Source organism: Arachis hypogaea, chromosome 15, assembly GCF_003086295.3.
Source record: "Arachis hypogaea cultivar Tifrunner chromosome 15, arahy.Tifrunner.gnm2.J5K5, whole genome shotgun sequence".
Classification (NCBI taxonomy): Eukaryota; Viridiplantae; Streptophyta; class Magnoliopsida; order Fabales; family Fabaceae; genus Arachis; species Arachis hypogaea.
The window spans coordinates 132153334-132225422 of NC_092050.1; the positions used below are offsets into that span (position 1 = coordinate 132153334).

The 72089-nt window shown below is 37.9% G+C and overlaps 3 protein-coding genes and 1 non-coding gene across 4 annotated transcripts; 1 reads left to right on the forward strand and 3 right to left on the reverse strand.

Annotated features, from left to right (window-relative positions):
• The first annotated feature begins 35453 nt into the window (after positions 1–35453).
• On the forward strand, positions 35454–40635 carry LOC112750738 (ferredoxin-thioredoxin reductase catalytic chain, chloroplastic). Its single transcript, XM_025799562.2, has 6 exons — positions 35454–35716; positions 36463–36575; positions 38778–38827; positions 38966–39037; positions 39665–39725; positions 40416–40635. The coding sequence occupies exons 1-6, from the start codon at positions 35611–35613 to the stop codon at positions 40458–40460; spliced, it is 447 nt and encodes a 148-aa protein (XP_025655347.1). The 5' UTR covers positions 35454–35610; the 3' UTR covers positions 40461–40635.
• Positions 40530–42281, reverse strand: LOC112750737 (zinc finger AN1 domain-containing stress-associated protein 12). Its single transcript, XM_025799560.2, has 2 exons — positions 41945–42281; positions 40530–41373 (listed from the first exon to the last, which is right to left on the reverse strand). Exons 1-2 carry the CDS (start codon positions 42050–42052, stop codon positions 40888–40890), a joined length of 594 nt encoding a protein of 197 aa, XP_025655345.1. The 5' UTR covers positions 42053–42281; the 3' UTR covers positions 40530–40887.
• A 13400-nt stretch (positions 42282–55681) lies between these two features.
• On the reverse strand, positions 55682–56224 carry LOC140179322 (uncharacterized). Its single transcript, XM_072218048.1, has one exon. The coding sequence runs from the start codon at positions 56222–56224 to the stop codon at positions 55682–55684; it is 543 nt and encodes a 180-aa protein (XP_072074149.1).
• A 6854-nt stretch (positions 56225–63078) lies between these two features.
• Positions 63079–63186, reverse strand: LOC112753988 (small nucleolar RNA R71). Its single transcript, XR_003178346.1, has one exon. It is a non-coding gene; the product is annotated as a small nucleolar RNA R71 (small nucleolar RNA).
• Between the last annotated feature and the right edge of the window lie 8903 nt (positions 63187–72089).

The window sequence follows — 72089 nt, forward strand, 5'->3', positions numbered from 1 at the left end:
CTCACAAGTCAAAGTTTGAAGTTTTAGAATTGCACCTACACAAAAAGGAGCATTCTGCTAAGATGAAAAGCTACATTTGAGAATTTAGAATCTGGGTTAAGTTTATAGAGTTTGAACTATTCTACATCATCTCCTTCATGGTTTATTATTGAATATTCAGTTTCTATATTTTATGTTTCTTTGTTTTGGTTCAATAGAAAAAGGCATATAAGAGAGGCATTAAGAAAAAACTATTGAGAGAAAAGCAAAGAGAGGGTATTTGGAGAGAAAAGCCAAGATTTATGTCATATCTCTTTTGATTATATTTCTCTTTTGTATCTTGTATCTGAGATATATCCTTTGCTAAGTTGGGTGAGCACTTAGTGTTTTGTGAGTCTAGAGAGTGAACCTAGCCAAGTCAAGTTTAGAAAGAAGTTTGATTTGTCCGTGATAGGATTAGGTTGAATCCTTAGGAATTGGTATATGTAATACTTAAAAAGATAGTGAAAATTTCACCACTATTGTAATGGAGACTGGATGTAGGCTACATTATACAAGGTAGCTGAACGCCTATACCAAGATATATGGTTGTATCAGTTTCTTTTTCCTTGCTTTATTTCTGTTTACGAACGTTATGAGACAAAATGAAATTGTCTCCAGCATAATCAATCACGCAATCAAAACAGAGGCTCTGTTTCACTTTCTGGTTTGAGGTTTAATTAATCAAGTTTAAAAGAAGGACCATAGATTCAACCCCATCTCTAGGTCACAAAGAATCTTCATATATATATATATATATATAAATTAATGGTTCGATAGGAATAAGTACCTTTTCAAACTAATAAGAGAATTAAATCTATAAATATTCTAATTGATATTTACAAAAAATTTGATTGGTATTTTTAATGTGTTACTAGAATAGTATTGTAATTTATAAATATAAAAATTTCTATACTTACTGTCTTGAGGAGATTGTAGCAAATTTGTATATAATTGTTAGGCTAGTGTAACGTGTATATATATTCAAGCCTCTATAAAAAATAAAATTATATTTTTCCAAACAGTTTCTGGATGGTATCAGAGCACTTCAAGCTCTAATAATCATCTCATAAAGACAAAATTCCATTGCTGAAATGGAAGATGCAATCGAGAAACCTCCAAAGGAGGATGTGAAGAACCACAGAGGCGGTACTAAGAAAGGAATGTCGTCTTATGATTTGAATGCAAGAGACAATCCCAGGAACGTGATCACACAAGTACAATTGCATGGTGAGAACTATGACAAGTGGGTGTGGTGTGGAATTTATAACCCACAAACTAACTGATAAGTGCACCGGGTCATACCAAGTAGTACTTCAAGTGAATGAGGGTCGATCCCACGAGAATTGATGGACTAAACAACAATGATTGCGTAATTTACTTAGTTAGACAAATAGAAAATGGTGTTTTGAGAGTTTAATTGCATCAAACAATAAATTCAAAAAATAAAAAAGCAAGCAGTAAACGAGTTGTGAAATATATGGAGAAAATAGTTAAGGTTTCAGAGATATTTATTTTCCAGATTAACTTTTCTTACCAACTATTTTAATCATGCAAGATTCAATTCATGACAGACTATATGTGACTAAATCCTAATTCCTTAGACCTTTTTAGTCTCCTCTAACCGTCATCAACCACCAATTCCTTGGTCACTTGATTCCAGTTAGGGGGTTAAGTTCAATTCTAGTTTATATGCCACATAAATCTTAATTATCCAAATATAAGAGGATTATATGTCATGTATCCTGTTAAGTCCAGATAATTAAAAATTTAGAAGAAATTATTTTCAATCTGTTGTTCAAGTAAAGAGCTTTTCCAAGTTTTACAAGAATTCAATTAGAACAAGGGTCATACTTCCGTTCCACCCAGATTCATAAGATAAAGAACGAAAACAATTCTTGAAATTGAAATCAATACATGAATTAAAATAGAACAGTAATAGTATTAATCCATAGAATAAACAGAGCTCCTAACCTTAACAGTGGAGGTTTAGTTGCTCATGGTTCAGAGAGAAAACAAAGATTCTGAAAAACTATAAATTGCAGAATGAGAAAAGAGAGAAGAGAGCAGCCTAAAGGGCTAATTCTTTTCCCTTTTATATCTAATCCTAATTAATGTAAAATATATTTTCTAAAACTAAATAATATCTTTTCCTATTTGTAATTAAAATAAAATTTTAAATCAAGAAATAAATAAACAATCTTCGTGCATGCCTTCAATCACGTGGGAACCATGCCTTGTTCATGTGGTTGGCGCCTAACTTCACTCATGTGAAGTTAGACTTGGAGATGGCCGAATGAATTGGACGCGGCCTTCGTCATCTGGCGCCTAACTTGGGAAACTCCAAGTTAGGCGCTAGTATGGCCGAGCATGCTAGAGAAGAAGTATATACTATTGTACATCGTTGGAAAGTTCTGAAAGTTAGCTTTCCAATACTGCTAGAATCACGTCAATTGGACTTCTGTAGCTCACGTTATTTCTGTTGGAGTGCAAGGAGGTCAGAGTTGACAACATCATTCACTTTCTTCTCTTTTTCGACAGAAACTCCATCAAATCCATCCGAATGCTACCTAAAATAAACAGAATTGCACACAACTCAAAGTATCATCCATAGTGGCTAAAAGATATTTAAATCTTGATTAAACTTAATGATTCAATTGCAAATTCATTAGGAAAAGATAGAAAAGATGCTCACGCATTACAATACCAAACTTGAACTGTTGCTTGTCCTCAAGCAACCAAAACTAATATAGGCTTAGGATGTAAATTTGCATGAGAAGTGAGTGTTCAATTAAACTCCTGTCTCTTCTTAAAGTGGAGTTTATACACTGCAATTTTGAATAGTTTTGGCATCTCACTATCCTTTGAATCAGAGGAATGTCATTGTCATTTGGAATTGGAATCCGGATAATATTATGAATTCTTTGGTCTTTATACTATGGTTTAATCCTTGAATACAACAAATTTCTTTCATTCTCTTTTCTTTGGTACTTTGCACCATGAGCCTAGCCGTGACTTTAAATATTTTGTCTCAAGTTTTACTTGACACAAAAACACCACAAGCACTTAACTGGGAAACTCTCTTGTAGTTCTGATTTTTTTTCTTTCAGTTACTCCCAGACAGTGATGCTCAAAGCCTTTGGCATACTCTGCTAAATACATTTGATCTCGACTCTTAGTGCTCCGTCTCAAGGATTACTTGGCACAATTACACCACAAACATATGACTAGGGAAACAACTCTTTGAGCCTAGTCATTGATGCTCAGAGCCTTGGACCTTGCTTTTATTTTTCTTTTGCTGTTTCTTTTGCTTCAAGGATTAAGCTTTTCTTTACTTCAGAGAATTCATAATAGTTCTCTAAATTCTTGTTCCTCATACATCAACATTCTTTGATTCAAATTCAAATTTGTACTATTCATATCATGCATTCAGAATCACAGATAATACCACCACATTTAAGTAAATAAGACTACTCTATAATATAAACTCAATTTTTCATGCAATATATCACTTCTCTTCTTTTTCTTTTTAGATTCAAGCTCAATGAACGGTACATGAGACATCTCTTCAATTAAAAGATAAATAACTGAAATTTTAAAATAACAGAATTAAACTAGAAATAGGACTCAGAATTACTAAAGATCATGCAGACATTCAAGTAAAATAGCAGAAAATAGGAATATAACATAATAAGAACGGAAGAAAATATAGAATGAAAGGAACTCAATCACCTCAGTTATCTTAGTGGCCGTCTCATTCTTCAGGCTGTGCTCCTCCGTGAAGATGATTCGCCTTCCTTTGGTGTCATTAAAATAAACAGAAAAGCTATAAGCGAAACGACAACATTAAACTTAAAAGTTTGCTTGTCCTCTAGTAAAGAAAAACTGAAAAAAAAGGGACATAAAAAAATATATGAAAGAGTAAAAATAAATATTAGTACAAAAGAAGTCAAAAATAATAAAAGGACAAGAAAGATAAAAATAAAAACTTGTTATATATATATAATTATTTATTTATTTATTATTTATTTTATTGTTATTTTATTTATTTCTTTATTTATGTTTTCTTTTTTAGGGTAGATATATATAGGGGGGTTACGTTGGTGGGGGGTTTAATATATATATATAAGGGGGTGGGGTGCACAGGTGGGGAGGGGACGAGGGAAGGGGGTCACCCGGGGGGGGTGTTATATGGTCAACAAGGTGGGATATATATATATATATATATAAAAGGGGGTGATCACATTGGTATATAGAATTGTGGGAAAGGTAATGGACGGATGGGATTTTGGAATCTAATATTTAGGGAAGGAGAGAGGGTTTATGGAAGGGAGTGAGGGAGGGGGGGGGGGGGGGTTAAGCAAAAAGGTAAGGGGATCTGTGCAGGGAGGAAACCGAATCCTTGTGATCTGGTATGGAAATAGGTTATAGGATGGAGCTGGCGCCTAACTGAAGGAACTTGGCGCCTAACTCTGCCTTGGCGTCTCTCTTAGCGCCTAACTTGAAGAACACGGCGCAGACCAGGCAGTGGGAAATCATCCAAGTAGGGATGGCAACGGGTCCCCATGGGCGCAGGAACATGCTCCCGCCCCCCGCCCCCCGCCTCCGCCTTCATTATCTGTCTCCGTCCCCGTCACGGGTAACGAGGACCCCGTATCCGCTAGGGGTTTGGATATCCGCGGATATCCACAGATTTTTAAAATAAAATAAAAAAATTGAAAAAAATAAAAAAATCTTAATTGTCATTACAAACATGATTTTCAGTCTTCAAAAGATTTAGATAACAATTAGCAACAAACATGGTCTCCATTCAAATAACTAAACATTCATAACATAACTAAACATATTCAAATACTAAACAAATCACATTCTAAGAGAAGTATTTCATCATGCATGGTAGATTCTAATTTGTTTAACTACTGCATCAGAAAAAAGAAAACAATTAAAAGTTAAAATTATGTAATAAATCAACAATAATATCCTAAGAATTACATAAATTTTCAAGAATCACAAAAATAAAATTCCAGCCATCACAGAAAATTTCAAGAATCACATAAATAAAATTGCAGCAATCACAGAAAATTCCAAGAATCAAGAAATAAAATCCCAAAAATCAGAATCACAAATCACATAAATAGAATCACATAAATCAAAAAAATCACAGAAAATTTAGAAATAGAATACCAGAAATGACAAAAATCACATAAATTAGTTAAATAGAATCTCAGAAATCATATAATACTCCAAGAATCACATAAATAAATTAGTAAAATCACAGAAAATCCCAAGAATCAAGAAATAAAACGACAGAAATCAGAAATCACATAAATAGAATAACAGAAATCAGAAAATCACAAGAATCACATAACTCAGAGAAATAAAATCTCAAAAATCACATAAAATTCTAAAAATCACATAAATAAAAGAAGCGTAAATCACAAAAAGTCCAAGGAATCAATAAATCGGAGACTGACTTACTGGCGAAGAGGCTCTAACGCGGCGGAGATGGCAACGCCTCTGCCTTGGCGAGGTCTGGCGGCGGCGACGATTTCTCTTCGGTTGGGTGGGGGCAGCGGCGGCGACTTCTCTTCGGCTAGGTGAGGGGGCAGCGACGAGGACTTCTCTTCGGTTGGTTGAGTGCCAGGCGGCGATGACGTCGCTCTCTTCGACTGAGAACAGGCATGCTGAACGGTGAGGAGAGGAGGTTGCGGAAGGCAGTGGTGGGGAGGTAGAAGATGGCGACGGCGGTGGTGACTAGTAGAGGAGAGGCTTTGAGTTTCAGAGAAAGAAGAAGAGAGAACAGTGAGAGAGAAGGAGAACGGCGGAAGTTAGGGATTAGGGTTTTAAAATTTTGAAACTCATATATATATATATAAAATAGGGTATTTAAGTAATTTCATATATATGGGGATTAAACGGGTCTCCACGGGACGGGGACCTCTATCCCTGCCTCCGCCCCGTATAATAAACGGGTCCCTGCCCCCCGTCCCCGTGGGTATAAAATTATCCCCATATCTGCTCCCCAGCGGGTAAATCCCCGCGGATACCCGCCCCACTGGGGATTTTTGCCATCCCTACATCCAAGAATGCCTTGTGTGGCACCTAACTTCATGGAGGTGAAGTTAGGCGCCAACCTTCTAATAAACAACTCCAAATTGCACGCATCAAGTGGCACCTAACTTCATAAAGTCAAGTTAGGCACTACCCCTCCAGAGACAAACTTTTAATTTTGGCCTTCACGTGGCGCCTAACTTCACTTTCTGAAGTTAGGCGCCACTCTGTCTACAACAACTCTCTCCAGGGTGACTGAAACTCTGTCTTAATGTACCTGTTCCTGTTCTAATCACTCTGTATGATCAAAATACACATAAAACAAAGAAAAAACAGTAGAAACTCAAACAAAACTAAATAAATAAATAAATAAAACATCAAAGTAAGAAAATCAAACTTAAGGATACGAAAAACATCGAGTTGCCTTCCGACAAGCACTTCTTTACCGTCACTAGTTTGACGGTCAGCTCCTCTAAGGAGGAGGATCATAGGGGCTCAACTCTTCACCCCTCACTGTGAACTTCTTTTCTGTGCTCTCATGGATCAACTCTACATGCTTAAGAGACAGGATCCTATTCACTGTATGAGGCAGGATTTGGCATGCAGTGAATACCAACTTCATTCTTGGGGAGAAGTCTTCAGTGGGAATCTTTTTATTTTTCCATTCCATGGGTACTTTTTTCTTTTTGAAAACCTCCTTCTTGGTAGATGATGCATTCGTGACACCAAACTTAGGTTTGATGTCAGGGAGATTTTGTTGATTGTCACCAAAGGAGGTTTGAGCTGCAGATCCTGTGGTGCATCATTAGGGGGTTCTTGAAAGTTTGGATCAATAAGCTCAGTCTGTATGCACCTCTCTTTTGTACCTGCTGAATGTACGTCTTTGAAGACATAAAAGACCAATTTCTCATTATGCACTCTAAACACTAATTCACCTTCTTTCACATCAATCAGAGCTCCCCCAGTGGCTAGGAATGGTCTTCCTAGGATTATATAAGCATTCTCATCATCTCCCGTGTCAAGAATCACAAAATCTGCTAGGGGGAAGAACTTACCCACTTTGACCAAGATATTCTCCAATAATCCATATGCAGGCTTTAGAGATTTGTCTGCCATTTGTAATTCTATCATTGTGGGTTGTGACTCTTGGATTTACAATTCTTCATCACAGACAAGGGTATTAGATTGATGCTTGCATCCAGATCACATAGGGCTTTCTCAAAGGTGGTGCTTCCAATGGTACATGAAATTTGAAAGCTCCCTGGATCTGGCATCTTCCTTGGCAAGTTATTCTGAATTATGGCACTACATTCCTTAGTCAAGACCACTGTCTCATCTCCCTTTAAAGGCTTCTTCTTTGACAACAACTCCTTCATGAACTTGACATAGAAAGACATTTGCTCCAAAACTTCAGCAAAATGAATATTAATTTGTAACTTTATGAAGACTTCCAAGAACTTTAAAAACTGCTTGTCCTTGGTCTCCTTTTGAAGTCTCTGAGGATATGGCATCTTAGGCTTGTATTCAGGAGCTTTAGGTAATGTTGGATGTGTGTCAAGAGTAACTGGAAAAGGGTTGTCTGCACGCCTAGGAGGGGCGTGCACTACTGTGTCTTCAGTCTGCTTTGGAGCTTCTTTTTCAACCGGCTCCTCAGTAACTTGTGCTTCCGTACTTGTCACTTGTCCACTTATCAAGGTGATAGCCTTACACTCCTCTCTTGGATTTGGAATTGTGTTACCAGGAAGGCTATTAGTGGTCCTCTGATCAATTTCATTAACTTTTGTGGCTAATTGACCCATCTGAACCTCCAAATTCTTGATTGATGCTCTGGTTTCCTGTATAAAGCTTGCCATTAGTGCTTCCAAATCAGTAGTCTTCTGAGACTGAGGAGTTGCTTGCTGAGATGACTAAAACTGGTGGTTATTAAAATTATTCGGATGGAAACCGCCCTGAGAAATATTAAAATTTTGTGGCCTCTGAGGTTGCTCTCTCCACTCTAAATTTGGGTAATTTCTCCACCCCTGATTATAGATCTTGACATATAGATCATTATTGGGATTTCTAGGTGCATTCCCCATATAGTTGACCTGTTCAGAAGGAAATTGAGTATAGTCATAATTCTCACCTTGAATGAAGCCACCATTCATGTCATATGGAGCCTCTTGAGGGGTATTTTGAGCATTGACAGCTAAAACATGCATCCCACTCAAGTGTTGAGTAAGCATATTAATCTGTTGAGACATGGCTTTGTTCTGAGCAAGAAAAACATCCAAGGTCTCTACTTCCAAAAAGCCTTTCTTCTGAGGAGTCCTAGAGTTCACAAGATTCCTGTTAGAGGATTAAAGATATTGGTTGTTAGCAACCAATTCAATAAGCTCAGTAGTCTCTTCAGGCGTTTTCTTCATGCGCAATGAACCACCTGTAGAATTATCTAAACACATTTTGGACATTTCACAGAGGCCCTCATAAAAGATCTCCAACTGGGTCCATCTAGAAAACATGTCAATGGGGCATTGTCTGGTCAGCAGCTTGTACCTCTCATAGGCTTCATAGAGGGTCTCATCATCTCTCTGCTTGAAGGTTTGATCCTCCACCCTTAGCTTAGTCAGCTTCTGTGGTGGGAAGAATTTAGACAAAAATTCAGTGACCACCTTATCCCAAGTATTCAGTCTCTCCTTGGACTGAGAATCTAGCCACAGCTTTTCTCTATCCCTCATAGCAAATGGAAAGAGCATGAGCTTGTAAACCTCAGGATTCACTCCATTTGTTTTCACAGTGTCACAAATTTGCAGGAAATTAGAGATAAATTGGTTTGAATCTTCCTGCGGGAGTCCATGATACTGACAATTTTGCTGCACCAGAGTGATTAACTGAGACTTCAGCACAAAGTTGTTTGCATCTATAGGAGACACCACAATAATTTTCCCATAGAGGTCTGGATTGGGGGCAGTGTATGAGCCAAGTACTCTTCTAGGTTGTTCATTCTCATTCAGATTTGTCATATTGGCATTAACAGCACGATTATGATCCATAGTGGACTCTGCAACTTCCTTTTCAAAGGTCTCACTTAGATTTTCACTAGCCTTGTAAAGTCTAGCTTGTTGCAAGCGCCGCCTCAAAGTCCTTTCAAGTTCAGGATCAAAATCTATACGAAGTTCTTTGTCCCTGTTTCTGCTCATAAACAAACAGAAAACAAAAAAAGTGGGATTCCCTACGTCAGAGTATAGAGAATTTCCAGTGAGGTAACCTGTGTAAAGAAATAAAATAAAATACTAGACAATTAAAGCAAGAAATTTTCGAAAATTGAAATTAAAAGTAAGCTAAAAAAATTGAAATTTATAAAGAAAAATTAAACAGGAAAATTAAAATAAAATTAACTAGGTAACACCAAACTTAATTTCAGAAATTAAGGAAAAATACTAAGTAGAATTTTCGAAAATTAAGGAGCAACAATTAAATAAAATTAAAACTAAATGCCTAATCTAAGCAATTAAACAACTAATAGTTTTCAATCACAGTCAATCTCCAGCAACGGCGCCAAAAACTTGGTGCAGAATTTATAACCCACAAACTAACCGGCAAGTGCACCGGGTCATACTAAGTAGTACCTCAAGTGAATGAGGGTCGATCCCAAGAGGATTGATAGACTAAACAAAAATGATTGCGTGATTTACTTAGTTAGACAAATAGAAAATGGTGTTTTGAGATTTTAATTGCATCAAACAGTAAATTCAGAAAATCAGAAAGCAAGCAGTAAACGGGTTGTGAAATATATGGAGAAAATAGTTAAGGTTTCAGAGATATTTATTTTCCGGATTAACTTTTCTTACCAACTATTTTAATCATGCAAGATTCAATTCATGGCAAATTATATGTGACTAAATCCTAATTCCTTAGACCTTTTTAGTCTCCTCTAACCTTCATCAACCGCCAATTCCTTGGTCACTTGATTCCAATTAGAGGGTTAAGTTCAATTCTAGCCACAGAAATCCTAATTATCCAAATATAAGATGATTATATGTCACGTATCCCGTTAAGTCCAGATAATTAGAAATTTAGAAGAAATTGTTTTCAAGTTGTTGTTCAAGCAAAGAGGTTTTCCAAGTTTTACAAGAATTCAATTAGAACAAGGGTTATACTTTCGTTTCACCCAGATTCATAAGATAAAGAACGAAAACAATTCTTGAAATTGAAATCAATACATGAATTAAAATAAAACAGTAATAGTATTAATCCATAGAATAAGCAGAGCTCCTAACCTTAACAGTGGAGGTTTAGTTGCTCATAGTTCAGAAAAAAAACAAGGATTCTGAAAAACTGTAAATTACAGAATGAGGTAAGAGAGAAGAGAGCAGCCCAAATGGCTGATTCTTTTCCCTTTTATATCTAATCCTAATTAATGTAAAATATATGTTCTAAAACTACATAATATCTTTTCCTATTTGTAATTAAAATAAAGTTGTAAATTAAGAAATAAATAAACAATCTTCGTGCATGCCTTTAATCACGTGGGGACCATGCCTTGTTCATGTGGCTGGCGCCTAACTTCACTCATGTGAAGTTAGACTTGGAGATGGTCGAATGAATTGGACGCTGCCTTCTTCATGTGGCGCCTAACTTGGGAAACTCTAAGTTAGGCGCCAGTATGGCCGAGCATGCTGGAGAAGAAGTATATACTATTATACATCGTTGGAAAGCTTTGGAAGTTAGATTTCCAATGCCGCTGGAATCACGTCAATTAGACTGTAGCTCAAGTTTTTTCCGTTGGAGTGCAAGGAGGTCAGAGTTGACAGCATCATTTACTTTCTTCTCTTTTTCTACAGAAACTCCATCAAATCCATCCGAATGCTACCTGAAATAAACAAAATTGCACACAACTCAAAGTAGCATCCATAGTTACTAAAAGATATTTAAATCTTGATTAAACTTAATAATTCAATTGCAAATTCACTAGGAAAAGATAGAAAAGATGTTCACGCATCAGGGCGCAAACTGTTAAGGTCTCGCTGCATGCTCGACAAAAGTGGGGATTCCTTGGTAGGACCTACAAAAAGCCAAAAGATGATGTAACAGTGATGGAAGATTAGTGGACGGTACAATCTATGCTCATTTCTTGGATATTGAACACGATAGGGTCGAGCTTGCATTCCATCGTGTGCGGAAAATGTAAAAGATCTTTGGGATAACATCAAAGAGCAGTTTCTATGGTAAATGACCCATGGATTAACAGTTAAAGGCTAAGCTAGTTGAGTGGAAACGACAAAGGACAACGATGATCATCTAATACGAAAAGTTAAAGACCATCTAGGATGAATTGGCTAACTATGAGCAAATTTTAAATTGCATATGTGGAGGATACAAGTATGGCATTCGAATGCTCTTGGAGAAAAAAAGACAAGAAGAAAGAGTCAATCAATTTCTTATGGGATTAGACGATATGGGTTATGGGATAGTGCAGTCCAATATTCTGGCATGGACCCGCTGCCTTTTCTCAATTGAGTGTACATTATCTTAGTACATGAAAAATGGGTAAAAATGGTCACCAAAACAAAAAGAAGGCAAAGAAAAAGGGGGCAAGAAGAGACTAAACAGCTCGTGTGCTCACACTATGGTAAATCAGGACATGTATTCAATGAGTGCTTTCAACTTGCTAGTTACCCAGAGTGGTGGGGTGACAACCCATGCATAGGAGGAACCAAACCAACCAGAGACAAGGTGGACGTGGGAAAGGTGGTGTGATACGAGCAAAAGTTGCCTATGTTGCAACTAAAACACAAAAGGAACAAAATGAAGACTACTTTAGTACGGTGATCGGGCTCAACAATGAATAATGAAAGATGTTGATTGAAATGCTTAATGTCAAGGGAAACGAAATAGATAAAATAACTAGTAAGTTAAGCTCTATTTTGTGAATTATAGAAAGTGGCGCCTCTAACCATATGACAAGAAATTCCAAGTATTAAGGGAGCAACTCTCTGTGAAGGCTTGTGCAGTGGGGCTGCCTAATAAAAAATAAGTTATTGCAAGTACAGAGAGAACGATGACCTTTGAATGAGGGCTCAAAATGAAGAATGAGCTGCATATACCAGAATTAAAAAGCAATTCGATCTCGATATCATAATTGACTGATGATGTGAATTGCTTAGTACTATTTACTAAAAGATTTTGGGTGATACAAGACCTTATTTTGAGGATGCTGATTGGAGCAGATGAGTGAAAAGATGGGCTTAACTAGTTTCGTGAAATTCAAAGAGCAGTAGCATATCAGACTACTGTGGGGAATCAAGTTGAACTCTAGAACAAGCAAATAGGACATCCTCTCTATAAAGTGGTTCAAATGTTACCTGAAATAAGTAGCGATTGTAAGCATGAGAATTTGAATAAGATTTGTGAAGTGTGTGAGATGTCAAAACAAATGAGAGATAAATTTTCTTTGAGTGATTTAATACATTTTGATTTGCGGGGACCTTACAGAATCCCTTCATCTTTTGGAGCTTCTTATTTTTAACAACGGTGGATGATTACTCTAGAGCAGTATGGATATACTTAATGTGTGAAAAGAAGGAGATCTCTAAGGTTCTTATTAATTTTTTTACTCTCGTCGAACGACAATTCAACAAACCTGTCAAAAGGGTGAATATATAGTGATAATGTAATAGAGTTCATGTGTCTAAGCCCATATTTCTTGCAACATAGAATCAATTATCAAACTTCTTGCATTAGCACACCACAACAAAATGGAAGAGTAGAAAGAAAACACAAGCATATTCTTAATGTGGCTTGAGTACTACAATTTCAAGGGGACTGTCCATTTGGTTTTTAGGAGAATATATTTTGACTGTTAGACATTTAATAAATTTTACACCTTCATTTGTTTTTGAAGGGAAAACACCATATGAAATGATACATGGAAAGCCACCAAGGTATAATCATTTGAGGGTGTTTAGTTCTCTCTATTATGCAAACAATCAACTGACCAAGGGGGACAAGTTTGAGAGTAGAAGTCGTAAGTGTGTTTTTGTTGGGTATTCTTTTGAGAAAAAAGGGTTGGAAATTTTATGATTTGGAAAGAAATATTTTCTTCATATCCTTTAATGTGAAGTTCATAGAAGATAAATTTCACCTTGCCTCTCTGTCCTAATTGGACACACCCAATGGACCTGTCCAAAGTGTTCCTACAATGAGTGCCTTCAAGCCTAATATGTTTGATGCTTATAGTTATCAAAACTGAATCAATAATCAATCTGATCAAACTACTGGGACCTTGGGTTAGTGATTCAATCGGTGGATGGTGTGGAATTAAAAGTCCACAAACTAACCGGCAAGTGCACCGGGTCGTACCAAGTAATACCTCAGGTGAGTGAGGGTCGATCTCACGAGGATTAATAGATTAAGCAACAATAGTCAATTGATTATTCTAGTCAGAAAATCAAAATTTAGGGTTTCAATAGCAAATAAAATAAAAATAGAAAATTAAATAAGAGCTGGCTAAAATTGGTTAAGAAAATAATATGATAAAAATAGTTAACGTGTCAGAGATATTTAAATTTCCGAATTAATATTCAATGTTAACTACCTTGACCATGCAAAGATTATGTTCATGGCAAACCTTAATTGATTAAACCTTAATTCCTTAGTAATTTAATCTCCTCTAATTCAATCAACTGCTAATTCCTTGGTCACTTGATTGAATTAGAAGATTAAGTTCAATTCTAGTTTGTGAGCCACAGAAACCCAAAATACCCAAAAATAAGATGATTATATGTCACGTATCACGTTAAATCCAGATAAATAGAGAGTTATGAGGAATTGATTTCAAGATGTAATTCTAATGATATAACTTTTCCAAGACTCAAATAGAATTCAAGTTGAATTAGAGTTATTTCCCAATAATCACTAATTCTTAGGATGAAGAACGAAACCAATTCTTAAACAATAATCAAAATATTAATCAAGAGTAGAAGAATAAATAATTATTAATCCATCAAAGTAAATAGAGCTCCTAACCTTAACAATGGAGGCTTAGTTCCTCATGGAGAAAATAAACCCTAGTAGAAAAAAGTATGAAAGTGTGGAATGAAAATTCGGAGGATTAAAAGAGGAAGATGAGAAACCCTAAGTCAAGATCTCTTCTCCTTTTATATCTAATCCTAATTAATGTAAAATATCTTTTCTAAAACTAAATTATATCTTTTTCTATTTCTAATTAAAATAAAATAAGATTACATAAATAAATAGTGAAATGAGTTCTCGTGCTTTTGTTCATCAAGTGGGGACTATTGACTTTGGTTTGCTTGGCGCCTAACTTAGAAAATTCCAAGTTAGGTGTGGCTATGGCAGAATGAATCTGAGCCCTTTTTCTTTCATATGGCACCTAACTTGGGAAATTCCAAGTTAGGCGCCAACTTGGCTGCATGCAATTGGAGAACGTTGTGATCATGGCGCCTAACTTGGGAAATTCCAAGTTAGGCGTCACTTTGGCCGTACAAAATGGGAAAAAAAGCATACTATTATATGTCGTTGGAAAGCTCTGGAAGTTAGCTTTCTAATGTCGTTGAAACCGAGTCAAGTAAACCTCTGTAGATCAAGTTATGCTCATTGGAATGTAAAGAGGTCAGGGTTGACAACATCTATGAATTCTTTTTGCACTTGTCTTTAATGCTTGGTCCCTCCTTGTACTTTTGCTTTTTTTTTCCTAAGAATTTCCTACAAGAATTATGAAACCAGAAGGATCAAAGCAATATCTAATTTGAGAACCAAAACTCTTCATAATTAAGCATTATGCATTTATTTCTTATATGAAAAAGTATAGAAAAACACAACATGATGCGCACGCATCACAACACCAAACTTAAACTTTGCTTGTCCTCAAGCAAACAAAGAATCATGAAATATAAAGTGACAATCCAAGGTGAGAAGAATAGTAATTTCAATGTTCATGGTTGGCTAGTTTACTATGCATGCAACACTCACAAAAGAATTTCAAATGATTGATGATTTTATCTTGATCACTTTATGAAATCTTTTCTTATATTCCTTCATTGAAACAAGTTTTTCAATTTTTTCTTTTCTTATCTTCTTGGGTGCTTTGCACCATTTGTTTTTATAGCTTTGACTCTAAATGCTTTGTTTTTAAGTATTATCCCCTGATACATAAGCACCACAAGCATATAATTAGAGAACTTTTTAAGCTTTGCTTTTGTTTCTTTTCTTTACTCTCTAATCATTGATGCTCAGAGCCTTGAACTTTGAGAAAGTGCTTTACACTTAAGCCTAGCCTTGACTCTAAGTGTTTTGTTTTCAAACTTTTTGCTTGATACATAAACACCACAAGTACTTGACTAATGAGTTGTCATTGGTACTCAGAGCCTTCAGCTTTCTCATTCTCCTTTCTTTACTTGATCATTTATGGACAAGCTTCTTCAAGGTTTTCAAAATTTTAAAGATTTTATAAAGTGTCCTAGATAAAATTTCAATCAAACAAAATTCAAATGTGTTTGAGCAAAAATAGTCATGCTAGCCTTCTAATACTCATATGCTCATGCTGGTTTCTTCTTTAATTACCCTATTTGTTGATAATCATGATGCTTAATTGCTTTGACTCACAAATTTCAAGATGATAATCATGATGTAAAGGCAATATGTTACAATTCAAAATTATATTATGCTTATCTAAAAGGAAGAACACACATGCATATAATTAAAAAGGAAGAAAACAACCTTAGCTCTCTCTGTCTTTTTTTTATCATCTTCTTCTTTATCCCCTTTTAAGATATGTAGATCATAGCTTCCAATACCAAACTTAGAATGGTTGCTTGTCCTCAAGCAACAAAGAAAGAGAAATAATGGTGATGGAGACAAGAGTAAATAGGACTAGCAAGTGAAAGGAAATCAAGCAGTGCAGAGGCCTTATTCAAAATAAATTAATTGAATTAAAACAAAACCAAGGAAAACTAAAATAGTATAAAATAGCTAGATTGCTAATGTGTTGCATGGTGATTGTGGTAACACCAAACTTAGTGTGAGGACACCAAAATTAGTGTGATACAATCTATGTGAAACTAGGCCAAGTACCCAGTGGGATGCAAATTTGGTGTAGCACACCAAACTTAATCCATGAACACATACACAATCTTAAGCAAAATAAAAAAGAGAATGAAAAGAAAATACCAAACATTGGGTTGCTTCCCAACAAGCGCTTCTTTAACGTCACTAGCTTGACGGTTGTTCTTGAATTTTCTTCCTCTTCTTCCAGTTGGTTAAAAAAAAGGACTCCAAGGGAGAAGACGAGAAAATTAGTTCCCCTTGATATAAATTCCTCCTAACAAGCTTTCTTTTATTGTTATTAGCTTGTTTCACCTTGCTTGTTGGGGTAGAGGTTGGATTGCTTTTTGCTGACCTTCTCTTTTTCATGGATATTTTCTTCTATTTTTTTGTCACGATTTCCTTTTCAGTGCTTTCCTTGGTTGCCTTCACTTCTTTGATTTCAAAATTTGGGTGTTGTGTGATGGTTGAAGTGTACCCTTCATCAAGAACTTCTTGAATTGGTGGTTCAATAAACTCACCCTCTATGCCACTCTCTGCTTCATTGGAGTGTAGATTTCTATAATTATTTTCATCCCTTACAACTTCCTTTGTTTGTGCATCTTCCTGTTTGTGCATCTTATTCTTCTTCCATGTGTGAGGGTGGAGAGTTCTCTAATTTACTGGAGTATGAACTCCTTTTATTGATTTCCTCACTTTCTTCCATAGGATCTTGCATTATATCTCTTGGGAAGGAATTCGCTTGTTCCTCTTCATGGGGCTTGATAATCAGCTCCACATATTTCTCTATATTTTTAAAACTCATCCTTATATCATGTATGCATTCTTTCATGACAAGTGACAAACCCCAATTTGACGGTTTGTTTTGTATTGATTTTTGGGGATTTTATCACCTTTTACCCATATTTATTCAAGAAATAGCATGGTTTTGTATATTCTCCTTTAATTGTGCTTGAATGTGAAAACATGCTTTTTAGGACTCAAAATAGCTAAATTTAATTCACCTTGATTCTATTAGATGCCTTGATATGTTTGTTAAGTGATTTAAGGTTTAGGAGGCAAAGATTGGATCAAGGGAATGAAGAAAGAAAGCATGAAAAGTTGGAGAACTCATGAAGAAATGGAAGAACCGGAAAGCTGTCAAGCCGACCTCTTCGCACTTAATCGGCCATAACTTGAGCTACAGAGGTCCAAATGATGCGGTTCCAGTTGGGTTGGAAAGCTAACATCCGAGGCTTCGAAACGATATAAGATTTGCTATGGTTGAACCGCGCATGGTGACGCGTACGCGCATAGTACGCACACGCGCCGTTGCTGCCACCTGGTTCACTTAAAACAAAACGTGGCCAACGAATTCTAAAGCCTTGTGGGCCCAATCCAACTCATTTCTGATGCTATTTAAGCCAAGGATTGAAGGGGGAATGAAGATACTTTTCATACTTTAGAAGTTAGTTACCATTAGTTTAGTTTTAGCTTAGTTTAGTAGTGAGAGTTAGTTTCTAGAGAGAGAAGCTCTCACTTCTCTCTAGAATTAGGATTAGAATTAGGTTTAGTTTTTAGATCTAGATTTTAATTCATGCTTTCATCTCCTTCTACCTTTCAATTCCTTGTTGTTACATTCATTCTTCTTCTATTCTTTTGTTGTAATTTCCTTTATGTTGTTCTTATGTTTTGTTGTAGATCTACTTTTGCTCCTTCTATTTTCTTTCAATTCAATTAGAGGTAATTCATAATAATTGTGTTCCTTTTGATTGTTGTTATTAATTCATTGCCATAATTGTTGTTAGATTCTATTTTTGTTATCAATTTACTTTGCTTTTCTTTTATGCCTTCCAAGTGTTTGATGAAATGCTTGGTTGGATTTTAATATAGATTTTGTTCCTCTTGGCTATGGTAGAGTAATTAGTGACGCTTGAGTTATCTAATGTCTTTGTTGATTGATAATTAGAAATTGCTAATTGATTTAGATACCACTAAAGCTAGTCTTTCCCTTGGGAGTTGGCTAGGACTTGTGGAATCAAGTTGATTTATCCACTTGACTTTCCTCCATTATTAGAGGTTAACTAAGTGGTAGCAATGGACAATTGTGGTCACAATCGAGGAGGATAACTAGGATAGGACTTCTAATTCTCACAACCTTGCCAAGTGCTTTTTAGTTGTTAGTTTATTTTCATTGTCATTTACATTTCATGTCTCTTATCCCAAAACCCCAAAATACAATCCATAACCAATAATAAGACACTTTATTGTAATTCCTAGGGAGAACGACCCGAGGTTTGAATACTTCGGTTTATAAATTTTAGGGGTTTGTTTTAGTGACAAACAACTTTTTGTATGAAAGGATTAGTGATTGGTTTAGAAACTATACTTGCAACGAGAATTTATTTGTGAATTCTAAACCGTCAAAAATCTAATCGTCAACAAGCTCAAGAGCTTATGGTTCTTGATATGAATAAGGAGATGGTGGCTCTTGATATGAATAAAAAGGAGATGATGGTTCTTGATAAGAGTAAAAAGAGGATGGTTCTTGGTATAAATAGGGAGATGGTGGCTCTCGATATGAGTAGAAAGATTATGGTTCTTGATATGGATAGAGAGGTGGTGGTTCTTGGTATGAATATGGAGATGGTGGTTCTTGATAGTTGGAACATGGAGCACTGAAGTTTCTTTGGTCTTGACTTTTCCAACCAAAATTCGAGTAGTTCCTCCATCCACAATAATATGAATCACTCCTTGGGTGTGAGTAGTAACCCATGTGATCTCTCTCCATTATTTTTCCTTAGCACAAAATACCAAATAGAACTAAACGCACCATGTGGTAAATAGAAAAGCTAAGAAGAAAGAACAAAAAGGGATATTAATTTTTTTTTCTATTTTTAAAAAAAAATTTGTTTATATAAAAAAATTTTGAAAAAGAAAAAAAATATAATGTAAAAATAAAATAAGAAAATTAAACAAAGAAAAAGTCTAATCTAGGTAATCAATCAACTGGTAGTTGTTAATCACAATTAATCCCCGGCAACGGTGCCAAAAACTTGATGCGGAATTAAAAGTCCACAAACTAACCGGCAAGTGCACCGGATCGTACCAAGTAATACCTCAAGTAAGTGATGGTCGATCCCACGAGGATTAATAGATCAAGCAACAATAGTCAATTGATTATTCTAGTCAGACAATCAAAATTTAAGGTTTCAATAGCAAATAACATAAAAACAGAAAATTAAATAAGAGCAAACTAAAATTGGTTAAGAAAATAATATGATAAAAATAGGTGTCAGAGATATTTAAATTTTCAAATTAATATTCAATGTTAACTACATTGATCATACAAAGATTATGTTCATGGCAAACCTTAAGTGATTAAACCCTAATTTCTTAGTAATTTAATCTCCTCTAACTCAATCAACCGCCAATTCCATGGTCACTTGATTGAATTAGAAGATTAAGTTCAATTTTAGTTTATGAGCCACACAAACCCTAGATACCGAAAAATAAGACGATTATATGTCACGTATTGCGTTAAATCCAGATAAATAGAGAGTTGTGAGGAATTGATTTCAAAAATGTAATTCTAATGATATAACTTTTCCAAGATTCAAATAGAATTCAAGTTGAATTAGAGTTATTTCCCAATAATCACAAATTTTTAGGATGAAGAATGAAACCAATTCTTAAACAATAATCAAAACATTAATCAAGAGTAGAAGAATAAATAATTATTAATCCATCAAAGTAAATAGAGCTCTTAACCTTAACAATGGAGGCTTAGTTCCTCATGGAGAAAATAAATCCTAGTAGAGAAAAGTATGAAAGTGTGGAATGAAAATTCGGATGAGTAAGAGAGAAAGAAAAAGAGAAACCCCAGGTCAAGATCTCTTCTCTTTTTATATCTAATTCTAATTGATGTAAAATATCTTTTCTAAAACTAAATAATATCTTTTTCTATTTCTAATTAAAATAAAATAAGATTACATAAATAAATAGTGAAATATTCTCGTGCTTCTATTCATCAAGTGGGGACCATTAACTTTGGTTTGCTTGGTGCCTAACTTGGAAAATTCCAAGTTAGGCATGGCTGTGGCTGAATGAATTTGAGCCCTTTTTCTTTCATATGGCGCCTAACTTGGAAAATTCCAAGTTAGGCGCCAACTTGGCTGCATGCAATTGGAGAACGTTGTGATCATGGCGCCTAACTTGGGAAATTCTATGTTAGGCGCCATTTTGTCCATACAAAATGGAAACAAAAGGGTATAATATTATATATCGTTGGAAAGTTCTAGAAGTTGGCTTTCCAATGCTTTTAAAACCGAGTCAATTGGACCTCTATAGCTCAAATTATGCTCATTGGAGTGTAAAGAGGTTAGGGTTGACAGCATCTATGAATTCTCTTTACACTTGTCTTTAATTCTTGGTTCCTCCTTGTTCTTTTGCTTCTTTTTTCTAACAATTACCTATAAGAATCATGAAACCAAAAGTATCAAAGCAATATCCAATTTGAGCACCAAAATTCTTCATAATTAAGCATTATACATTTATTTCTTATATGAAAAAGTATAAAAAAACACAACATGATACGCACGCATCAGTGGATCACTGGTCGAACCGTTTAATCTAATAATAATTAAACAAATATCACCTAAATCTAATTATATTATAATCTAATTTAATATATATATATATATATATATATATATATATATATATATATATATATATATATATATATATATATATATATATATATATATATATATATATATATATATATAGCACTATGTATGACTTGAAGAGTTGGCTTAGTGACAATAAGTATTTTTATCACATATATCAAATTATTAGCACTAAATGGAGTAAGAAATTTTTTGGCATAGTGGTCATGGACTCATGGTCACTTTTTTTTATACTAGAAGGTTGCAAGCTCGAATCTTTGTCTGCATGCATGATTTTTGAATTTGGATGAAATCTCAAGTCCTACCTTGCCTGGCTAATAAAAGAAGAAAGTGTTTATATTGCTTTCTAATACGAAGGGTCATGTGTTTGATAATGCAAGGAGGTGGCGTGTGTGGACTTTGCTGTAGGATACTTTTTTATGCTGGTCTACTGATGGGGTGCGTAGGTGGCATTGATCCACCAAGCAAGTCAACGGGTCAGTTTTTATGCCTGGTTTGACAGATTTATTGCAGGTCAATTACAGAAATGATCAAAAGCTAAAACCAAATCAATTCAAGACCCGGTTTACCTATGGTGATTCTATTACTCTTAGGCCCAACCTAAATGATAACTCCACATTTAATGAAAAGGGGTTCCTCCTTAGATCAAGATACGCAAAATGCATATGATGTTGAAGTCCTCATGATGAACAAACTCTCACTGCCACTTCCTTGCGCGACGTAGATGAAGAACCTTTTAAAGTTTTACTTGAATGAGGATATCGAGTGAAACAACTTATGTATCTTGTGCAAATTTCTCTCCTAAGCACCATGCTTTTCTAGAAGCAGATGCTTAGTGGATAGTAGCCATAACCGATGAAATTAAAGCATTTCAAGACAATGACACCTAGCACGTTACCACCTTGACTCCAAGTAAGAAATTTCTTGGGTGCAAGTGGAACTATTGCATTAAATATCATTCATATGGGAGCTTTGAATGATTCAAAGCACGCTTGGTCATTTTGGAAAACTATCAAGTTGAAGGAATAGATTTTATTAAGATCTTTATGCTGGTAGCGAAGATGTTATTGTCTGTACTGTGCTTACTACAATTATAGCCAAAGATTGGGAACTCTACCTAATGGATGTTCACAATGCTTTTCTTCATGGTAACCATGAAAAGGAGATTTACATGAAGGTACCACATATATTTCTTGTTCAAAATAGCAACATGGTGTGCAAGCTCCACAAGTCTCTTTATGGCTTGTGCTAGGTCCCTGGTGTTGGTTTTTCAAACTCCTTATTGCCCTTCTCCAGTACGGTTTTTGATGGTCCTCTGCGGATCATTCCTTCTTTATTTTTCATCAACCTTGTGCTCAACTTATGGTTTTCATATATGTTGATGATCTCATTGTAGCTAGTAATCATTCTTCAGTCATTCAACAGTTCAAGGAGTACCTTTATCACTATTTTCACATGAAATATTTGGGAAGCTCAAATATTTTTTAGGGGTGAAAGTTGCTTGCTCTTTTATAGGAATTTTTCTTAGCTAACAAAAATATGCTTTGGATATTATTATGGAAACTGGGTTGCTTGGATCTCACCCATCCTCCACCCCTCTAGAAGAAAATCATCGACTTACTTTGGCAGATGGGCCACTACTCCTTGATCCTAGTCGCTATCATCATTTGATTGGGCGCCTCATTTACTTGTGCTTTACTCACCAAGATCTATCTTATAGCGTGCATGTGCTATCTCAATTTATGCAGCAACTCAGAGAAGCACAATGGCGAGCTGCCCTGCCATTGTTCACTATCTCATAAGGCAATTAGGTCAAGGCACTCTCTTGCGACGGGATAATGACCTTACCTTGACAGGTTGGTGTAACTTTGATTGGCAAGTTGTCCTCTCACATGATGATCAATCACAGGTTAGTTTATTCAACTTGGCAACTCTTCTGTGTTTTGGAAGACGAAGAAACAGCACACAATGTCACGGTCCTCGGGCGAAGCAGAGTACCGCTCCACAGCCAATACTACCTGTGAACTAAAATTATTGAAGCAACTTCTTACTGATCTCTTAATCCCTCTTGCTCAATTTGTACATCTTTCTGTGATAGTTAAGTTGCTCTTCATATTGCCAAGAGTCTTGTATTTTATGAACGAACCAAGTACATTGAAATCGATTGTCACTTTTTTCATGTTGTCATCATTCGGAACATCATACTTCTATTTTACATTCTCACTCACACTTAATTGGCAGACATCTTTACTAAGGCCTTTGGATCAAAACAAGTTACTTTCTTTCTTGACAAGTTGGCCATCCGAAATTTGCATGCTTTAACTTGAGGAGGGTAATAAGAGAATTCAATTTATAAATATTTTGATTAATATCTAAAAAAATTCTTATTGATATTTTTAGTGTATTACTAGAATAAAATTGCTATTTATATATGATTGTTAGGCTGAGTTAGAAAATTATAATTTTTTAATAATTTATTTATAGACAATACATGAAATTAATTATAATCATATTAGCTATTTTATATATATATAATCTCATTTATTATTATAAATGCTAAATAGAATAATTTTAATACGAAAAAAATCTAATTACAAAAATTAAAAACAATATAGTAACCTAATTAAAAAAATATAAAAATTTAATTACAAATTTAATAAAATTATAAGAACTAACAAAATAATTAAATCTAATATTAATAATATTTATAATAATATTAATATTATTTATAATATTAATTCTTCAAATTTATAAATATCTTTCGTTATCTTAAAATAATCGGAAGTTAAACCCAACTTAAGATATATAGCTCTTTGCTAACTAATATAATGAGTAAAAGTGTTAAAACTTTTAAGCTTGTGATGCATTAAAACATTTCAATACACTATCCGGAATAGCGAGCGTCACTCAACTTTTAGGGGTTGTTTTAGTCATCGGTTTTGATAGTTGCTAAAATTTTAATCATTAATCGTTAGTAATTAATTTTTAACTAAGGTTATTAAATTAGTATCAAACGATATTGGTTGCTAATAAAATCAGTTATTAAATGGTAACTAATTTTTTTTATCATTAAATTGGTTGCTGAAAAAATCACTTGCTAAGTGGTAACTAATTTTTCAGTCTTTAAATCAGTGACCGATGAAATTGATTATTGATGCCTAATCTAAAAATTTAAAATCAATCGCTAAATCATTGTTGATATTGATCTGAAAATCCAAAATCGATTACTAAATTGATTGTTATTCCTGATTTCATAATTTTAGATTTTTACTAATTTTACATATACCACTATTGAAAGTTAATTTTCATAAATAATTATATATATTTCAACAAAATATAAAAAAGAATCAAATATAAATCAATTTTTTAAATAAATACCAAAAAGATAAAAACTGCAAAGATGACGACAGATGCAAAGTAAGAAGACGACGACACTGCGAACTCAAAAAACGACGATGCTGCGAACTCAAAAGATGACGGCGCAAATAGAAAGGGTGTTGTGTTGTGCGGTGCTTCTAATGGTGGTCATTATTCTTATCGGCGGTGATTACTGTTCATTGGTCACATCTATGCTGTGGGCCTCTGATGATAGGGAGAGGATGCATGGAGATTGGAGAGGAAATGGAAAAGAGACTTAGAAGTAGTTGAGACTACTAGAAAAGCATTGACAAACTCCAATGACTAACTTTTTAGCTTTGTTGTTAATTCGATCGCTAAGTTAAAAATAGCGACCGATTCTAGTGACCAATTTTATTTTGATTCTAGAAAAATTTATCTGTTGCTAAATTGGTGGCTATTAGTGACCGATTTGTTAGTTGCGAAAATCGGTAGTTGAATGAAATTGAATTTAGCAACCAATTTTATTGTGATCTTAGAAAATCAATATATTTTGTAGTGATATCTATTTTTTTCAAAGTGTTATTTTTATTTTTTAAAATTTTCTCGAAAAAAATAAATCTAGTAAGATGTTCGAACTTTGTATGAAGAAGGTTTCATCACGCCTTTGTGTTCCTTTAAAAAAAAATTTCGGTACGAAGTGACTTAATTATCATGTATTTGTAGGTAGTGAAATTCTAGCAACAAAAAAGTAGAGTCTTTATCGTAAGTAAGACATAGCCAGATATCTAATAACCAAGCATGAAGAGAAGAGAAACGAAATTGCTGCCATATGCGAAATTATTTTTTCCCTATGTTTCACTTTTGTAATTTGCTGCCATATGTGAAATTAGCTAATATAAAAGTCTCAGCTCAATATAACTATTAAATTAAACCCAGTTAATATTGGGCATTAATGTAAGATCCTCAAATGCTTGGGTGGCTTTGAGGAGGTAGTAGCGATGGCTGATGAGAATCTTAATAAATTTAGGATATAGTTTGGTGGCGGGTAAGAATGCACGTTGTGAAGTTTAGCTATATTAGTACTATGCATTGTAGGAAGGAGACTTGTAAGGCAGTTAGGTGGTTATTACTTGTTATGGTGGTGGGCGAGGAGGAGGTTGCGATGCATGAGAACATAGAGGGCATGGTGAATATGAGTAGATGCGTGTAAGTTGAAACTCACAAAGCCCAACATCTATCATTTATATATTTATATAAATGAGAGAAATGATAGAACTATCAAAATTTATTATTTTTAACCATTATTTAACCATCAATCTAGTTTTTTTCTATAAATAATACTATCTTATTTTTATCTCAAATTTACCAACATTTAAAGAAAATATCGGAGACTCTCTAACACTCATTCAAGATATTTTTCATTGATTGAACATACAACAATGATACATATGATTGCTTTCTAATTAAACTCCTAATAGCTAGAAAAAGGGTGAAGACTTAATATTGAACACACTTTTTTCGCAACTTTACTTAAGAAAAATAACATAGATATTTTACTTTTTTATATAGGAAAAAATTTTCTGATGACTTAATTGTTAAAATAAAATTTATATTGAATTGCCTTACATGACTTTCAAATGGTTGAGTTATCATATGCATGCTATGTTTTTAGCCAATTTTGTTAACTTATCAAACATTGAAAAACTTTTTTAAAATTGTATAATTTTTAAAAGTGACGATCTTTTATCAACTTGTATAAATAACTTTGTAATTCATAAAGATTTTAATAATTTCTAAGAATTTAAATTCAAGTTAAATTCTTCAATTTAATTATAGGTTATTAATAAACTCAATTAATTATAATACAAGGAGGTGGAAAAGGATAAGAAAGGGGAGGAGTTAGCCCCGGTTGTGGCAAAGGAGAGGATGTAGTGGTGATAATAAGAGTGAGAGAAAAGATAACAAGTAGAAAAAAATAAAAAATACTAAATCGAAGAGAAGAGTATAAGATTAGTAATTTTGTAAAAAGGTATAAAATGGATATGAAAAATAATATATTAGGAATAATTTAAAATTTTTTATTAATAATTAAAGATAAATACCCTCCTTTACTTTTTTTTTTAAATTTTAAAAATGATTCTTCTTTTTAATCATTCTTATAAAGTGAAAAAGAAAAAGAATAATAAAAAGAGTTCTGCTAGGGAGACGGACAATAGACTATTTATACAATATGTACAATGAGCTAATAAAAAAGAGAACAGAAACATTTCTGTAAACATTTATCCGTAGACAAAATCATAAAAATTTCATGCACCTATTAAATAAGAAAACAAAATATACATTAATAGACAAAAGCTAATGTGATTTATAGATAGCTATATTTGATGGTTAGGTTCATTGTGCGTAATGTGGTATGTGGATAAGGAAAGGAAGCGGACCAACAGATCAAAGAATGATGGTTGGGACTCGAACTTTCATCGTCAATACTCAATGCTAGTTATTTGCCACGGAGATAACCAACCAACACAAGCTCGAGATATTTTTACAACGAGTGGCTTTGAAACTTTGATAATTTTGTCCAACTCAATGCCACTAAAAAATAAATAAACTAAAAACTATATTTTTATTTTTCGCTGAGAAGCAAAGTCTATTTTCTGCGCCACTTTCATACCAACTTTTTGTGAATTGCGTGTAGGTAAACTTGCTCCTGCCTTCGGAGTGGTTTAGAATTCGAATTTTCACCTTTGTGATAAAAATTAAATTCTTGTATTCTTTTTTAATTTGAATGTTTTATATTTATATTTATGATAAGTTATTATTATACTCTAACTATTTGACTTACATGAAAGTAAGACTACCATAAATAAAATTCTATAGCATCCCATCATACCAACCCAAAAGTTAATAAGAAAGTAAGCTATCATTTTGGTATTTAAATAATTGAGCTTTTAATAAAATAATTCTTGAAAAGATTGAAATGATATTGTCACATTTCAGAGATTTATTCTATTTTAGATTACATTAATTATGAACTTTTTTCCGTCAATGTTAACGGAGGTTGTAGCACCAAAGTACTAAGAGTCTATTTAAAAAGTTTTAAAAAGTATTTTTTTGAATTTTTTATTTATAAAAAATCACATTAATATTATTTGGTACAGTTTTTTAAATATATTTTTAACTTTTTGAAAAATTGTTTAAAAGTTTTTAAAAAATTTAAAAAAATTTAACCTTTTTCTTTTTCAAAAACTATTTTATCACTTCTATTTGTTAAAGCAACTTTAAAATAATTACTTCTATGATAAAAATTCAAATACAAAATAAATAAGGATAATAAATCAACGCAAACAAATTGAATGAATTCCAAATTTACATTAATATCTTAAATGCAAAGAGGTTACATAGATATCTCAATTATATATTTTCGATTTACACTTTTTAAATGTAAATCGAATTCAATTAATTCGAATGAGTAGGTATACTAATAAATCAAATTCATTAGAATCGATTTACTATAATAAAAAAAAATCATTTTAGCTAAGACTATTTTATGTTACATAAAACGAAGCTAATAGTTTCGATTTAGTAGGAGCAACTTTTATAAAGGTAAATCGAATAAGAGTCGAACTAGGATCCATTAGTTTCGATTTAATGGTTTTGATGTCCATGTTAAATCGAAACCACTTAATTCGATTTACTGTATTTTCATACACAAACAAGTAAATTGAGTATATTACAAAAATTTTGATAGTATTCATAACATCTTTTAAGCTATCTACAATAATTACAAAAAATGCTTACAATAAAAAATTTTAAAATTTTAGTTATAGTTGTTAGAAAATGAATAATTATCATAAAAATTTTTAATAATTATAATAATATATAAATACAAAATGAGTGAACGATTTAAAAATAGGTACAACTAACTTAAATAATTTTATACTTTTTAAATTTTTTTTTGAAAGATGTTATTAGCACCATAAAAATTTTGTTAATGAATCGGTTTACATAAATTAATTTACAAATTTTTATAATACTCATAACATCTTCTAAAAAATTTTCAAATTTTATAAAATTATTTACAACAATAACAACAACAACAACAATAATAATAATAATAAGGAGGAGGAGGAGGAGGAAGAGGAAGAAGAGGAGGAGGAAGTTTAAACCTATTTTATTATATTAAATTAGATAAAAATTTAACTATTTAAATAAATAATTTGATGTTTAGAAATCAAGCATTAGAATATTTTTTTACTTTTTTGTGAAGTATTTTTCGTGTCATAAATTCATAATTATGTAATTATAAGAAATATTTATTTTTAAATCACGTTTTAAATTAATTAGCTTCCAATATTAAAAAGATTGTCATATTTTTAAATCGTTCATTCATTTTGTATTTATATATTGTTATAAGGATTAATAGTCAAATTGCCAATGAGTTATAACTCAAATGACATAGTTTCTCCATACTTACTTAGAGATTGTGCGTTCGAGTCTCTCTAATTTTGGTAAAAAAAAAAAAGGGTTAATAGTCAAACTAGTACATGGAAAATAAGACATTATTCAAATTCATCCCTGAAAGATTTTTTCAATCAAATTGGTCTTTCAAAGATTACAAATTAATCATATTTATCATACAATCACTCAATTAATAAATTTCTTCAAATATTGATGAAAATTGATGTCCTAAATCATTAACTGATAACATGTAAATCTAATTAGATGTTGACCAAATATGTTTATAAAAATTTATTTAGTCATTTTTTTCGATTACAAAAATCATATTCCCAATATGACCTAGTGACTAAATTGATAGATTTTCGTAAATCATTTAGTCAACATCCAATTGAACATGTTATGTGTCATGTATGCTATCAAAATGCTTTATCTTTTAGGGACTAATTTGACTATTAACTCATTGATATAATTTTTAAAAATTCTTATGATAATTATTCATTTTCTAACTACTATAACGAAAATTTTTATAATAATTTCAAATTAAATATTTTTATAAAGTTTTAAAATTTTTTATTATAAATATTTTTTGTAATTATTATAAATGGCTTAAAAGATCTTATGATTACTATAAAAATTTGTAATGTATTCGATTTACTTGTTTGTATATGAAAATATAGTAAATCGAATTAAGTGGTTTCAATTTAGTATGGGCATCAAAATCATTAAATCGAAACAAATAAATTCGATCTTGGGTGTGGCTCGACTCTTATCACTTTTATTTATGTCTGTGAAAGCTGCTCTTATTAAATCGAAGTTATTAATTTCGTTTTACGATTTATATAGAATAGTCTTCGCTCTTTCATAGTAAATCAATTTTAATAAATTTGATTTATTAATACACCTACTAATTTGAATCAATTAAATTCGATTGATATTAAAGAAGTATAAATCAATTTAATTGAATTCAATTTATATTAAAAAAAATGTAAATTAAAACAACTGAATTCAATTTATATTAATATGCAATTGAAACATTTATACCATTTTTTGACATTTAAAATATTCATATAAATTTAAAATTTATTCAATTTATTGATGTAATTTATTTATAAAATAATTTTTTTATAAACGACCATTAATATAAATTTTTATATTTTAAATATTTTTTAAAAAAATTTAATTAAATTATTTATCTAAACCCACGCTGAGTATTTCATATGCATGTATAAGTTGGTGTATTTTGTAAGAAGAAATAAATGTAAACGGGCCATGACTTTTCGTTTTAATGTATAAGTATTTCTTTTTTATAAAAGATTAAGTAATTTTCTTTTCAATCAAGTATTCGGGCTTAGATAATGGTTTCAAATTGGAATTTTGGTGAAATCTCTTTTTTTTTTTGTTAATTTTGTATATGTATCTCATGAATTATGATATATGTATATTAATATTATTTTTTAAAATTCATTACTAATATTAAAATATAAAATAAATTAAAAATATATATATTTATATATAAATATATATAGTGATTAATTTTAATATTTGATTTTAGTTTAAAAATAATATTTTTTTCTTATATTTATATCTAAATTAATAATTCTTTAATTTTTGAGATTTTTTATTTTAATAAATTAAATAAATATAATAATTACTTAATTAAATAATTTTAAAAATTATTACCAAAATACATGTAAAATTATCTCGTTTACAGTGTAAACGAGATACAGTGAGACAATTTTCCAGCAGCTATAAAAGGATGTGTAATCCTTGGCATTCTTCACAAAAATTTCATATCTTCTTCTGTCTTGTTTTTCTCACAAAAAGAAGGCAACAATGGCCAGTAATAGCGTATACATAGTTGTGTGTATTTACCCCAATTATCGTATGAAAAATGGCGATAATAAGGTGAAATTTGAGTGTGAGAATCTGATACTATTGCGCACTCAACGTGTGAGTTCGTTGTCTGAGTTGAAGAGTTTGATATTAAGCAACTTTGGTGGCACAAAAACGAGGGAGGTCAGAATGGTGGAGTATATGTTACTGGCACCGTTGGATAATGGAGTTTTCCGATTTTGACTATTTCGGCAATTTGGGGACGAACATGTGCAACTCATGTTCGACATCCATGGGAGAATCATGGCGGAACAAGTGATGGAGCTTTCCGCCGAGGTTGGAGATGTTTGTGGTGGTGGTTTTGTACACTCGACCTATGTACAGGACGACCGACCTCTCGCACCACCACCCATTCATGACACCATTCCTGTGGAGGACATGGAGGTGGGTGAGGAAGACTCCGACGAAGAGTACGTTGTCGATAGTGATTCTTCTAAAGGGGCTGATGAGGAGGAGTTTGTACCCAAGACGCCCGCCGAGACAGCGGTGCGCTATGTTTAGCTCCCCCCCCCCCCCACGGCACCCAATTCCGGCGCTATCAGATGTACCAAGTTACTATCATACATTGGATCTGGACGCCATGCATGAGAGAACTCCGTTTTCCAACACGGGAGAAGAGGATTACAACCTAGATGGTGGGGCAGATTTCAGGTTGGCCACAGATTCAAATGCCGAGATTCAGTGACACAGGGTGTGAAGAACTACAGTATTCGCAGGAGTGCTGAGTATCGGGTGATCGAATCGGACCGATTAAAGTACCATGTGCAATGCCGTCAAGCTGCAAATGGCTGTCCATGGAGTCTTCATGTTGTCTTTCGACAGAACCTCAGATACTGGTGAGTTCAAGTTTAATTGAACCGTACTTACTCATTTATGGTTGCCATATATTAAGTAGTTTTGAACCATGGCTGAAACATAGCTGTTTTATTTCATTAGGGAGGTCCGAAGAGTTGGTAGAGCGCACACTTATTTAGCACCCACCATGTTCAAGGACCATCGTCAGTTGGATAGCAGTCTCATCTGCAAGGTCATCTTGCCGTTGATACAGTCCAACCCCTCCGTCAGCATCCGTGTGCTGCAAGGTGCGGTCCGACAGAGCTATCACTTCAAACCCTCCTACAGAAAGGTGTGGATGGCGAAGTAGAAGGAAATTGCTCAGATCTACAGAGATTGGGAGGAGTCATACAACAAGGTGCCGAAACTACTTCAGGCGCTGTAGAGTTGTTTCCCAGAAACTATTTGTGAGCTACGGGCCGTGCCGTACCGTACTACGACGGGCACCTTCTAGTCCGCGACTCTAGCATGTTCGATAAAGTATTTTGGGCTTTTCCATCCTATGTTGAGGCTTTCAAGCATTGCAAGTCGTTTGTTTCAGTCGATGACACGCATCTGTATGGCAGATACGGTGGGGTGTTGCTTATTGCGGTGGCACAAGACGGCAACAACAATATCCTGCCTATTGCTTTTGCCATTGTGGAGTCCGAGAGTACCGAGTCATGGTCGTTCTTCCTTACTAATCTGAAATACCATGTCACCCCACAAGAAGGTAGGCTGGTTATCTCCGATAGATCGTATGCCATCAAGGCTGCACTTAGTGCCGATGATAGTGGTTGGCATCCTCCTAGGGTGTTCTACGCTTACTGTATTAGACACATGGCAGCGAACTTCATGACTCGATTCAAGTCAGCCAAGGGCAAGAGATACCTTATCAACGTCACTTAAAGTCCAAGCAAGATGGGTCACCTGAGGTTGAGGGTGAGACGGTGGATCTGATGGAGGGCTCACTTGAGGCCATGATGAGGCTAGCAACATATTGTAGTCGTACAATGGTGGTGTCGCATACTGGGCACCCGGTCAAACCTCCGCCCCGTATGACGCTCCAGATGCAATCTGCGGCATCCAGGCCAAGGTATGCGCTGGAGCAGATGGATGCTGATACTGTCCGACATCTTACTCCTTGCCAGTCTGGAATGACTGGGCTAGGCACTACATCGAGGCCGGGTCAGCAGTGTGAAGTTGGAATGCGTCGTCGAAGAATATCTCCTCAACCATCTGCTCCTCTTGATGGCTGCTGGATGGACCTGCATCATGCCATCCAGGTGGTGATGTGTCCCAGATGGCCCGATGCTGCAGCCCTCCTGAACCGGATGAAGGACGTGGTAGTGGGCTGGAGGAGGTGGAGATGGAGGTGAATCCTCCCTGTCTTATGGGATGTCTCCGTGGTCCTCATGTCGGTCGTACCCGGCCTCCTCGTCGAGCTTTACATCCTGCTGCGCCCGACGAGGCCTGACCTTCTCCCTCCTAATCCCCTCGCCTGGTCTATGCTCTCTAGCACCCCTGTCCCTCCTAACAGGTCACCGGGTATCCATATTAACCTCCCTCGTATGCCTACGCCGATCCGGCACGCCCTGGAGAAGGTAAAGATCGTCCCTCGGCTGATTGGCAGTGGGGCTGTACGTCGGCAAGTAATTCGACGTGCCTCGGATCCTCCAAAACCTCCTCGCCTGACAGGTGCCTAACACGGCAAGCCCCACGCCACCAATCATAATACTCCTAGGTCGGCCTATAGTCCAACGTGTGCTGAATGGAGATCCTGTGGCCAGGATCAAAACATCCCCGCCAGCCGCTGTACAAATCATGATGTCTGTCAGGCCACCACACATCATCACCTCGGTCAGTGGATGTTAGGAACCTGTCAGAAGAAACAAACAGATGTAACTAATCTGATGGGGCTGACTGAGACACATGTGATGATTGTAATAATTTAACTATAAACTCAGAAAAGCAAAGATAAATAAGACATCAGCGATACCTTGACTGTGGTGCCAGGCACCTGCTGCTCTCCATTGAACTGCCACTTCACCCGGTCAACCTGGTGAAACTGCACAACATTGAAGCAGACAAGGGGGACGAGTGACATACATGTCCCGCACTCATCCTCCTCAATGAACCAAGGAGGGCACAGAGCCTGCAGAACAGGATCGTCGTACGATGTCCATATAAACTGAGAGAACCGTAATAGAACTAATAATTAGCACGAAAAATGAATTCAACATAAAGGATTAAAATGAAAATGTGGTGGTGTCAAACGTGGTGCTAACCTCATCGAATTGTAATCTGTCGATCGCTACTCTCCATCGTAGGACCCTGGCCTCATGTTGATCTCTGCTCTACTGCTGCAGTCCAACCAACCTGACACCAATCAAAAGAATAAAAGCAGTTCATTATGTAGAAGGATGTAAGAAGTTACAAATTGATAACTAAATAAAGACATAAACAGTTGTTACCTCGTAGCCATAGGATACATGTAGATCCCTTGCTCTGGTGGACACCATTGAAAAAATCTCTGGTATATCCAGGACATCAACAGCGGGGTGCAGTCAGCGATGTTCGTGACGCCTCGGTGTGCCGCCGAGCACAGTGACTGGTACGTCCAGGCCAGTATGGCCGATCCCCAAGACACGCCCGACACCGCCCAAAGTCCTGAAAAAGTGGGAGCCAACGCAGGTGGACCAAGTTGTTTGACTTGTCTGTCATCAAATGGCCTCCGACTAGTAAGATGATGTAGCACCTAGCGTACTGTCGGAGGGTCTCTAGGTCGTCCGTCAGGGGCATCTGGCGGATATGGTCCCGTAGCCATACGAACTTTAGCGTGAAAGACTCATTCCTCTGCGCCGCCTGCTGTGGAGCCACCGGAGGCCTGGCACCTAGTAACCGCTCCAGCAACTCCCACGTCTCCATGTGGTCCCAGCTGCCAAAGTCATGGAAGCACCCCCAACTAGGTCCTCGTGTGCGTGTAGCCCTAGGTGGTACTCCACGTCTTGCAAGGTGATAGTGGCCTTACCCCTCGGGAGATGGAACGTGTGGGTCTCAGGACGCCATCGCTCCACGAATGCCGTAATCAAGAAATTGTCGAATGTGAAATACCTAAGAGGCACCGTGTTGCCGAATCCAGCCCCCTCAAATACGGGACGATAGCGTTGGGTGGAGGAAGGATATGACTCACTCGCCGGGGCAGTAGAAGGCGAGGCCTCTGAAGAAAAAATATATATTCACAATAATCAAGAAATAATTTTAAAAGTTTTATTGGTTGTTTGAAGTTTAATGGTCCTTATAATATCACTAAACTTTTAAATAGATTTCTATATTTTTTTATTAAATTCTTACATTGTTTTTAGTTTTGTAATTAGATCTTTTTAGTATAAAAAATATTATAGTTAAATAAATATTTTTTTATAAATTAAAGATATTTATAATTAAGAACATAATTAGATCTTTAATTACATATTTTTGAAAAAAATATTATTCAGTTAATTTTAATATATTTTATATAAAAAAATCTAATTATAAAATTAAAAGTAGTATAATAACTAAATTAAAAAATTATAAAAATTTAATTATAAATTTGACAAAACTATAAGAAATAAAATAGAGTTCCAAACTAATAATTATGTAGTAACAACCTAACACAAGTGAAATAAAATAGAGTTCCAAATTTCTAACAGTGGCTTATTCTTAACGATACAAACTATATTTTAGTTCTTGACGACTATACTAACCATGGCTACATATACACATATATCTATAGGAAATTTCATAAAATTCAACACAACATAACTAACCGCAAAGTCGGTTGTCCCATCATAATGCGAAGTCTCGTCTAGTCTGTTGATGTCTCCATCCTTACCAACTGCGCGCCATCATCGTATTTATCGATAATATGGTCAGAAAAGGGTAAAATTGAGAAAAAAGTGGTTAAAAAGTTTAAATTGGAGCCAGTCAAACACTGTCAATGACATATATTTATAGCCGTCCCACAGCCTTATATCGTTTACATTGTAAACGAGATAAGCAAGCGACAAATTTGGATAATAACTTTTAAAATTATATAATTCAGTAATTATTACATTTATTTAATTTATTTAAATAAAAAATTCTTAATTTTTCTATTAAAAATATTAATCACCTGATATTTATTTTATAAGAAAAAATAAAAAGGAAGACCATCAATAACACGTATCATCATATAAATGAAACGCAGCACAAAATTCCATTTTATTTATTGTGAGACTCACACAAACTTGGAAGCCACACACTCAGATACCAGTTCCTTCTGTTGCAGTGGAAACCGCCACCAATGACTTCCCATGCTTCTTCTTCCGCCGCTGCCGCCTTCGCTCTCCCCGTTTCCTCCGCCACTTCTTCTATCCGCCGCCGCAATCCCACTCTCGTTCGAGCCCAAGGTAAGTTCCTTTTTTTATCCTTATTATTGTGCCACTGATTCTACTTCCAATTTTCCACATTCGAATTGAGTTCTAGCTTTGGTTATGTTTAGTTGCTTTCTGATCTTGTTGCGAAAATGCTCTTTTTTAAGTTCTAACTGAATTTTGAAATTCTTATTTTTTATTATTATTTTAAGATAATTATTAGCACTCATTTTGTGAGGCGTGAAATGGATTTTGATTTTTGATGTCAAATCTTGTTTTTATTTCTATTTTTTTTTTCTTTTGTCAAATTTCAATGCTTTTTGGCTTTTGAATCTAGCAGAACTTGGCGAAGCTAAAAGTTTGTCTGCTGCATATCCATTTTACGTTTGTGGAGATGTGTATAAGAATAAGAAATTAATTGTATTTTCGTTTTTCAAACTAATTTTTTTAAGATGTTTGCTCAGCATTTATAAAATTTATTTTAGGTAAAATTAATTCTGATAGAATTAAGTTAGAGGCTTAGATTTGGTTTTCACAAACTTATGTTCGGCGGTTCCTCTAAAAATGATTATGGCAGCAAGTGAAGATTTTTTGCTTCAATTAATATTAAAATCAATTTTGGAGGCAAGAATTTCTTTTGAGACTTGAGAGTTAGGCAAAAAAATTAGCAAAATCAATTTTACCATCTCCCCACTCTGTTCTGATTTTGTAATGGTTTTGACTTCAATTTGGTGATTCGTTAACATATTGCTTCTATTTAAATAATTTGGTTGTTTTTCCAGTGGAACCATCAGATAAATCTGTTGAAATTATGAGGAAGTTCTCAGAGCAGTATGCACGCAGGTCAGGAACATATTTTTGTGTTGATAAGGGAGTCACCTCTGTTGTTATCAAGGTATATTCTCTATCTTTGCCATATGAATTATATAAGTGAATATGATGTAAACTTCCTATAAATAGTTTCCCAAGTTTTAAGTAGTGATCTTTGTCAAATAGATATCTCATAGTTCGTGCTCCTTATAGTTGTTGTCAATGAACTGTAGCTCAAGAAGCATCTTATTACCAATCATAAATAAAAATGTCCCTTTGGTCGGTGCTGTGACTCTTGATTCAGCAAGTCTTTGTTGGCTGATATTTTGAAACTTCATAACGGTGAGGTGAGTGAGTTCTGTTCTTTGGTTGGCATTGTTGCCTCTCAATGTAAATGAAACATAAGTATCACAATAAATTAAGAAAGAGCTACTTGAATTTAAACATTCTTTGTGGGATATGCACTCATGAGGTAGTGTATTAGTGCCGGTGCAACTATGCAATTAGATCTATGCTAGGTACCTCGGGCATTACTTTCATAAGGTTCGCTACAGAGTGCATTTAGTGTTCTGAATTGTGCTGGAATTTACTTCGTGTTTATGTTCATATTTTTCAATTTTGCTTCTTAGGTTGTGAAGCATTTGATCATTTCATTTCTATTAGTATTGATAAGAAATAGTATGATACTCTTGTCAATGATACTAGAAGGCCATTGTCTTCAGTTTTTGAGAATTCAAGAGTTGAAAATGAATACTAGTTTTTTTAATTGAGTTCTTCACGATCCAAAGTGGACGTCTTAGCTTGTTTGGTAAGGCAAACACCCATTTGAAATATTAGTTTTTCTTGATGCAATACATTTCTGGTGCGGCTTTAGGGATCTTATATGAGTATGTGAGAAAATAGTATGGCTGGACCAAATTTGACTTCTGCATGCATCATATTGCTCCTTGCTTTGTAAATTTTGCAAGGATAATTATAGTTTCCTGCTCCTATAACAGAATTTTCTGAGAAAATAATATGATATCATGACATTTCACTATATTGATACTACAAAAAATACAATAATAATAAATATCAGTAACAATGTTATGAAGGCGCCCCTTCAATCATAGACTAGTGCATGCCACTCCCGAGAAGTATTATGTGTTGTATTCTACCTCTCCCAAAGCAGAACATGTTGTGATTTGAGCTTTTTATTTTCACTTCATTCAATTGAACCTATCTGTACAACTATCTCATATGACCATGTTACCAAGCAGCTAGAATTGTCAATTAATTATGTTGAAATCATACAAATATGATAGGCTTATTCCATATTGGAGAAAATTATATCTGTGATGGATGAGATATAAGAATGGTGATGATAATTATCTAATCTGTGATATATCTCTACTCCTCTGTAAAAAGGGTTGAGACACACTAACTTTCTTCTGGTAACATTTTGTTTCCAAGTTTAAGAGAAGTTAAGAGAAGTATTTTAATGATGGAAGTCACAAATATTACCCCAAATTTTGTTAGTGATCCTGAATTTATGACTGGCTCATTCACCGAACAGCCATATTAATTGCTACTTAGAATAGTAGGGTGTAGTCCTATTACTTAGGGGCAGCAGAAGAGATTGACAATGAGAATAACAGTGGTGTCTTCGTATCCAATAACAAGAGGGTGGATAATATAGAAGGTATTCCAATGGCTTGAAGTAGAGAGAAATTACTGTTGAAACTATTAAAAAAGATTTATATGTTAATGTTTTAAATACGATAAAAGAAAATGTTGTCCAATCTATTGAGCGCTTTGTGCCAACATAACCGAGTGGGGCAGGATTTTTTTGGTATTGTTCATATTGACGAGCAAAATTTTCAAACTTTACTATATCACAAGTTTAGGGAGGTATATTACAACACGTAAAAGCTTATAGGGGCAAATTGCACCATGCACATAGTATATAAGGCCAGCTAGTAGTAGTAAGGACAGTGTTTACACTAGTTCATTTTTATGTGGAAAATGCAGTATTAGAAAAGAGAAAAGTAAGTGAAATTTAGGTTGCTGCAAATATTGACATGTTAGAATGGAAGTTATAAAATTTCTTGAAGCAGTTCTATGTTCAAGTAATGAGATGCATTTTAGTTTTCTTATTTTTTTTTCCCCATTAATGAGATATATTTCAATTCTGAAAATGACATCAGAATGAATTTATACATTTGCTAATAGATGAATGCAACTGATTTTAGAATTGTAATTCTCTCAAGTAATCTGTTCTTTTGTTTTTCTATGTATTTTGGAACAGGGGTTGGCTGACCATAAAGACTCATTGGGTGCTCCACTATGCCCTTGCCGGTAGAAACTTGTTCTTTTAACTAGTTTTCCCTCATAATTTCCGTCTTTATCCTGTAATTCTGGCTGTATGGTTTAATGGATAATTGAATTCATATTGGTGTTTTTTTAAGTTTTTAACTCAAAATACTTGTGTTTTAGGCATTACGACGATAAAGCTGCTGAGGCTGCACAGGGCTTTTGGAACTGCCCATGTGTTCCCATGCGAGAAAGGTAGGAATATTTTTATAACTACTGGAACATATATGGCTCCTCTGGAATTAACTTATCAAGTTCAAAGATATATGTTTAGAGCAAGCAAGTTTTATTACAATAAGATATTGTCTATCTAAATTAGATTTAGGATTGTATTGATAAAGATTCAGTAAACTGCTTGTATGTCATTCTTGGCTGTGGTTATGCAGTGATTATGCTATGAAAACAGAAATATTTATCCATAAAACAACTGTATCAAATGCACAAGTATAGACTATAGCCATGCAGTTGGTTTGCTAAACCTAATATATTGAAGAATCAAGATGTAGGTCAAAATAAACTCTGCCTTAAACTGTTGTCACCGCATTCTTGTTTGGTCACATTAGTAACCTGGAGTTCTTTTCATAGTTTCTGTTTTGGTCACAAGCAGTGTTACTTTAGCTGTTCTGATTACTGATTAGTAATATGATGTTCTGATCCCCGGTGAAGTTTATGCTATAGAAGCCATCATATATTTTGTACTTTTGTTGTTCGTCAAGAAATGTGGATTAAAATATATGAAACTTACGAAACTTAGTTATGCCCCCCAAATGTCTCACCTTGATTTTTTGGTCACAACTCAGTTATTATCATTTCATTTGGCAGGAAGGAGTGCCACTGCATGCTCTTTCTCACTCCTGACAATGATTTTGCAGGCAAGGAGCAGGTAAGTACCTTAATTTCATTCGTTCTAATTAGGGATAGCAAAACTCCCTGAAACGTGGGGATCTCCGCGGGGACTGCCCCAAATGGGGATCTGAAGACGGAGAATTTTCTCCGTGGGAATGGGGATGGGGGTAAAATTCCCTCGAAGCAGGCGCGGGGATCTGAACAGGGATTTTTGCCCCGTCCCCACTAATCTCCGAATTACTAAATTTATTTAAATATCTTTAATAATTTTTTTAATGTAAATTTTTTAGTCATTTCCAATCTCTTCTCTCCCTGACTATGGTGTGTTATTTTATATTTTTAGACTTATAATCTTGGACAATACTCCATTTGTATGTTGTAATAATATTTTGTGATTTTTTAGATTTTTTATTAGAATTTTTATATAAGTTATTAATATAAAGAGATGGAAAATAGGGTCTCCGCGGGAAATGGGATCCCCGCGGGGAATGGAAATGGGGGACAGTATTTCCCCCGCCCCCTGCCCTCCCCGTTGCCATCCCTAGTTCTGCCCTCCCCGTTGCCATCCCTAGTTCTAATTTTGATTTAGGTTGTCATGAATCATGATTACATCTTACTTTCTATGCTGTGTTCTTATTTCAGTTACTATGATTTCCCTCCTTGGAAGAGGTCTGTGTGTTGATTTAGAATACACATATATATTACAACCAGTTTTGCTGCTTTGCAGGCAATCACCTTGGATGAGATTAAAGAAGCAACAGCAAATATGTAACAAGCTATTTTTATATTTAGCTACTTGTTACAAATCTGTATCTCTAAAACAAACAAGCAAAAGGAAAAATGTAATAATGCCTACCCAAAATCATGTGTAATATTAATTTTTTGTTCTTTCTGAATAGTTACAATGTATTTGTCCTATCACAAAGCTCATTCATTTTACCACTTCATTCTTTTGGATCTGATGTTAAAGAGCAACTATACTTTTACACCCAGTTTTGTGTTATCTTTTTAGCACATAATGATCTGCTATTGCTAAACCGTCACAATCAAAGTAATCTATTTCGAATACCAAAAAAAAAGTAATCTATTTCAACCTTGGAGAATGTACATGAAAGCACCACTTTCATTCCATGCCATAAAAACTAAAGCATTACATGGTCACATAAGAACGAATAAATTTCCAATCTATAATCCTTGTCTCAGTATGCCTTAACAGAAGGATTTCTAGGAGCTGAAGCAGAACTACCTCCCCCACTCTTGCCACACTCTTGTTCGGTCCTCGAGGCGAAAGCGGCCAAGAACTTGTTATTCCACCATCCACTAGCAGAAGCAGGAGCCGTAACCGACACTGACACTGGACTCGACGCTGCTCTACCACAAGCATGATCCGCGGGAAAACGGTGCTTGAGGCACACCTTAATGTGGCAAGTTTCACACGTACTGGAATTTGAGAAGGTTAGAACCTCCTTGCAACGCTTTACAGGGCAAATTGGTTTCTTCTTATTTTGGGGGTCACAAGTTCCTGAGTTTTGGTGCTTCTTCAAGATGGCCTCCTCGTCCTGTCCTCCATGTCCTGTAGTCTCAATAGAAATCGAACATGTTTCACAAATTATGACTTTTCTGCTGTTGTGGTCGGACTTGGGGCAAGAATGGGACATGTAGGATCGGTGTTCCAAACAGAATACCTGTACAATTTATCACATTCACAGCAGTTTCTTCAATTTAAAATGAACCATAAATGTGAATATATATCGTAGATCGTTTAAAATTGCAGCTCAAAACCTATAATTACGTCCCTAACTTTTAGTTTGTGGTTCATGCAACTACATTATAATAGCAATTGGAAATCCATGAATTGTCTACAATCTCTTCTAATAATATCAATGATTCAACCTAATTGCAAACGAAATTTAAAATTATCAATTAAATTATATGTAATTATCATTCTAAAATTATTATATTGTTGAGTTTCAAAGTCTATACTTATATTCCTAAAAGTATTATACCAAAGAAAAAAAGATATTTGACATTAGATAATTTCTGTTTTTTTTAATATATTTTTATTGAATAAAAGAATAAGTTTATTTTACGATATATATTCGTAGTTAAAAAACCCTGCAATTGGGTCAATGAATATGTCAAGATACAAGTTAACGGAGCAAGAGATGGAATATCATAACTAAAAAATAGGAAAGGTGTTCCAAATTTGAATTTACGTGTGAAGAGGCAAAAAAAAAAAAAAAAAAAGAACGGTACCTGTTTGCAGCCTTCACAGGTGAAAGGGAGAAAATCAAGTTGTTTACAATCTGGTTGCTGGCAGTGTTTACCCAAATCTGGAAAAGCTTCTGTGCCACCTCCTCCCATATTTTCAAAGCCTTTTGTTACTCTGATAATAATTGAAAGAAAGATAGAATTGAGATGATAAGATTTTTATGAAGTGAATAAGGATGGGAAACAGAACAAGAAGAAAACGTGTATTTATAGGTTTGGTATGTCTTGTGGCCTAAGTCAGAAAATATGGGAAGGAGATAACTAACCGTGTGAAAGTGTAAACAGAAGATTCCAGATAGTGGCGGGCGCATCACAATTGGGCGGCTACGCCTACGCGCTCTCGTTTATATAACGGATCTATATTACTTTTTTTTTTTAATAATTATTTAGTATTTCTATTCTGTTATATTTTTGTTACCATTCTTTAAATTTATAACATTCGCAAGGCTTCACTTTAAATAGAAACAACAAACTAGTAAAAAAAAAAAAAAAAACAAATAGAAACAACAAACCAGAGAATTTCTTTTTATTTAAATTTGTTTGAAAAATAAAATTTAATCAATTTTTAGATTTATACTCGCATTGTTGAGATTTTTTATTTTAATAAATAAAATAAATATAATAATTATTAAAATAAATAATTTAAAAAAATTTATCGATTTAAATTTTTCAGTCTTATCTCATTTATAGTATAAATGAGATGACATTTTATGTATCTCGTTTAAACTGTAAAGGAGATAAGACACGTCAGTTGCAATGTGTATATTTTGTTTACACTGAATGGCTTGCCTTCCTCTGCCTCATTCACTGTAATGGCGACATGAATGGGTAGTGGTGCGAGAGGTCGGTTGTCCTATACATAAGTCGAGTGTACGGAACTCCTACGACGGCAGAAAGCTCCATTACCTGCTCCACCAAAATCCTCCCATGGATATCGAATATCAGTCGCACATGCTCGTCCCCTTGAAGTCGGAATAGTCGAAACCGGAAAACTCCGTTACCCATGGGTGCCAGCAATCTATACGCCACCCTTCTGATCTCCCTTACTTCTTTACCAACGAACTTGCTTAATATCAAACTCTTCAAATCCGACAACGTATTCACACGCTGAGTGCGAAATAATATCGAATCCTCACACTCAAATGTTACCCCCAAGGTTGCGAAAACCGAACCGGTCAACAAACCGGTAGAGTGACCGGTTCAGCGGTTCAGTGGTCTGACCGTGGTCCAACCGGGGTTCAACCGGTTTAGTTAAATATAAAATAAAATTATAAAAAATTAATATATAATTTTCAATATTTAAATTTGATAAATTTTAAACAAAAATCACACCGTATAAATTACATTTAACAAAATAAATCTTCAGCCATAAAAAATATTCTTTCAAATTTTTTAGACATTCTTATGAAGTACATTATTTAAAAAAAAAAAACTTCCTGTAGTTATAGACATCAATGTTTAGTCCATGCCAACATTGTTCCAAGCAGGTACTTCATGGCTGCAAAACCACCACAGCTATATTTCAATACAAAAGCATCTCAAACACTGATCCATTCTCTTCTTCAACTTCAACATGCAAACAATATCCTCAGATCCTCAGCAAACAATTGCATCAACAACAAAATCATGAATAAATAACAAATAAATCAGAAACAACAAATAGCAAATAAATCAAAATAAACTCAGAAAATCAAAATAAATGAAAATCATGAATCCAGCAAACAAATAAATCAGAAAATCATGAATAGAAAATAAAAAATAACACATAAATCCATTCCAGCAAACAATAAACCAGCAAGCAGAGGAATCAGGGCCATTCCAGCGAACAATAAACCAGCAAGCAGAGGAATCAGGGAGTGTTAGAGACTGAGACTTGAGACCTGAGAGGGTTGAAGGCTTGAATCAAAGAAGAAGAAACTTGAGAACTGAGAACTGAGATCTGAGACCTGAGAGGGTTGAAGCAGAGACTAAGAAATGAGACACGGCGACGGCGAGGAGCAGCAAAGCGGCGCGACCCACGGCGAGGAGCAGCGAAGCGGCGCGACTCACGGCGACAAAGCGAGCTCGGACAGAGAGGGCGACAAGTAGAGAAGGCGTCGGCGATGAGTTTAAGCTCTGAAATGGGATGGTGGGTGGTGGCTATTCTTGGAATTCGAAGAGAGGAAAGGATTATAGGCTATGGGTGGGAGCTAGGGTTTTCTGGTGGGTATGAGTGAGAGAGAGAGACAGAAAGGGGTGGGGTGGGGGGATTCAGGGATTGGGGCCTTTAGAGAGACAGAAAGGGGTGGGGTGGGAATTCAGGGATTGGGGCCTTTTTGGCCTTTCATTCGTTTTTTTTTTTTTTTTATAACCTTCGAAACGACGTCGTTTAGTAGTTTGGTTTTAAAAAAAACCGCTAAAAAACCGAACGGTTCTTCCGGTTCACTGGTTAACCGCCGGTTCGACCGGTTTTTTCATCGGTTTTTTGCCAGACGGTTTCTGACCTTACTCGGACCGGTTAGATGACCGGTTCCCGGTTTTTCCGGTTGAACCGGCCGGTCCGGTTCGGTTTTCAGAACCATGGTTACCCCGTTGTCGCCATTTCACATACGACAATTGGGATAAACAAGCACAACTATGTATGGACTGTTACTGGCTATTGATGCCTTGTTTTCGTGAGAAAAACGAGATAGAAAAAAGATAAAATATTTTTGTAGAGAATATCAAAGGTTACACATCCTTTTATAGCTGCTGTCAATTTGTCTTCTATTTAGCTCGTTTACGGTGTAAACGAGATATACACGTTGCAACTGACGTGTCTGTATGGTTAGTCGGTTACCGGACGGCTTGGGGTTGCTTCTTGGGTGTGAAGGTGGGTCCTAGCCTTGGCCTGGATCCTGGGGCTGAGAGGCGTGGGCGGCCGACTTCCCGGATTCTTCGTGAATTGAGGGGGGTGCCACCTGCAATGACACTCCAACGCTCAAGTCAGTGGGTGTGCAGGTGGTAAAGAGGAAAAGTTATGATGACGTACCGTGAGGGGAGGGGTAGGACCCTCCCCTTATATACCTTGTCAGTAGGATGGGCCCCACGAGAAAAGGCCTCCTTCCAAGAAGTTTCATTTTCCACAGCTATCATGCAGCTGGTGGCAAGGGCGCGTGTCCGGGTCGCTGACCGTACGAGTTATGTACGTCGACCCGACTGCGCAGATGGGTTTGCCCGTGGGTCGGGGTTAGGGGTGGCAACGGGTAGGGTAGGGTAGGGTTTGAACCCAACCCTAACCCTACCCGCGGGTTGAGTTTTTAACTAACCCTCAACCCGACCCTACCCGCGGGTTGAAAAATACCCAACCCTAACCCTTTCCGCGCTCAACCCGCGGGTATCCGACCCTACCCGCGGGTTGACAAAAAGAAACATTATAATGACACAAATATCTCATAAATAACACAAGTATCTCATACACAACATAACCATCAAATAGCACAAGTTATCCCATGAGCATTCAAATAACACAAGTATTCAAACAACACAAATTATCCTACAAATAACACAAGTATGTCATACACAACATAACCATCAAATATTAAATTACACATAAAAGTCTTTGTCTAAGTAAATAACATAAACATAAATAAATTATTTAATTTCATGTTTCCATAAGCTTTCCATTTGTTGCAACAATAGCATCACTAGTCTATGACTTCAGATACATCATCATCATCATCATTTGCAGTTTGATAATTAGGTTTTCCACCTAAAAATCAAAGATAATAAATTTATTTATTAATCAATCTATATATAAATTTAACATTAGCATAAACAAATAGAAAAGTTAAAATATAAATAACCTCTTTGACGATATGCTGCCCACAACCAGTTTTGATTACACATAAGAGCTTCCACAGTATCTTCATGAAGACTACCACGATGAGGAGCAATTACTCGACCACTTGTGCTAAAAGAAGACTCAGAAGCAACAGTAGACACAGGGATAGCAAATATATCTCTCGCAATTCTTTGAAGTGTTGGAAATCTAGCCCCATTCACTTTCCACCAAGCTAAAATATCAAAGTCGGCACTCAAAGAATGAACATCTTCCTCTATGTAATGATCAAATTCAGTCTTCACAAATGAACCCTTTTTCCTCTTCTTTTGTCTAATATACAACTGGTAAGCAGCATCATCATCTTGCTCTGCATTCATCTGTAGCTCTTGTGTAGAATCCTCAAATGCATTACTTGAATTAGACGGATTCTGTTGGTACTCATGAAGCAAGTCATAGCATATCTGTTTGATCCTCTCAATCTTACTTAAGCACTCATCTTGATTTTGACATAACATTGAGAATTTATACTCAAGCCTAGCAAGCTTATACCTAGGATCTAGAATGACAGCAACACCCATCATGCCATGAATTTCTTCCCAATACTTGTCAAATTTTACCCTCATACTACATGCCATATTACTAATCAATGGATTTAGAGAAGCAGACCAATTTTTCAAGGCAACATTTATATCACATACTTTGTTAAAATAAATGTTGGCTGTTGGAACTTGAGTACCAGAAAATAATTGTGTCACATCATAAAACAACTTTAATTTACCACAAATTTCTTTAGCAAGGTCCCACTCCTCATTGCTTGGCAAACTTTTGTAATTAGGATCCTTTTGTCTTAATCGAGAAAACACATTTCGATATAACCATGCAGTCTCTAACATCACATAAGTGGAGTTCCATCTAGTTGGACAATCAAGAGCTAATTTTTTTTTTTGTAAATTGAACATTTGACTTACTACACCAACTCACAAAGGTTTCATGTCTTTTAGGGGTTGAAGTCCAATACACCACACTACCACAAATTTTTTCCACACTTTCCTTAACCAAATTTAGACCATCTTTCACAATTAGGTTCAAGATATGAGCACAACAATGCATATGCAACATAGAACCCCCAACAACAAATATTTTGAATCTAAGTGCCCCAACAACTCATCAACCATAGCATCATTAGTAGAGCAATTATCCAATGTAATAGTTGACAATTTTCTATCTATGTTCCACTCTAACAAAACTTTCATTAATGCATTCGAGAGCACTTCACTCGTATGAGGAGCGGGAACATAAGTAAAAATGAAAATCGTTCAAAAACATATTTCAATTATTATCTAAAAGATAAATTAATTTCAAGTAAAAAATATTAAAAGTCATATCAATTACTAGAAGTATAATTTAGAAGATTACCTTAATACGCGCATTTGCAAAATCCATGAACTATCAATATAGTGTGCCGTGACAACCATGTATCCTTTTTCTTGGTTGGAAGTCCACATGTCAGTTGTAACTGCTACTCGACTATCATTTCCATCCATTATCTTAGTCATGTTAAGCTTCTCCAACTCATACATTTCAAAAATGTCCTTCTTGATTGTGTTTCGACTAGGCACTTTAAAAGTTGGTTGCATTGATGCATATACTTCCTTCATTCCAACATGTTCCACAAAAGATAAAGGGTACTCATGCATACATATCGCCTTGGCAATACACCTTCTTGTATAAGATGGATCAAATACAAAAGCATCTGCAGCACTCCTTGTATGTTTAGACAATGAATCAGCAATTGTTGATTGCCTAGAGTTTGCTAATTTGATCCTTTTACAATAGTGGAGCACATGATTCTTCAAATTTGTAGTTCCATTTCTTGGATTGGCTCCAAGAATAGATTTGCAATGGTTGCATTTTGCCTTCCAGTCTTTTTCCTCTTGAAATCGACTAAAGTATTGCCAATAAACACTCTTCACACTCGATTTGTTGCTATTTTCAATCGAAGCGGACTCATCTGGAACAAAATTTGCAGTTGCTTCCACTGGGGGTTCTTGTTGTTGTTCTTCTGCAGCCACATCTTGTGCCACTACATCTATGTTGGTACTTGACATTTCGAAGTGAATTCCCTACAAATATATATGTGTGTGTGTGTGTGTGTGTGTGTGTGTGTGTGTTTAGGGTTTAGGGTTTAGGGTGTGTGTGTGTGTGTGTGTGTGTGTGTGTGTGTGTGTGTGTGTGTGTGTGTGTGTGTGTGTGTGTGTGTGTGTGTGTGTGTGTGACATGTTTAAATACACTTTGTACAGATAGTCAGATATACAAATTACATAATCAAATTACACACACATACATATAAAATAAAATTAAAAAAAAAAAAGAAAATAATCATCTTGTCAAAGCTAGTCAAAAATTCTATTTTCTAGTCACAAGATTTCAACTTCACCCTTTTTAAAAAGGTATAAGAGCCCCATGAGAACTAAAATAATCCCTACTAACTAATTATTGAAATTACATTTTTTTCCTCTCTAAACTTTTGATAATGACAGAAGAAATTGGAGCAAGACAATTGAAAAAAATAATCAAACAACAACTTTAAAGATACACAAAGTGATGATTTTCTGTTTCAAACCAGAAAAGATATGTAGAAACCATTCCACTAATTGAAACACGCCCAATAATTCAAGTACGACATTAAAATTAAAGCAGTGGATATAAAGCCTTACTCACTAGACAGGTTTGGCTAAATGAACCAAATCACAACAACATTGCTCCATGCCATGAATCATAATTCAACACAATTCATTAATGAACCAAACAACAACAGCATTGCTCCATGTCATGAATCATAATTTAACTCGATTCATTTATGCTTAAATTTTTTTAAGTTCTAATAAGCTTATTTAGAGTTCAAAACCAATGATGCCAGCGCCAACAATCATAACATCAAACTCTTAAGAAGAACAACTGCAAAATCATACCAATTGGATTCATTATGGCACATAAAACTTGAGTTGACTAAACCACTTCAACAAATTTATTAAACTACCCACAACAAAACCACAATAATTGTATCAATCAAATTACATACAAACTTGAAACTTCTATTCAAATAACATTAACTCCACTAGCTCTAAATACTTAGATCAACTAATGCACACTAACTCTAATTCACTCAACAACAACACTATTGAAAGCAAAATTTTTAGAAAAGTAAAATTTTTTCTACTATTTTTTCACAAAAATTTACAAACTGAAACTCTCATTACAAACTTTCTTAAACCCTAAAACAAGCTATAATTCAAGCAACCATTCACATGTTTACCAATTTTAATTTTTTTTTTCCTAAAATTTTTTTCCCATACAAATATACAATTTTAAAGTAACCTCAAAGTAAAATTTCTAAAAGAATAAACTTTGCATGTCACTAACACGGCATGAAAGTACAGAGCTGCCAAAGCCAAACAGAAAACAAGATTACAGGTCTTACCTAATAGAAGCCCTTCGCGAACAAGCTGGCGACGGTCTTAGCTTGCAGGTCTTCCTCTTCCCCGCAGCTTGAGTAGTTCAGGGAATTTGCCTTCTCTTTGCTTTCAATGTAATTTCCCCTGTAAGTCAATAGAAAGACTTGTTATCAAAGGGCGAGTGAAAGACTGACATGAATTAGCTCTTAGAACACTCACCCAAACTTCATTCGAAATAGTTAAGGCATTTTGACAGAGTCCAGAGAGATTTGAACTTGAGAATTGAGAGAAGAGGATTAGGGTTTGCGCCGTTGAGAGAGAATGGTTGTGAAAAATCTGAATTGAGGCCACTAGATTATTCAAAATGGTATTTATATCTCATTAAATGGAAAATACTTTTTATAAAAATAAATGAGTAAGGTTTACAAATTAATAAATTTGGTTCAGTGGCTAGGAACCTTTTGCACATGCTTAAGGTCCTTAGTTCAACTCCCATATCTAACATTTTTAGACATATATAACACATATTATGGGGGGTGCGGGTAGGGCGGGTAGGGTTGAGGCTCAACCCACACCCTACCTGACCGGGTTGGGTCGGGTTGGATACCTGCGGATAGGGTCTATTCTGCCAGGCCTAGTCGGGGTGGCAATTGTGCTCAGCTGGGCTGGACCGTAACAATACCCCCTACACGCCAGCTGCGGCCGTGAGCGCCGTTGATGGCGCGTTCCTTTTCTCCTTCGCGAAGTCGTCATTTTGCCGGTCACTCGTGATGTGGACACGCCTTCTACGCGTGTGTAGATCTGTTTGCTGCTGAGGTGCGCCCTTCGTCGCCTCATTTATCGCGCTGAACATTTAATGTTCTTAATGGAAATTCAAAACCCCACGAGAAAAGACCATTATACCCCTGTCCTTCGCGCTTCTCAGAGTTGGTTTTCCTTGCGGTTTTCATTTGGTTTCACTTCAGTTCCACTGCGTTTTCTTTGCTCTCTCCTCTTTCTCTCAAAAATCTCCACCAGAAACCCCTGCTTCATCCAGATCCTTATTAATTCTTCGATCCCCTTCCATTATCATCCTTATCCTGGTAAGCTTCCTATTCTTTTTCCCTGGCATTGATGTGGTGTTGTTTATCTTTGTTGTTTGTTATTCTAGCCTTTGCATGTGTATTGCAATCTTGATATGAATCGCATGTTTGTTGGAGTTTTAACATTAGGTAGATACTATAAGGGGTTGCCATTCTAGGATTTTGTTTTTCCTGGCGCTGCTCTTGGCTGTAGATTTATACCTTGTTTTGTAGTTGTCGGATAGGTGAGTTATAGTTTCTGGTGTTAGTACCGGCTTCTCGGCCTCTTAGACTGATATTGGTAGTGCCCCAACTGTAGGTATGGCTCAGCGTCCCGTCATAAGGGTCGTGAGACCGGCACCCTATGACCGATATGCTTGGGTGATTTCGGATGTGAAGGATGCCTCTAACCAGATGTCCCTAGAGGAACTTACGGAGTTCCGACAGGCCGACTATCTTTGCGGGGGGACCGACGAGGAGGCTAATTACGCGGCTTTCGTTCCTACCGACAACGAGCGAATATATGAACTAAATCTGCACTCTCCCCATGTCGCCGACTGGATGTGGTTGTATAAGGCCATGTTCACTCGTCTGGGAGTCCGCCTTTTCTTCTCCCCTTTTAAAATGGCGTTGCTCAATCGGTGTGACGTAGCGCCGTCCCAATTGCATCCGAACAGCTGGGTTTCTATCCGCTGTTTCGAGATGGTGTGTGAGCACCTGGAGTTTTCGGTCTCTGTTGAAGTATTTCTTTTTCTTTTTACTTTAACAAATCCTTCCAAAGAGGGGAAGGCTAAAAAGGGCTACATGTCCTTCCGGGTGGCCCAAGGTCGGCGGATCTTCGGCATATTCAAAGATTCCTATCACAGTTTTAAGGACAAGTACTTCAAGGTCCGTCCGGCCAAAGGTCGGCATCCCTTTTGGTTGACGCTAGAAGGGGAGCGTCGCATACCGACGTACTGGAGTTTTGGGGAAGGGGCTAACGCCTTTACCAAGATATCGTATAAAGGGTTGTCCCCCGAGAACAAGAGGGTTGCCGACGTCTTGTTGGTTGTTTTTGGGAAGAACCTTGTTAACCCTCATCTTCTTATGGGTGACCGGGATATGGCCAAGAATTATATACGTGAGTAGCCGTCTAGTGATTTGCCTGTGCTTACATGTTTTGTTTTTTGGTATATCTGCCCGATTTGACGGTTAATTGTTTTCTGTGTTTCGTTGCAGTGTCAATGTCTGCCGAGGTGACTGGACTTGAGGGCTTATTCAACATTTTCTTGGCTGGTAGTGATGACGACTCCGCTACCCCTGCTCAGGAAGTGCCTCCTGAGGACACCGTCAACCCGGAGGTTCAATCCCATGAGGATACCATCAACCTGGAGGTTCAGTCTCAGCCCTTCCAAGGGGAGGTGGTCGGTACTGGTACTGGAGCGGTGATAAACCACTATTTTATGGTTTATATTGTGCTCAATTGAGTGGATTTTATCAATCTTTACCCACTTATTCATACTATTTGCATGGTTTTACATTTGCCTTCCTGATTATGTGCTTTGATTGAAAACATGCTTCTCTGGCCTTTAAATTACTAATATTAATCCTCTCTCATTACCATTAGATGCCTTGATATGTGTGTTAAGTGATTTCAGAGATTACAAGGCAGGAATGGCTTAGAGGATAGAAAAGAAGCATGCAAAAGTGGAAGGAATACAAGAAGTTGGAGAAATTACTAAGCTGTCCAGCCTGACCTCTTCGCACTCAAACGGCTATAACTTTAGCTACAGAGGTCCAAACGATGCGGTTCTAGTTGTATTGGAAAGCTAACGTCCGGGGCTTCGATTTAATATATAATATGCCATAGTTTCCCTGACGCTAGGTGACGCGACCTCGTGCTCCATGCGGATGCGTCGCAGTGACAGAAATTCAGCTTGTTTGAATTCGCAACCAGCGAATTCTGGGTTGTTTCTTACCCAGTTCTCGGCCCAGAAAACATAGATTAGAGGCTATAAAGTGGAAGAATGCATCCATTCATAATCAGGCTTTCATAATTTACAATTTTAGGAGTAGATGTAGTTTTTAGAGGGAGAGGTTCTCTCCTCTCTCTTAGGATTAGGATTTAGGACTTCTCTTAGTTTTAGGAGTGACTCTCAATCCCAGGTTCAATGTTCTTTTATTTCTTTTCTCAATTTTGTTTATGACTCTCTATGTTTAGATTGATTTTCTATTTAATATATTTTGAGGTATTTCAGACTTATGATTGCTTTCTTTTATTTATATAAATAATTTGGATTTTTCCCTTTTGGCTTTGGTTGAGTCATTGGTAACTCTTGAGTTATCAAACTTATTGTTGATTGAAAATTGGAATTCTTCAAGAATTACTTCGAGATCCAATAACTCTAACTTTTCCCAAGGAAAGACTGGGACTTGAGGATTCGAATTAATTCGTCCACTTAACTTACCTTCATAGTTAGAGGTTAACAAAGTGGGAGAAAAATCCAACTCTCATCACAATCGATAATGATAACTAGGATAGGACTTCCAGTTCTCATACTTTGCCAAGAGTTTATTTTACAGTTATTATTATTTTATTTTACTTGTCATTCAACTAACTTTTTACCTTAATCCAAAACCCCAAAACATGCCTTTGCATAACTAATAATAAGAATATACCTCCTTGCAATTCCTTGAGAAGACGACCCGAGGTTTAAATACTCGGTTATCAATTTATTTAGGGGTTTGTTACTTGTGACAACCAAAACGTTTGTAAGAAAGGTTGATTGCTTGGTTTAGTAACTATACTTACAACGAGAGTTTACTATAACCTCTAAACCATCAATCTTCAGTTCTTCAAGCGGCTCCTCGTCCTGAGGTAAAAGTTGAACCGGAGCCCCGGGAAGAGGCGGACTTGGAGGAAGAGGTGGTCATCGTTGATAACCCAAGGAAGAGGAAACCATCCTCCAGTCCTGAGGGGTTCTTACTGTCATGGAGAAGAACTTCGATGCCGGGACCTTTATCGATTCCCAATTTCTTCCCGGCACGGAGGACTTCTTCTTTGGCGGGGACCTCTCTTCTCAAGCGAGGTGGATGTACCGCACTCTGCTCAGGGGGCTGCCATAGCTAGAAAGGCTAAATCTGCTTTGGCGGGGACCCGATCTCTTGAGGTGAAGCTTGAATCTTCGATCAAGGCTAACGCCAGGTACAGAGAGGAAGTGAAGTTACTCCGGGAGCAGCTTGCAGCAGCCGAAGAGAAGGCTAAGTCAGTCGAAGAGAAGGCTAAGGTTGATGACGACAAGTTGAAGACCGCGGAGGAGAAAGTGAAAACCTCTGATGCTGCCGTGGCCCGCCTTACTGAGCGGGAGCTTACCTTAGAGGGACAACTTAACTCTTCACAAGGTCGGGTGGCTGAAATGGAGAAGGAGCGTGATGAGGCCCTTTCCTCGGTCAAGGCGGCTCAGGCTGAGACTGCTGAATTTAAGAAGAAGTATAAAGAGACCGTGAAGCAGGGCAAGAATGCCATCCTGATGACCGAGGAAGCTCTCAAAGCTCAAGTAAAGCTGCTGTCTCCTGACTTCGACACCTTGGCTATTGGCGTTTTCAAGACTATCAAGGATGGCAAAATCGTCGACATGCCGAAGAAGTGACTTGTCCTTGTAACTTGTGTCCTTTTGTAACTTGTAATGTTTACAATCTTTTTGAACTGTTCGAATTTGTTTGCCGCGTAATCGGCATGTGACAAACCGCTTTTTTTTCGCCTTGTCGGCGCTTACTTTTCTTTTTGTTCTTTACTGTTTTGTTGGTATTAACTATTTGTTCATGAACGTTTTACCGTTTAGTTGGTAATTAGCGAAGCCAGGTCGTGGCTTTCATCGTTTCAATAGCCGCATATTTTGGCGTTCGTTAATTTTGTGGTGCCCGGGGTGATCAGTCCCGGGTTACCGTATCGGCTTGAGACCGTTTACTCGTCGTGGTGGCTTAATTAATAACAATAAATGCGAAAAAATGAGGAGATGACAAGTAGTTTATAAATGGTAATAGTAAATGGCTCAAACGTAAAGTGGCTCAAATGTAAAATGATAGCAAATATATGACAAGGACAAATAATCCATCATAAAGTGTTCTTACTAAACCGGTGGGTTTGTTCTAGGAATAGAATCTTCTCAGATTGCCCGTGTTCCATGTTCTTAGGACTTCCTTGCCGTGGAACCGCTCCAGCTTGTAGGCGCCATTGCCGATCACCTCTTTCATCCTGTAAGGGCCTTCCCAATTTGCCGTCAGCTTTCCTTCTCCCGGTGTCCGGAGCCCGATATCATTGCGTCTTAGGACTAGGTCGTTCCGTTCGAACTCTCTCTTGAGCACCTTGGCATTGTAGCGCAGGGCCATTCTTTGCTTTAGCGCCGTTTCTGATAAATGAGCCATCTCCCTGGCTTCATCCACCAAGTCCTTTTCCACGGCCTCTTCGACTCCTCCTAAGAGTAGTCGCGGGCTCGACTCACCAATTTCCACGGGTATTATTGCATCTACCCCATAGGTAAGTCGGAAAGGAGTTTCCCCGGTAGCTGACTATTGAGTTGTGCAGTAGGACCGGAGAACCGAGGCTAGTTCGTCTGCCCACGCTCCCTTCTTCTGGTCAAGTCGTTTTTTGAGGCCCTGCAAGATGACATTGTTCGCGGCTTCAACTTGTCCGTTGGTTTGGGGATGCTCAACTGACGAGAACTTTTGCTTTATGCCCAAACCGGCAAGGAATTCTCTGAATTTTTTTATCAGCGAACTGTGTCCCGTTATCCGAGATGACGGCTTCCGGGATACCAAATCTTGCTATTACCTGCCTCCACATGAACTTCCGACAATTTGCTGAGGATATGCTAGACAACGGCTCGGCCTCTATCCACTTTGTATAATAATCAATGGCCACTATCAGGTACTTGACCTGCCCTGGCCCGACCAGGAAGGGTCCCAAAAGATCGATTCCCCATTGTGAGAATAGTCGGGAAGCCGTCAGTAGGCTGAGTTCAGTTGCTGGCGCTTTGTGAAAGTTGGAATTCTCCTGGCATCTTTTGCACCTTCTCATGAATTCCTTAGAATCCGTCACCATTGAGGGCCAGTAGTAGCCGGCTCTAATGAGCTTTCTGGCTAGGGCCTTTCCTCCGATGTGGTAACCGCAGCATCCTTCGTGGACTTCCCTGAGGACGTAGTCCGTTTGGTTGGGACGCAAGCATTTCAGCAGTGGTTGGCTAAGCCCTTTCTTAAACAGCTGTCCCTGTATGATCACATACTTAGCCGCTTCTCGCCTTATTGTCTTAGCCAACTTCTCGTCGCTGGGGAGTTCGGCCTTTTCTAGGAAGTCGATGATCGGGTTCATCCAGGAGGGATCTGCCTGGGTCAGATGTAAATATACCATTGGTTCTTTTATCAAACCCTAAATGAGAGACCGGTTTCCCGTCCCTGGTTTTGTGCTCGCCAGTTTTGATAGGAGGTATGCCCGTGTGTTCCTTTCTCTCGGAACGTGCTGGATCGTGACCTCCTCAAATTGCTTACTCAACTCTTTGACTTTCTCCAGATATTTCTGTAACAGTGAGTCTCTGGCTTGGTAGGTCCCATTGATCTGAGAAGTTACAACCTGCGAGTCGCTACATATCTCCAGTCGGGTAGCTCCGACCTCTCCTGCTAGAGCTAAGCCGCCCAGCAGGGCCTCGTATTCTGCCTGATTGTTTGACACCGGGAACTCGAATTTGACTGACTGCTCGTATACAACTCTAGTTGGGTTTTCTAAGATAATTCCTGCACCTCCGAACGTTTGGTTGGATGCTCCGTCCACATGGAGCTTCCACCGTGTATTTGGTGTCCCTGCCGGGTCCCCTGTCACCTCTACCAAGAAGTCAGCCATGGCCTGAGCTTTGATCGCGTGCCTGGGTTCATACTGTAAGTCATATTGGGAGAGTTCCACAACCCAGGTCTTCATTCTACCCGCCAGATCGGGTTTCTGGAGTACTTGTCGGATTGCCTGATCCGTCCTGACGATTACTTGGTGTCCTTGAAAGTACTGCCGCAACCTTCGCGACGAGGTCTGGAGCGCATATGCCACCTTCTCTAACTTGCTATACCTTAGCTCCGCTCCTTGTAGTGCTTTACTCACAAAATATATTGGTTGTTGGGTCTACCCCTCTTCTCGCACCAAGACCGCTGCCAAGGCCTCGTCGGTTGCTGCCAAGTACAAGTACATCGCTTCTCCATTTTTAGGCCTCGCGAGGACGGGCGGTACTGAGATTATCTCTTTGAATTATTTGAAAGCCTCTTCACATGCCGGGATCCACTCGAACGCGATCCCCTTCTTCATCAGGTTAAAGAAAGGCAGAGCCTTGGTTGCCGACGCACCGAGAAAACAGGATAGTACGGTGAGTCTGCCCGCCAACCTTTGGACATCTTTCACGTTTCCCGGGCTCTTCATCTGTAGGATTACTTCACACTTTTCCGGGTTGGCCTCCACCCCCCTTTGGGTTATCATGAACCCCAGGAATTTTTCGGCTTTGACGGCGAAGGCACACTTCAGCGGGTTGAGTTTCATTCCGTGCCGACGAAGAGAGGTGAAGACGTTTTCCAGGTCGCCTATGAGGCCGTCGGCTCTGGCGGTCTTGACCAAGATATCATCTACATATACCTCTACCGTCTTGCCGATGAGGTCTCTGAAGACCTTGTTCACCAGCCTCTGGTATGTGGCCCCTGCATTCTTCAGTCCGAACGGCATTACTTTGTAGCAGTATGTTCCTCCTGGCGTTATGAACACCGTTTTTTCTTCATCTGGCCGGTGCATCGGTATCTGATTGTACCCAGAATAGGCATCCATGAAGCTCAGATACCGGTAACCCGCCGCCGCGTCAACAAGAGCATCGATGTTGGGTAGGGGGAAGGAGTCCTTGGGACATTCTTTGTTAAGGTCGGAGTAATCCACGTACATTCTCCATTTCCCACTGGGCTTTTTAACCAATACCATGTTCGACAGCCAAGTCATGTAGTCGAGTTCCCGAATGAAGCCACTTCTAGTAGGCTGGCCGTCTGTTTGGCCACCTCCTCTTCCCTTTCTTGGGACATTTTTCTCCTCCTTTGGGCCATTGGCTTTGCCTCCGGTCTCACGACTAGATGGTGCAACATGAATTGGGGGTCTATACCCGGCATGTCGGCCGGGGTCCAGGCAAACAAGTTGTCGTTAGCTCTGATCATCTCCATCAGGGGTTCTTTCAAGTCATGGGGTAGGTTTCTATTTACATAGGTAAACTTCTCATCTGAGTCGCCGACCTTGAACTTTTCAAGGTCCCCCTCTGGTTCCGGCCTGGGTTTGTCATCGACTCTGGCGTCCAGATCGGCAAGAAAAACACTGGATGCTTCTTTAGACTTCTTTCTAAGGGAGAGGCTGGCATTGTCGCATGCGACCGCCGTCTCCAGGTCTCCCCTGATGGTCCCCACTGATCCATCATCAGCAACAAACTTCATTAACAATAGCCTGGTGCAGATCACCGCCCCAAACTCGTTGATAGTCTTCCTCCCCAGGATGAGGTTGTAGGTCGTGGAGTTCCTTAAGACAACAAACTCCGCCATTAGCGACCTCTTTCCCCTGCCTCCGCTAATGGAGACCGGGAGGGAAACTACGCCGTCTGGCTTGATGAAGTTATCGCCTAGGCCTACTACGCCATGTTGGTGGCCTTTCAAGTCGGTATCCCGTAGGCCTAAAGCATCAAATACATTGCGGTACATGATATTGGAGTTAGCCCTTGTGTCCACCAGGATCCGCTTTACTAGGCCGGTACCTACCCTGGCCGTGATTACCATCGGCGGGTTCTCTGCAACCTCGTCAAACCATGGATCTTCGGGGCCGAATGATATCGAGGGTACCCTCCGGGGGGTCAGCGTGGGGCCAGAGGACATAGCTAAGACCTTGGCGTCCTTTTTGCTAGCCGATTTCGACCTGGGAGGGACGTCTCTTCTAATCAACACGTTTACCACAGTGAGGCCATGCTCACTGTCCTCCTCGGGCTCCTGTCTCTGCCTTACGGTGCGGCTTTTGTCCTCGGTTGATCGGTTACGGTCCCTCCTCCTCGGTTCCCTTATAAGGTGGGAGAACTCAGCCAACTTTCCTTCTCGGATGGCTTGATCCAGGGCTTCTTTCAGGTCGAAGCAGTCTTGGGTCTTGTGGCCATAGCCCTTGTGGTAATCACAATAGAGATTTTTGTTTCCTTCCGTCCTGTCCTTGAGTTGTCAGGGCTTCGACAAGATGCCCTTGTCGGCGATTTGCTGATAGACTTCAACGATTGGAGCCGATAGGCAGGTGTAGTTGGTGAACTTCCCAACACGGGAAAAGGGCTTGAAAGTCTTAGCTGACCCTCCGTCTCTGGAGTGTTCCTTAGACCTTTCCCCGCCGCCGGACCGGCGGGCATTAGGGTATGCGGGCTGCCGTCTATTGGCTGCCACGAACTGGCTTACTTCTTCATCATTGATATATTCCTTGGCCACGTTCTAAATTTCCTGCATTGTCCAGACGGGCTTGGTGGTAAGGTATTTTCTGAAATCCTCATTTAGTAGCCCGTTGGTTAAGCACAAGCTGGCCACCGAATCGGTTAGGCCGTCAATCTCCAGGCACTCATCATTGAATCTATCCAGGTACTTCCTGGTCGGCTCACCGGTGCGTTGAGTCACTCCTAGCAGATTAATCGGGTGTTTCGCTTTAGCGATACGCATGGTGAACTGGGCCAAGAAGGCGCGACTGATATCGACAAACGTGGTTATGGAGCCTTGGGAGAGGGCATTAAACCAATGAATTGCTGGCCCAACTAAGGTTACCGGGAAAGCCCGGCACCTTACTTCATCGCCTACCCCCTCCAGGTTCATCCTGGCCTCGAAGGCCGTTAGATGCTATGGGGATCTTGAGTACCATCGTACCTCATGTCTGCCGGCTTATCAAAGTGCTTCGTCAGCCGTACTCTGAGGATCGAGTGGTGGAAAGGGGTCGCCCCCATGACCACCAGCTGCCGGGTTCTTCTCGGTCCTTCCCTACTGTGTTCTCTGTGAGGTCCGCTTCTCCTTGCTCTTTCTCTGTGGTGGTCTTGTTGTGGTTGGCTCCTTCTTCTTCTTTCTCTGTCGCCTTCCCAATATTCCTCTTCGGTATCTCTTGTCGGTGATCGGGTGTAGACCAGAGGATCTCGTCGTCTCCTTGGCGCCTCTCTACTTTCCTGGCTTTCTGATTTTGTCCAGGGGCTCGGATTGCGCCTGGAGTGACTTCTTCGGAGACTCCTTTCTCCCCAGAGAGGGGATCGGGAATGCTCTTGACTAGGAGTAGGCTGACAACTTTTCCAGTTGGCTACTTCTCGCTCTAAGTTCTGCACCTTATGGCGTAGCTCTTGTATTATTCTAGCGCTGTCATTGCCTGTTCCTCCAAAGGGTCGTCCCTCGGGTTGCCACGGGGTTGCCACGGGGGGGGGGGGGATCTGGTACCCTCACGAGTGGGAGCTCCGGCGGCTACCCTACTGCTTCTGGGATCCATCCCCTCTCCGCGGGGCCCGGCTCCGCCGTCAGCCCCCCAGGAACCAAAACAAAGTCCATAACAGCTGGGTCCCCACAGAAGGCGCCAATGTATGGTTAGTCGGTTACTGGACGGCTTGGGGTTGCCTGTTGGGTGTGAAGGTGGGTCCCAGCCTTGGCTTGGATCCTGGGTCTGAGAGGCGTGGGCAGCCGACTTCCCGGGTTCTTCGTAAGTTGAGGGGGGTTGCACCTGCAATGACACTCCAACGCTCAAGTCAGTAGGTGTGTAGGTGGTAAAGAGGAAAAGTTATGATGACGTACTGTGGGGGGAGGGGTAGGACCCTCCCCTTATATACCCTGTCAGTAGGATGGGCCCCATGAGGAAAGGCTTCCTTCTAGGAAGCATTGTTTTCCACAGCTGTCATGCAGCTGATGGCAAGGGCGCGTGTCCCGGTCCCTGGCCGTACGGGTTATGTACGTCGACCCGACTGCATAGATGGGTTTGCCCGTGGGTCGGGGCGGCAATTGTGCTCAGCTAGGCTGGGCCCTAACAGTGTCTTATCTCGTTTATAGTGTAAACGAGATATATAAAATGTCACCTCATTTACACGAGATAAGACTGAAAAATTTAAATCGATAATTTTTTTAATTATTTATTTTGATAATCGCTATTATTCTGTCCAGAGTGAGCCGAGGTATACAACGCCTAGGTCAGCTGCTTGACTTCCGGGAGGAGCTATGTCTCGTCCAGGGAGTGATGTTATAAGAAAACCTCGGCCTCTTGAAACACGACGGCGGGAGCACCTGCAAAGAGCACTCCAACGCTCAAGTAAGAATGAGAATTATCAGAGAATAAATGAAATAAACTAGAGCAAGTATGTCTAACCTGAGCCTTTGTGAGTTTGCTTGGTTCTGTTTTATAAACGAGTGGGGGGTCTATGCTGTTGGGTTTGTTCCAATATTCTTAGTGAATTCTGTTTGTTAGTAACGGGCTGAAGATAGGATCTGACTTGCGTGTGACTGTGATCAAGTTACGTTTGGGGTCTGCTCTTGGTGCCGAGATATTTGGTTGGTTAGCTGAGAAGGATAGCTACCAAGTTTTTAGGGGTACACATCATAGCCCCCTGATAAACCATTATTTTATGATTCATATGATAAGCTTGTATTTACAATTCCTTCCCAAAATTACTCCATGATTGGAAATTTGCTTCCTAGAGACTTTTAATTATGCATTTTAATTCTCTTTTATCCCATTCGATGCCGCGATTTGTGTGTTAAGTGTTTCAGGCTTCATAGGGCATGAATGGCTTGGAAATTGGAGAGGAGGCTTGCAAAAATGGAAGGAACACAATAAACTAAGGAGATGACCAGCGAGCAATGACGCGAGCGCATGGCCCACGCGAACGCGCGAAATGAAGAATTTGCAGCGACGCGGACGCGTGCTCGATGCGAACGCGTAGATTGGAGTCTGCACGCATGACGCGAACGCGTGGATGACGCGAACGCGTGACAAGGAAAATCCCTGCCTGACGCGAACGCATGGACGACGCGTACGCGTGACCTGCGCAATCCGCAAAAATAACAGAATACGTTGGGGGCGATTTCGACCCGCTTTTTGACCTAGTTTTCGGCCCAGAAACATAGATTAAACCTAGGAAACATGCAGAGACTCAAGGAGGCATCCACACACATTGAGATTCATCACATTAGGATTACACTTAGTTTTAGATCTGAGTTTTTAGAGTTGCGTTAGATTGATAGTTTATGTTTTGCTTGGGATTTTTGGATGCTGAAAGTCATTACCTCCGTTGAAGACATCACTTTAGTTTGTTTCCGTATTCCTTTATTTTTACTTAGTTACTCATTGACCCTATTCAATTAAGTATGTTACATTTTGAATTTATTAATATATGAAGTTATTTTTATTTTAATTAATTTTAATTCTATATTTTATTTTAATCAATTATGTCTTCTCATATTTTTATGATTATTAATTTCATGTCAATGGAGTAGAATTTCTACTTGACATGGGGGTTAATTAAGAGGTGATACTTGAGTTGGAATGCTCAAGTGCTTGGTTAAACTGGACGTTGTTAGATAACTTCATACTTACTAACACTAGACCTTCCAAGGGAGAGGGCTAGGACCTGAGGGTAAGAGTTAGTTCAATCACCATATCTTTCCTTATTTTGTAAGGGAAAATTGAGTGAGAACAACAACCTTTTTACACCACACTTGAAAAGATCACAATAAGGGTAGAAGTTCCGCTTAATTATTCCCCCAATCAAGGCCTTTTATTCAGAATATCAATAATTATTTTCAGTTTATTTTTATTGCCTTAGTTCACAACTATTTTAATTACCCGTTATCAAATTCAACTTTCTAGGAATTTTCTGATTAATAAATTAGCACTCTTGCTTGCAACTCGTTGGGAGACGACCTGGGATTTATACTCCCAGTAATTTATTTCTAAAATTTGTGACAACCCTTTTTAAATTGGTGAGGCAGATCTTAGCTGGTTAAGAGCTATACGTGCAACGCTGTCTCTTAATTGAAATCTTTTAATTGGTTAACTTCTGCCACGCATCAATTTTTGGCGCCGTTGTCGGAGAGTTGCAATAGTGTGCTAAATTATTAATTAGTGTATATATTTTATTTTATCTGCATATTCTATTCTTATTTCTGTTACCATGAGTTACATGTCTTTCTCATTGAATGACGCGTTCATTGCCTGATCCGAGTTTAGTCCCATTTGATCCTAAAATTGAAAGAACTCTTTCATATATTAGACGAACTCGACGTCGGTTAGCCTCTGAGGGTGGTGAAGTGGTTATTATCAATTCACCAGTCTCATCTGAGGGCGAATATGAACCGCCATCTGAGAGCGAGACAAGCTCATTTACTACTGATCCAGTTGATTTACGTGCAGGAAACATGGCATAACCTATGAGAATCACTCTCCAGGAGGCACGAGCCCCAGATTTTACACTACAACCGTATCAAGTGCATCACCCAACTGCAGCTGCAGATTTTGAACTAAAAACCACACTGATCAACTTGATGCCCAAGTTTCATGGCTTACCTGCTCAAGAGCCTATCAAGCACCTTAGGGATTTTCAGACAGCCTATTCTACTGTTAGGCGTCATGGTGCAGACGAAACTTCTATTCTGTTAACTGCTTTTCCATTTTCTCTTGAGGGAAAGACGAGGGAGTGGTACTACTCCCAACCTGAAGCAACTGTTACCAACTAGGATACACTCAGAAGAGAATTTTTGGAAAAATACTTCCCAGCTGAAGTCACAGATAGACTGAGAAAAGAGATCTCTTGTATTGTTCAAGGTGAATCGGAGACTCTCTTTGAATATTGGGAGCGCTTCAACAATCTCCTGGACGCATGTCCCCATCACATGATTGGTAAACTAGTATTGATCAGCTACTTCACTCAAGGCATGAACCCCCAGGATAAGACTACACTGGAAGGTGCCAGTAATGGTTCTCTAAAAAAGTACAAAACCGCCGATGAAGCATGGCAACTGATCAGCGACTTAGCTGAGTCCACTAGGAATCACAGATAGAGGCGCAACCCCAAGGCTGTTGCAGAGATTTCCACTAGCAAAGAGACTACTGCTCTCACCCAGAGTATATGTGAAATGACCAATCTACTGAAGCAGATGCAGCTGAATCAACAACAAGCACAACAAGCTCAGTCTTCACCACAACAGAGCCAACAGTTAGTTCCACAAAGAGTATGCAGGATCTGTGCTGATTATAGTCATTATACTGATGAATGTCCGCAGCTCCAGGAAGACAACACTGTGGAAGCCACTCAACTTTTATGACCGTCCGAATCAAGGATACAATCAACAAGGCGGCAACTACAACCAAGGTGGCAACAATAGCCATGGATGGAGAGATAACTTTAAAAGAGGAGGCAGAGACAATAATGGAAACCAGAGGTGGAATGACAATAACAACAGCAGACAGCAGAATCAGAACCAACCTTACAGAGCACCTCACCTAAGACAGTCACAAGGACCCCAATAAACCCAACAACAAGCTTCTCAGACTGCTTACTCTAGTTCCTCATCAAATGACGAGATACTCCGTTCTCTTGCGCAAGGACAGCAAGACATGCATGCTCAGCTTAACTCTAGTCTGAATGGCTTAACTGTCACTTTACAAGCTCTCATCTCCCAGATGGATTCCTCACTTAATTCCACACATCAACCTTCAAGCTCTAATGGAATTCCTTCATAACCACTGCCTAATCCAAAGGGTGGCATCAATGCCATCACTCTAAGGTCCAAAACCACACTGCAGGAGAGGAACCATGAGGAGCTAAACCCACCAGAAAATGTGTCAGCAGAGGATGTGGTGGAAATAGAAGATGCTGAAGAGGAAGAGGACGTACAAGACATAGTTGAAGAAGAGGAAGCTCAACCACAGAATGAAGCACCAAGGGATACTGAAGCTGAAATTCGCGCCCCTCCTATTCCATTTCCATAACTTGCAAGGAAGCCCAGAAAACAGATGGAACTTAACCCCAAAATGGTAGAAATATTCAAAAAGGTCGAGGTAACTGTTCTCTTTTTTTATGTTATTCAACAGGTACCTAAATACGCAAAGTTTCTAAAAGATTTGTGCATACATAAAGATAAAATTAATGAATTAGAAACTATTCCTTTAGGTAGTTCTATATCTGCTTTAATGGGAAATATACTTGAAAAATGTAGTGATCCAGGTCCATGTATGGTTAGTTGTACCATTGGAGGTGTGATATTTTCTGACTGTATGTGTGATTTAGGAGCATGTGTTAGCATAATGCCTTTGTCCATATATGATACTTTGAGGTTCCCTCCCTTAAAAAGGTCAGCAGCTCATTTTGTGTTGGCACATAAAAGCATTATTATAGTAGTTGAAATTGCTGAAGATGTACTAGTGAGCATTAAGGGGCTCACATTTCCCATTGATTTCTACATCCTGGAAATGCCCCCTAATGACTCAGGAAGACCATCATCAATCCTGCTTGGAAGACCATTCCTGAAGACTTCAAAGTTCAAGCTGGATGCATTTTCAGGAACTTACTCCTTTGAGATAGATGGCAGAATAGTGAGTTTCAGTTTACATGAAGCTATGAAGCACCCTCCGGAAGATCATTCTATCTTCCAGTACGATATTATTGATGAAACTATAGCTAAGGTTCACCAGGAAGAATTAGAAGAGAAGTACATGGAGCAAGGTCCAGGGGTGGGGACACTTTCTGAAAACCATGAGAAGACTTTACCATTATCACCAGCCCCGGATGATCCAGAGCCTAGCTATGAACAGAAATTAGAGTTGAAGCCCCTCCCTCCATACCTCAAGTATGCTTACCTTGAGGACAAGCAGAAGTTCTCAGTCATCATTACAAGGGAACTCACTTCTTAACAGGAAGAACAGCTACTCAAGGTGCTGAGAAAACATAAGAAAGCAATTGGATGGAGCTTGGCGGATATAGTAGGCATCAGTCCTCAAATTTGTGAACATAAAATATTCTTAGAAGAGGGAGCAAAGCCTGTCCGTCAGCCTCAAAGAAGATTGAATCCCACCATCTTAGAAGTTGTCAAGAAGGAAGTGACCAGACTACTTGAAGCTGATATCATTTACCCAATTTCAGACAATGAATGGGTCAGTCCAGTACAAGTGGTGCCCAAGAAGTCTGGCGTCACAACAATAAAGAATGAGCATGGAGAGCTCCTGACAACTAGAGTACAGAATTCATGGAGAGTTTGCATTGACTATAGCCGTCTCAACCAAGCCACTCGTAAGGATCACTATCCCTTGCCATTCATTGATCAAATGCTTGATCGCCTGTCAGGTAAATCTCATTATTGTTTCTTAGATGGTTATATAGGATACTTTCAAATTCATATAGCTCCTGAAGATTAGGAGAAGACTACTTTTACATGTCCTTTTGGGACTTATGCTTATAAGAGAATGCCCTTTGGCTTGTGTAATGCCCCTGCTACTTTCTAAAGGTGCATGATGAGTCTTTTTTCTGATCTTATTGAGAACTGTATGGAAATTTTTATGGATGATTTCAGCATATATGGTGATTCATTTAGCCTTTGCTTGGATAGTTTATCTAGAGTGTAAGACAGATGTGTTAATACAAACCTTGTGTTAAATTTTGAAAAATGTCACTTTATGGTAAAACAAGGAATTGTACTAGGACATGTTGTATCTAATACTGACATTTCTGTAGATCCAGCAAAGGTGGATGTTATTTCTAGTTTACCTTACCCCTCCTCCGTGAGGGAAGTCCGTTCGTTCCTTGGCCACGCAGGTTTTTACAGGAGATTCATTAAGGACTTCAGTAAGGTAGCACTACCATTATCCAGATTGCTGCAAAAAGATATTGAGTTCGAGTTCAATGAGAGCTGTATGCAAGCGTTTGATAAGCTGAAGATCGCTCTGACTCAAGCTCCAATTGTAAGAGGACCAGACTGGAGCCAGCCATTCGAAATCATGTGCGATGCTTCCAACCACGCAGTAGGAGCAGCGCTGGCTCAGCGCGAAGGTAAAGACCGTTTTGTAATTATTTATGCATCTAAAACTTTAGATGCTGCTCAGTCTAATTATACTACTACTAAAAAGAGCTTCTTGCTATTGTTTTTTCTCTGGATAAATTCCGAGCCTATTTATTTGGTACTAAGGTAGTAGTGTACTCAGACCATGCAGCTCTAAAATACTTATTAGCTAAAAAGGAGTCCAAACCAAGGCTAATATGTTGGATACTGCTGTTACAAGAATTTGATTTAGAAATTAAGGACCAGAGTGGTAACCAGAATTTAGTGGCAGACCACCTGAGTTGCCTTGAGCACACTAAGGGTGACTCCACTTCTATAAATGATAATTTCCCATTTGATAACTTACAAGCAGTATCTGAAGTAGTTCCTTGGTATGCACCTGTAGCTAATTATCTAGTTAGCCACACTTTTCCTCCAAATTTTACTAAGCACCAAAGAGACAAGCTGAAAAGCGAGTCCAAATACTATGTATGGGATGATCCATATTTATAGAGGTGTGGTGTTGACCAAGTTCCAGGTAAATTCGACGGTGTGTTCCTCAATCAGAATTCAAGTCTATTTTAGATGCCTGCCACTCATCTGAGAGTGGAGGACATTTTGGCCCTCAAAGAACAGCTAGAAAAATTCTAGATTGCGGATTCTGGTGGCCTACTCTTTTTAAGGACGCTGCTGAATTTTGTAAACCTTGTTCCCCATGCCAAAGGTTTGGTAATATATCCAAGAGGGACGAGATGCCTCAACAGCATATGCTTTTCTGTGAAATTTTTTATATTTGGGGCATTGACTTCATGGGTCCATTTCCAAATTCTAATGGTTACTTTTATATACTGTTAGCTGTAGATTATGTTTTTAAATGGGTGGAAGCAATTCCTACCCGTACTGATGATGCTAACACTGATGTTTCCTTTGTTAGAAACCATATTATTTGTCGCTTTGGATCACCACGAGCAATCGTGAGTGATCAAGGCACCCATTTTTGTAACAGGAGACTAACATGATTACTGAAAAGGCATGGGATAATTCACAAAGTCACCACAGCTTATCTTCCCCAGACCAATGGGCAAGCAGAAGTCTCTAACAGAGAGATTAAATGTATTTTGGAGAAGATAGTAAAACTTCATAGGAAGGACTGGAGTGCCAGGCTACAAGATGCACTCTGGGCATATAGAACAGCGTACAAGACACCCATTGGGATGAGCCCCTTCCGCTTGGTATACGGAAAGGCTTGTCACCTCCCCGTAGAGGTGGAACACAAGGCTTTATGGGCTGTGAAGGAGTGCAACATGAATCTTACGAAAGCTGGTGCTGAAAGAAAGCTGCAACTAGCAGAACTAGAGACCCTCCGCCTAGAAGCATATGACAACTCCAGGCGTTACAAGGAGAAAATTAAGGCTGTCCATGACAAGCACATAAAAAGGAAAGAATTCCGACCAGGGGAGTTAGTTCTACTATATAATTCCAGACTGAGGCTCATGCCAGGTAAACTGAGATCAAGATGGGAAGGTCCATACATAATAGAAAAGGTAGAGCCATATGGAGTTTTCTACCTGCGTCATCCTGTTAACTCCAAATTTCTTAAAGTCAATGGACATCGCCTAAAGCTTTACCATAGTGAGAAGACGAAGAATCAAAAGGAACTAGAGATCTTCCTCTTAGAAGATCCACCAAGAGAAGCTGAATGAGCCTAACGAGCGTCCAACTTAAGGACGTAAAAGCAAAGTGCTAGGTGGGAGGCAACCCACCATGGTATGATCGTTCCGTTTCAATCTTAGTTTTATTTTTACATTATTTTTATGATGTTAATGACTCTTCTCATCATCCCTGCATTTAGCTGCATACAGTTTGCATATGCATTTTGCATATTTAAAAAAACAAAAAAGCACGCACGCGACGCGGCAGCGCGCGTCCGCGTCATAGGTGCAATAGGAAGAAAAGAAAAGTGAACAGTGAGTCACGCGAAAGCGTGGCTGGAGGCGTGCCTTAGGCACAAACATGCTACGTGTCCGCGTCACCCACGCGGCCGCGTCATTTGGAAAATAGGCCTCCCACGCGTTTGCGTCACCCACGTGAACGCGTGACCCTAAAAATTCGACGTAAATAGGTGTATGGCAGCATGTTGTGATGGAGCTGGGCTGGACTGATGCTAGAAGCACCAGCTGCATCACGCGACCGCATGCCCCCACGCGGTCGCGTCGTTTTCAAAACATCACCATTCACGCGATCGCGTCAACCACGCGATCGCGTCACCTTAAAATTTGGCAAATAGAGTTTGAAACAGAAAAAGTCGCGCGAACGCGCGGCTGCTGTCGCGCCATTCGCACAATTCAAGTCATGCGACCGCGTGACCCACGCATCCGCGTCACTTGACAAATTCACATGCCACGCGACCGCGTGACCCACAGGTCCGCGTCGCATGCAGCGCACAGAATATTCAAATCAACCAAAATATCTTATATTTTCTTCCCCAAATCCTAATTTTTTTTCTTTTTCTTTGTTATTTCTTTCTTCCCGCTTCTTCCTTCTCTATTCATTCTCACTTTTTACATTCTCCTTCCTTATTTTTCACACCCATCATCAAGGTTCTTTTCTCTCTTTTTTTACTTTTTACTTTTCTTTATCAATTTTATTTATGTTTTAAATTTTTTCTTCTTTTCACCTTCATAATCTATATTTTCCCTTATTTTTCTTTCTTTTTATCTCTTTTTATTAGTGTTGAAAATTTATTTCATTCTTTAATTTCCATATTTTGCTTGTGGATTATTATGGTTTTGTTTGACAATTATATATTACTTTTCATAAGGGTTGCTTGCATGTTCAAATTTTCTATTTCAAAAACATGTTTCCCATGCATACTATGTGTTTGTGAAAAAGCTCGTATGGCATCTTGCACTACTTTCATGTTATGATACTACCTTAATGCTTGCTTATCACAAAAACCTTTTTATATTTTATTAATTTAATTTAATTGTCAATACAAACATGTTATTAGTTTGAAAGACTTGGTAATCTAACTTGGACATTGAATGCTTGATCTATGCTACTCATGCCTTTGCCAGCATGCCAATAAATATCTAGCATTCAATTGCCATCACATGCATTTGTTATATTACCTTTGATGCACTTTTCACATGTAGTCTAGACCATGTGTTAACGACATCCCTCTTTACCATGCATTGATTACCACTCATAATATTCGCTCCCTTGCTCGAACCCTTAGCTTTACATATTACTTTCTCTTTCCTTTTTCAGGATGGCCCCCAAGAAAGGCAAAGAGAAAGCTACCCCAAACCACCAGCAAGGAGAGGAACAAAAAGAACATTAGTGGTAGAGCCATCTTCAACAGTAGTAAAGCCCTCAACAAAAAGAATTAAGAGGATCATCAAGGTCGATGAAAAAGAAAAAAATTTTCCAGCAAAGGACACTGCGCGGTTTCCTAACCGCTACTGTGAGCAGATGTTTCCCATCCTGGCAAAGAGGAATTACAACAATGAATACCTTATCATCCTCCCAAATCACATTGCTAAATTTGTTGAGCCACAAATTGAACGAAGACAATGGGAATTTCTACGGAGACAGCCAAGGCAGGTTAATCTCTCATGGGTAGTAGAATTCTACTCCAACTTTCACATGCCAACCATGCAATCTGTCTGTGTCCGTCAGAAGCAAGTCCCCATCACTGAAGAGGCCATTCAACAAGCTTTAGATCTTCCCTCTGCTCCAGAAGGATTGGACACATTCCAAGAAGCCTCACTCAAACGCCAGACATACCAATTTGACTAGGACGCCGTTCTCAGAGTAATAGCACAACCTGGCAGCTTATGGATCTACGGATACCATCGATCCCGACCAAAAGGGATATCGGCTTCAGCACTCACCTTGGAGGCTCGAGTATGGGCACAGATCATGTCTCATTATGTCTTTCCGAGCACTCACGAGTCCTCCTTCACTACAGATATGGCTGTTTTACTCTAGTGTATCCTTACAGACCAGCACCTCAATTTACCAAGACACATTCGGAATGTAATGGGACACGTACAGATAGCGGGTAACCTACCTTTTCCCGCCTTGGTTTTAGATCTCATCTCAGTAGCCGGAGTCTCCTACAGAGCTGGGGACACCAAAGCCTTCCTTCCACGGGATGATCAGTACGTCCCTAACGGGTGATGGTATTTTTGTGGAAAAACGAATTTTCCAAAACACCTAAAACTCACCGGCAAGTATACCGGGTCGTATCAAGTAGTAAAACTCACTTAGAGTGAGGTCGATTCCACAGGAATTGATGGATCAAGCAACTTTAGTGGGTGGTTAGTTTAGTCAAGCTAACATTGAGTGAATTGAGTGAAAATTTGAGAACATAATGTAAAGTGCAAAGAATTTAAAGTTGCAGAAAGTAAGTGTGCAGAAATTATAAAGTGCAGTAAGTAAAATTGGACAGAAACTTAAAGAGCAAGAAATGTAAATTGTAAGAATCTTAAATGACAAGAAATATAAATTGCATGAAATATAAAGGGGAGTGGGTGCTGGAAATTAAAATTCAACAGGAAAGTGTAAATAGCAATCAAACAGAGAAGTAAAAGATGCAAAATCATGCAACAGATCTAAACAGAAGAGTAAAATGCCTTGAAGAATTTTAAAGACAGAAAAGCAATGCTTAATTTGCAGCAATTTAAAAGTGGTTCAAGATCTTAGGAGTGGAAGAGACTAGATAACAATTCTAGATCTCAAATCCTTCCTTGATCCAACAAGAACAATTGCAAAATAAAAATGGAAGAGTAAATTGCAGAAGAGGAACAAGAGAAGTTGCAGATGGAGAATGAAAACAGAATTCCTTCCAATCTCAATCCAAAAATTCAAAACAGAGAAGAAAACTAAGAAAGAAAGCAAAATGAAAACTAAAGAGTGCACAACTCCCTATTGGAGCTAGCCTCTTTTCTAATCGAGCTGCCTAATGAGATGGAATTGATGCCTTTATATAGGCTTTACAAAGTGAAAAATGAAATTGAAATGAAAAACAAATTAAATGAAAATCCTAATTCTAGCTTGTTCTTGTGCCTTTGAGTGATGATGTGGGCTTTGCTTGCTTTGGATTTGAGGAAGAGTGGGTCTAGATGGCCTTGGTTCAATTGGTGAAGAGATGAGTTCAAAAGGAATTTTAATTGAATTTTGGCCCATGTGAAAATTGCTTGGGGAAGGCATCAGGGGAATGCTCAGCTCACTTTGTGAGCTGAGCATTGGTGCCTTGGTGCCATTTTGTTGCACGCTGTGTTGCCCCTGGCCGTGTCAAATTTGCGCGCTCCACTCCCTGGCCGTGTCAAAATTGCTTGTGTGATGCCCATGGGTAGCGCTCAGCTCACTTTGTGAGCTGAGCACAATATGAGGCCAAGAAACAAGGAAAGAAAAGACCAAGCTCAGCTCACAAAGTGAGCATTATCGAGAGCACAGTGCTCTCTAAGTGAGTGCTACTTTGCCTTGGAGTGAGGTTCCAGCTTCGAGCCTTGGTGGAAGCATTGGCTGATTTTTTTGCTTGTTTTTTGCCCTTAAAGATGCATTTCATTTGTGCCACTATTTCATGCCAAATATAAGTTGCCATACATCGTTGGAAATCTCTGAATGTCAGCTTTCCAACGCAACTAGAATCACATCAATCGGACATCTGTAGCTCAAGTTATAGCCCTTGGAAGGAGGCATGGTCATGCTGTGAGCGCCCAGATTTTAACTTAGCCAAAATTTTGCATTCCAAGCTCATT

Excerpts from the sequence above, each read along its gene's own strand:
- LOC112750738 (XM_025799562.2), top strand. The coding sequence starts at position 35,611 with ATGACTTCCCATGCTTCTTCTTCCGCCGCTGCCGCCTTCGCTCTCCCC. Across the intron at positions 36,576-38,777 it reads TCACCTCTGTTGTTATCAAG|GGGTTGGCTGACCATAAAGA; the intron begins GTATATTCTCTA and ends ATTTTGGAACAG. Across the intron at positions 39,726-40,415 it reads ATTTTGCAGGCAAGGAGCAG|GCAATCACCTTGGATGAGAT; the intron begins GTAAGTACCTTA and ends GCTGCTTTGCAG.
- LOC112750737 (XM_025799560.2), bottom strand. The coding sequence starts at position 42,052 with ATGGGAGGAGGTGGCACAGAAGCTTTTCCAGATTTGGGTAAACACTGC. Across the intron at positions 41,374-41,944 it reads CCTGTGAAGGCTGCAAACAG|GTATTCTGTTTGGAACACCG; the intron begins GTACCGTTCTTT and ends TAAATTGTACAG.
- LOC140179322 (XM_072218048.1), bottom strand. The coding sequence starts at position 56,224 with ATGAAGACCTGGGTTGTGGAACTCTCCCAATATGACTTACAGTATGAA.